This window comes from Pituophis catenifer, unplaced genomic scaffold (assembly GCF_029215685.1).
Source record: "Pituophis catenifer annectens isolate HBS135680 unplaced genomic scaffold, rPitCat1.0.hap2 SCAF_1, whole genome shotgun sequence".
Classification (NCBI taxonomy): Eukaryota; Metazoa; Chordata; class Lepidosauria; order Squamata; family Colubridae; genus Pituophis; species Pituophis catenifer.
In genome coordinates, this window is record NW_027256881.1 from 144,652,823 (window position 1) to 144,724,911 (window position 72,089).

Here is a 72,089-nt window from a genome sequence, read left to right on the forward strand (position 1 = left end):
TTTACTACTGGTTCTAGCGAACCGCCCCGAACCGGTAGCATTTCACACCTGCATTCCAAGTTTCAACATTCCCAGCATATACAAAAGCTTTCATGATTTTATGAAGATTTTTGATGCATCTTGACTGAGTGCCAGGTTCATTATATGTGTAATGAACCTGACATATTTATCCCTTCCCTCTCTTACTTCTGATGGTAATTGGAATTAAAGTGTGTAGATTTCATAAATAAATGGCAAATGTGGATTTATTTTTTAAGGTAAGTTGCTGCAGTTATATATATCCACAATAACTATACTGCATGAAGTGCAATAAATATTGGATGAAATTATAAAAGAAATTACAGATTGTAAATAATTATTTTCGAACAATGTATATAAAGATGGTTTTTTAAAAATTTCACGTAGGAAAAAGAATGGATTTATTTACTGCAATTTAGTTAATTATGATTTTTTTTAAAAAAAACTTCCAAGTCTATTTTTCAACATTTGAGGCACTGCTCTAATTCCAATATTAAAAAAAGATAAATATAAATTCTTATTAGAATGTTTAGGGAACTGCCATGCCTAACAGTACTCTACTTTTATTGCCTTCTGAAGCTTAAGAAACATTTGCCTTTTTATAGAACTTGAGATTCAGCATCATTAAGAGGAAACAAAATACATAGAACAGCTTTCCATACGCTGCTTGATCCAATATTATAAAATGCACATGATATGAACAAGCCTGAAGGTTTCTCTTTTACTTTGCCTTCTTTAAGATGAAGCAGTAAAACAGACTCCAAAAAATGAAAATATAGCATACCCTAAAAAGTATGCTTACTTCTCCTCCATGCCCTGCCCTGAAGTACAACCAGCCTGGTCATTCATTTCAACAATCTTATGAGAATATGGTTTTTCTGATATTACTTCAGGGCTGTCAAACTCAATTTCGTTGAGGGCTGCATCAGGGTTGTGTTTGACCTTGGGGTGGCAGGTTGGTGGTGGCCAGGGTGGGCGTGGCCAACTCGACATCACTCGTGTGGGGGGTGCCTGTGGCGGCCCAAGTGCTTTGCCAATGAAAATGGAGCTTGGCCCTCCTAAACTACGTTTTCACTAGCAGAGGGTTGCAGGAGGCCATCACAGCTGAAAATGGAGCTCGGCTGGCAGAAGCACCACAGGCCGGTCCTTCGCTGTTTCCACAACATCCCCATGGGCCAGATCTAAGCACCCCACAGGCCGGATCCCCTGTATTACTTGACCCCCCCCCTGTATTACTTGATCTAAACATAGCAGCATTTGGTAGTGAAATGCAAGCATTGCTCTGTTTTTTGATTCACATATTATAATTAGCCCATATCCTAATCCAGGAGCCACCGGGATCAAATGAAGGTACATTCCTCCATTCAGATGAGAACATGCACCACAGTGCATCCCAAATACACTTCTCTAGATGCTCCAGAAACAGAACCTTAAGCCTCTCTTAGTCCCATCCTTGAACCCTGCTGCTCAGTATCATATTTTATATCCTTTAAATATATTGGTCTTCATCCTGATTGTTGGTGAGTAGTGACCATTTGTCTGCTCCATCTTCCAAGTCTCCTGATTCTATGTCTGAAGTCAGGGAACAAAGAGATACTTGACTGATATTGTCCCAGGTGGCTAATTTGTGAGGTTTCTGTCTTCGATCATCCATCCCAATATGGACACTAATTTGAGAAGGAGTCAGCGGCTTCATACAGCCTTGGGCCTCAGCTTCATATTTTTCCAGGACTGTTTTCTTGTAACTATGGAAATAGAACAAATAAAAAACAAATATATATCCAATAGAAGCACAGAGTTGAATATGACATCTGTCTAGCAAATATTAGTACAGGGAGTCCTTGACTTACAATAGTTCATTTCGTGACCGTGCAAAGTTACAATGGCACTGAAAAAAGTAACTTATGACTGTTTCCCACACTCAACGACTGTTGCAGCATCCCCATGATCACATGATCAAAATTTAGATGCTTGGCAACTGGTTCATGTTTATGACCGTTGCTGTGTCCCAAGGTCATGTGATCACCTTTTGTGACTTTCTGACCAGCAAGGTCAATGGGGAAGCCAGATTCACTTAACAACCGGGTTACTAACTTAACAACTGCAGTGATTCACTCAATAACTGTGGCAAGATAGGTTGTAAAATGGGCCAAAACTCACCTAATAAAGATCTCACTTAACATAAATTTTGGGGTCAATTGTAGTTGTATGTCAAGGACTTCCTGTAATCTGTGAATCATGAATCTATTAAGAAATGGGAGTGTTGAATTGAAGAAAATATAAGGACCAAGTTTGTCTAGCCAGAAGAGCTCTTGATGTGTTAATTAATCCATGTCTTGATTTTGGATTGCTGACCACTTAATTTGTGAAAAACATGAAGTAAAGTGGATGCAGTAGCCGCCATCTGCATTATCACCAATATCATCCTATTTTGTACCAACATGTCAAGTGGAAAAATTAGTTCTCAACTTATAACCAGTCGTTTAATGAGCATTTGGAATTAAGATGGCCTTGGAAGGGTGAGTTACGGTTCACAAAGCACTTCTTTATCATAAAATGTTGCCCCCACCCCCACCCCATGATCACATAAGCACATTTCAGGCACTTGGCAACTGGTTCAAATTTAAAACTGATTGCAATCATATCCCGCAATCGTGTGTGACCGCAAGGTTTTTTTATCAGTTTCTGGGATTTTTTGCTGGTTTGTGGCCAAAAGTGCCCATTCCAGAGAATAATAATAATAATAATAATAATAATAATAATAATAATAATAATAATAATAATAATAATAATAATAATAATTTTATTTCTATACCACAACACAACACACAACAACACATACACACCTGACATAACAATAGTTGAAAAGAAAAAAGTATGGTTCATTGACATTGCAATACCTGGTGATGCACGAATTGAAGATAAGCAGCAAGAAAAAATCACAAAGTACCGGGGCTTACAAATTGAAGTTGAGCGACTGTGGAAAAAGAAATCGTGTGTTGTCCCGATTGTAATTGGAGCCCTTGGAGCAATACCCAAAGGGCTACCCCGCTATTTAGAAATTCTAAATTTGCCAGACTTGAACATTTTGACTCTACAAAAAACCACCTTACTCGGAACAGCTTACATCCTCCGACGATACCTTAACAGTTCCTAGGTCCTTGGTTAGGACTCGAGCTGCTGAGCTATTAACTAGCCTCAAAGGCTGTGAATCTCACTAAAGATTAACCAATAAATAATAATAATAATTTTATTTCTATACCGCCCTTCTCCCGAAGGACTCAGGGCGGTGTACAGCCAATTTAAAAACACAAGACACAACAATGATTAAAAATTAAAATAATTAAATAGATTTGGCCGGTTTAAAACCCCAAAAATTTAAAATACCCCAATTTAAAATCATTATGTTGATAGCCCAGCCTGGCGGAACAACAGGGTCTTCAATGTACAACGAAACACCCGGAGGTCGGAGATCTTATGCATTTCCGGGGGCAGTTCATTCCACAGGGCTGGGGCTCCCACAGAGAAGGCCCTCCCCTGGGTGTCGCCAGCCGACATAATTTGGCCGATGGCACCCTGAGGAGACCCTCTCTGTGGGAGCGGACTGGCCGGTGGGAGGCTACCTGGGTCCTATGCCATGGAGCGCTTTAAAGGTGGTAACCAGCACCTTGAATCGCACCCGGAAGACCACTGGGAGCCAGTGCAGCTCGCGCAGGAGGGGTGTCACACGGGCACAACGAGTTGCGCCCATAACCACCCGTGCAGCTGCATTCTGGACCAGTTGGAGCCTCCGAGTGCTCTTCAAGGGGAGCCCCATGTAGAGAGCATTACAATAGTCCAGCCGGGAGGTGACAAGGGCATGAGTGACCGTGCGCAAGGCGTCCCAGTCCAGAAAGGGCTGCAACTGGCGGATCAGGCGAACCTGATAAAAGGCCCCCCTGGCCACGGCCGTCATATGCTCTTCTAAAGACAGCTGTGCATCCAGGAGGACACCCAGATTGTGAGCCCTCTCTGTGGGGGGCAAAGATTCACCCCCAATAGTCAGCGATGGCACCTGCTGACTATATCGGGACGCCGGCAGCCACAGCCACTCGGTCTTGGACGGGTTGAGTCTGAGCCTGTTCCTCCCCATCCAGACCCACACGGCCTCCAGGCAGCGAGACATCATATCAAGGGCATCATTGGGGTGGTCTGGGGTGGAGATGTACAGCTGAGTGTCGTCAGCGTACAGATGACACTTCACCCCAAAACCATGGATGATCTCACCCAGCGGCTTCACATAAATGTTGAACAGAAGGGGCGAGAGGACCGACCCTTGTGGCACTCCCCATGCGAGATGCCTCGAGGTCAACCTCTGCCCCCCTGCCAACACGAACTGCGAGCGGTCGGAGAGGAAGGAGAACCACCGCAGAACGGTGCCCCCTATTCCTAACCCTCTCAACCGCTGCAGCATGATACCATGGTCGATGGTATCAAAAGCCGCTGAGAGATCTAATAGGACTAGGACAGAGGAGCAACCCCTGTCCCGAGCCCTCCAGAGATCATCCACCAACGCGACCAATGCCGTTTCTGTGCTGTGCCCCCGCCTGAAGCCTGAATGAATTTAGACGTACGACTGCATGATTCACTTAACAACTGCATTAAAAAAAACAGTTGCAAAATGTAGTCTGGTCAAGTGGATTCCTCGACTTACGGCCAACATGACATGATCGAAATTCTGGCTCTGATTGTAGTTATAAGTTGAAAACTACCTGTAGTTGAAGGCATTTGCTCAGTATTTTGCTTCTTAGAACCAGACTAGCCACTACAGCTGTGGACCATGTTTAGAAGTTGTCAGTCCTCTTCAAGCAAACTTATTTAGAAAGTTCCAGCATGATGCTGGGCAGAGCTAGAAGAAAGGTATCAGCAGAGGTGGGTTTCAGCAGGTTCTGACCAGTTCTGGAGAACCAGTAGCGGAAATTTTGAGTAGTTCAGAGAACCGGTAAATACCACTTCTGACTGGCCCTGCCCTCATTTATTCTCTGCCTCCCAAGTTCCAGCTGATCAGGAGGAAATGGGGATTTTGCAGTAACCTTCCCCTGGAGTGGGTTGGGAATGGAGATTTTACAGTATCCTTCCCCTGCCATGCCCACCAAGCCATGCCCACCAAGCCATGCCATGGCCACCAAGCCACATCCACAGAACCCGCCACTGGATATCACCCGCCTTGTTTACTACCAATAGCCTAGATTTAAAGTTTTAGGAAAAGGATACTACCATTCTATATGGTGACTCTAGGCAGAGCATATTAATTTGGGACTGGGAGATGACCTACCATTTTAGCTGCAGGGAAGAGAGCAATACTGATACCGAAGATGCAGCCATTGCAGCTGACCCCATCCATGGCTGTAGCACAAGTCCTAAAGGCATAAATACTCCTGACACAAAAAAATAGGTAAGGTTTAGAATATTGGCTAAATACATGTAGCCCTCGACTTACAACGGTTCATTTAATGACTGTTCAAAGTTTCAACGGCATTGAAAAAAGTGACTTATGACCGTTTTTCACACTTACAACCTTTGCAGCATCCCCATGGTCATGTGATCAAAATTCAGATGCTTGGCAACTGGTTCATACTTATGACTGTTGCACCGTCCCAAGGTCATGTGATCACCTTTGGTGACTTTCTGATAAGCAAAATCAATGAGGAAGCCAGATTAACTTAACAACCCTGTTACCAACTTATCCACTGCAGTGATTCACGTAACAACCGTGGCAAGGAAGGTCATAAAATGGGGCAAAATTCATTTCAAAAATGTCTCACTTAACAACAGAAATATTGGGCTCAATTGTGGATATAAGTCGAGGACTACCTTGTAAAGTTATATGCAAGCAACTCTTAAGAATGCAGAATTTAGTCTTAAATCATTTTCTTATCACCTGCCTGCTCAAAGCTGAGGAGTTTACTACAACACCAAATTACTTTTGGTATATGTGTATTTCTTCTCCCACAAGTTTATTGTTTGCTTTCTATTTTTCATGCTCAGAATAACATCAGTTCAGTACAACTGGAGCTCACAACTGGCATTCCATTAGTAGAAGGACTTCACATCAGCCAATTTGTTGTCTTCCTGAGGCATTGGACTTCCACTTCCACAAAGTCCTAGTCATCATCATCAAACAGGATCAGCAAAAGCTATGTAAATTAGAATATTTTTGACATTAAAATCCAACTGCTTAGGCAGCACCACAGTGAGGCTGCTGAAGGGTATATTATTAATTACTGGTAAGCCAAAAGCTTTTTCACCACAGTGCATTTTCCTTTTTAAGCACTCAGCAAAATCAAAAGTCTCTTGTGACGCAGGTTTCCCTCACTTACATTTTTCTGTCTCCTTCCTCTGCTTTCAAATAATTGATTATAGACATAACGTTACAAGGCAGCTCTTAAAAGAACAGGAAAAACAATCCCATTGTGAAATTTTCCACCTTCCACCAACCCATTGAGAATCATAGTATGAATAATTTACCTGCTGCTATAGGTATGCCAATGAGATTGTATATTAAAGCCAGGATTAGGTTTACTCGGATTCTCTTCATTGTCTTCCTGGATAGATGGATACTTGTAACTACATCGAGCAAATTACTCTGTACCAAAAAAAAAAAGGGGGGGGGTTGTTCTAACGTCTCAAAAAGTCCTAAGAATCTCCCCCCCATCATCACTTTACATTTTGAAAGCTCACATGAATCAGCACAACATCTGCTGCTTCAATGGCGACATCTGTGCCCGTCCCAATGGCAATGCCAACATCAGCCTGGGCCAGCGCTGGTGAGTCATTGACCCCATCTCCAACCATGGCAACTTTTCTTCCAGAGGTTTGGAGCTCCTGGACTTTGGCTACTTTGTGAGATGGAAGAACCTCAGCAAATACTTTTCTGATCCCAACCTAGATACAGAAATACACATAGGTTGTTTGAATCTATGTACTTTTATAAAATAGAGAATCTCTTGGAAGAAAAATACATTAAAACAGGTCTAGTGCTCTTCTAAACCATCTAGTCTGGCATCTGTTTTCAAAAATAGAGAAATGTGAAGGCAAGAATTGACATTCAGCAGTGTACCATCCCTAAACCCACTGCTGGCATAAAGTCAATATGACTACTTCCAAATATTCAACCTCTTTTTCAGAAATAGGAAAGACGTTAATATTAGTTTCTCAAAGACTTTGGGTGGATGAGGAAAGGCAGAAATAAAGCACTAGAAAAGATACAGATCTGTAAGAGGCAATTTTTACACTTTGCTATAAAAATATTCTCACATGCACAGAAAGTTCCATAAAGAACCATTCACATCTTAAAACGAAGAGGCTAAGGACAATTCAGTATTAAGATTTAGATACTGTACAGTACTGGATTGTTGTGTTCTTTTTAGAAATCTGGTAACTTTAGGTATGAAGAAAATGCCCCATCCCAGAGCTGCCATTTACACAAAGAGTTTATACTTAGCTTCTAGGCTTCTCTGTCTGGTTGCTTGGAAAATTACTGATAGAACCTTTTATTTGAACTTGGAATTCTCAATCTGGGCCCTCACAAATTTTTTGAATTAGAATCCTGATAAACTTACCATTGCGGTGCTATCTAGAAGTGATGGGAAGCAAACTCTAAAACCTCTTGAGAATACCAGGTTGCATGTCCTTAGCTTAGATTGATAGGCTAGAATAAGGATTGTTGGATTTAAATCATGAAGTAACAAACCTTAAAGAGTCAGTTTCTACCATGTCTCACGGAACCTTTTGGCAAAAGATTGGGAGGGAACATGTCATGTTATATTCCTGACTTATCTTGAGGAACAGTAGGATAAAGAATTATTGTGTATTTTTAATGATGGCATTGTATGCCCTCTCACTTTTATTCTAACTCAAGCCAGTATTACTTGTTTCTTTTCAATGAACCGTTCAGCCTGTTAAAATTGGTAGAATCCAATTTTGATGTCACACTCTATCAATTTTGTAGAATGTAATTCAGTTTTGTATGTTGTAAGAACCTCCAAGAAATATGAAAGGAATGGTTACCTTCCAATTCAGCACCCATTCAATGAGCCCAAGAAAGGTTAATAATTCTCTTGCATACCTTTTCGACAAGGAACCGTACCTGAGTTGCAATTGCTTTGGCTGTTTTCCTATTGTCTCCTGTAATCAGCACCACATCCACTCCCATATTCTGCAATATGTGCATTGCTAAGGCTGCCTCTGGCTTGACTGTGTCTGCTATTGCCATCATGCCACAAAGTGCACCTACAAAAAACCCATATCTTTACTTACATTTATGAGATCTGTGTGCTATGGCTTCTCTGGGAAGCTATAAATAGTCCTTGACTTGAAATCACCATCGAGCCTGGAATTTTGGCTGTAAATTTTTATTATTATTAAGCAAGGTGCCCACATGATGGCCTTGCTCAACGACTGCAATCTAAGCTCTTCTTGTTGCAGTTGCTAAGTGACCACATAGGTCGTTAAGCAACTACACAGGGATATCTCAGGATGGAGAGGCCCGGGAAGGCCCAATATCCATTGGTATATGGGAACCTGCCGTGGCTGGGCAGTGTCAGCTGGCTAGGACCACCAGTGCAAGGACCCTCTCCTGCCCCACTACACCAGGGTCTACTTATGTTTCTGTTGCCATGCTCCATCCTGCAGATGGGCCCCATTCTCGCAATGGTTTGGAAGACTCCTGCAAATTGTGCAATTTGGAAAAGGGGCTTCTGAACCATCATGAGAACAATGTCAATTGTTAGCATTTTCTCCTTTGGAGAGGAAGATGCTAGCGAAGCTGGTATTCTGAAAGACTCCGAGCCTCAGACCTTCAGAACACTGAGGCTCAGAGTCTGTAGTGTTTTCTCCTCTGGAGAGGAGAAAGATGCTAATGAAAGAGGAGGATTCCGGAGGAGAAAACTCTAAAGGCTCTGAGAATCAATGTTTCCAGGTAGCTCTTTCATTCTGTGTGCAGAAGAAAACAATTTCTCTGGGCAGGACGAACAGAGCTTGGAAAGATCCAAGGGAAGGAGTCATCCAAAGCAGAGGTGGTATTCAGCAGGTTCTGACCAGTTCTGGAGAACCGGTAGTGGAAATTTTGAGTAGTTCGGAAAACCGGTAAATACAACTTCTGACTGGCCCCGCCCCCATCTATTCTCTGCTTCCCGAGACCCAGCTGATCGGGAAGAAATGGGGATTTTGCAGTAACCTTCCCCTGGAGTGGGGAGGGAATGGAGATTTTATAGTATCCTTCCCCTGGAGTGGGGTGGGAATGGAAATTTTACAGTATCCTTCCCCTGCCCCATCCACCAAGCCATGCCACACCCACCAAGCCATACCCACAGAACCGGTAGTAAAAAAAGTTTGAATCCCACCACTGATCCAAAGGTGTTTTTTTCCAAAAGGCAACTGGACTTATTTGTTGTTTTTTTCCTTTGAAAATGTTTCACTTCTCATCCAAGAAGCTTCTTCAGTTACAACTGAAGAAGCTTCTTGAATGACAAGCGAAACATTTTCAAAGGAAAAAACAACAACAAGCAAGTCCAGTTGCCTTTTTGAAAAAGCATCTTTGGGACAACCATGACCTGGAAGATTGAGAATCTCCATAGACAGGGAAGGAGTTCTGTTCTACACAGAGACTGAAAGAGCTGCCTGTCAAAGAAAGGCAGGTAGCTCTTTCACTGTTCCTTCCCTGGGTAGATTGAATGGGGCTTGCTTGGGTCTTTGGGATTCAAGCTTTTTTTAGCTGGCCCAGCATAGGTGTTTTTCCCATTCTGTGTGCAGAACGATTCCTCAGCCAGCCTCTTTGAGAGCAAAAAAACTGCCTGACCGATTGATTCGGTCCCATGCAGGGCAGAGTCCTTCTGTTACGCAGGTCTTTCACTCTTAAAGAGGCTGGCTGAAAAAGGTCTTCAGAACGGACCTTTTTCAATCATTCCCCAGGAACCAGCCAGGCAACAGCACCTTGTGACCTTCCTTTGCCAGCTTCCCCAGTTGACTTTCTGGGGAAGCTGGCATGGAAGATTCCACATGGCAATGATTGCGGGGTGCTTGACAATCCATCATATTGCGGGATGCTTGACAAACCATCATAAGTGTGAAGTGCATAGATTGCAGTCATGTGATCGCAGGGTGTTGCAATAGCCATAACTTTGAGCACAGGTCATAAGTCCCTTTGTTCAGCACTTTTGTAATTTCATATCATCACTGAACAAATGGTCATTTAGTGTGGACTGCCGGTATGCAGTACTCCATACTGTAACCTTCCCTATCCTAGTGTCCTCCGGAGGTGCTGGATTTTTATTTCCTGTAATTCTCCATCAGGCATAGCCAGTGGTGATGTTAGCAGAAGGAATTAGGAAAGCTAACATTCAATGTATCTGGAGGGCACTAGCACAAGGAAAGGGGTTAAAATACAATGGCTTCTTAATTTGAATTCAGAACTGAACAATATTTCAGTAGCATGGCTTTTCACATTTTTCAGAAGTCAAGACATATCATCCTCTAATCCAGATTGGTTAGCTTACCATTTATGGCCATCAGAATTGCTGTCTGTCCTTTCATTTCATGGTCTCTCATGGCCTCATGAATATCACTGGAGATATGTAAACCATTCCGTCTCATCCATTCCCGATTCCCAATCAACACTGAATACGTATGAGAGACTGCAGTATCTGTCAGATATAAAAATGCAGAATTGTGAGAATTTAAAGGAAGACTCTTATAAGTTACAGGGAACACTTTCTTAATAACTTATATTCCAACCTGTTTGCTTAATAGGTATCAATCTATATAACTTGATAAGTATGATAAAATATATCAATTTACATCTTGGTAAGCCAATTCAGAACATTCTTCAAAACTTTCAAGATGTTATGAGAAGTACAATGTTCTGGAATTAGATTTGTATAAGATCCCTTTACTGCTTGGCGATGATTAAAATTAGATAGGAAAGAGACCAGAAAGCAAATATCTTTTTAAAAGGTACTATGGGGAACTAGGAACGAAGAAAAACTGAATTCCAGAGGGAAGAAAGGACTTTTGACTGCAAGTCAAAAGGGAACTGTGCTGCAGAATGGAGTACATATAATCAGACAATTCAGGCCAGGCTAAGACAAACTTCTTTCACTTTGAACATTACAAGTACACTGGCATTAAGATAATCATTGTACAGTCCTGGGCATCTACCTTGCCTAACAAACAAATGGGCGATTTGATGGAGTTCTGCTTTCTTCAAACAAGACAGTTTGATATTTTTCTGTACTTGGGGCAAGAACATGAAATTGCAACCACTCTTCAGATTTGGTTGTATTGCCCAGGTCTCAATTTGCAGAAGTTGGAGATATTTCATTTAGGAATATTCATCCATTTATTTCTCCTTCTGTCTTATGGGTTGTTTAAATTACTCCAACCTTTTTGAAAAAGCTGTTTCCTATAGACCTTAGAAAGGTTTAGGATGAATACAATGAACACTAAGTTTTTTTTTAAAAAAAAACTTTTCTAAACACCATCTATTATCAATTACCGTATTTTTCGGAGTATAAGACGTACCTTTTTACCCCAAAAAGAGGGTGAAAATTTGGGTGCGTCTTATACTCCGAATGTAGCCCCGCCTAGCTTCTCAAACAGAGGTTTCAGAGGCTGAAAAAAGCATCAGAAACAAAGCTTCAGAAAAGAAGGCCCCAAACAGAGCTTCAGAAAAGAAGCCCCCGAACAGAGTTTCAGAGGCTTTTTTTCTGAAGCTCTGTTTCGGAGGCTTTCAGAGGCAGAAACAAAAGCAAAAAAAGCAAGGCACAGAGTTTACAACCAAGGAACCTGTTGCTAAAATTAACCTCTGGAAAGAGTAGATTGGGGGTATTCCAGGAGGCCAATCCAGCTTTTTTCTTATTTTCCTCCCCAAAAACTAAGGTGCGGCTTATACTCCGAAAAATACAGTAGGTGATTTACTAAATCTAAATTAGTGTTCCTTTTGGTCTTCTTTTTGCCAGTGGCCTGTTGCTTGCTAAATTTGAAGCTTCTAAACTAATCAGAACACTCTATTGTCCATGTTTTTTTTTAAAAAAAAATCCTTTGGAGGCTTTTATGAAGTCGTCTTCATTTTTTAAAAAAACCCTAAGAAATAATATCTAATTTTGACCTGTTTTCCCACCACTTCCATATTTCTCCTTACCAGAAAAGATGAAATCGGGAAGGAAAGATGGCACAATACCCTTTGACTGGTAGAGCATTTGAAAGGTTTTTTAACATCTTCAATGAGCTGGTTGGACCTACTGTAATTTAGGTAATTCCTTAAGCAAACCTCCTCCATTTATAAATAGCACCTTGCTTACCTCTTGCTTTGGGGAGTGGAGTCTGATCTTGAACAGCTTTATCAAAGCCATCAATATGAGCGCTGAGACTGGTCATATTCTGCTCAATCTCATCACCCAACAAGGTTTCAGTGCTGCTAACATTACAGCTTATTCCACATCCAGGAACTGTCTGAAAATCTTTACAGCATCCAAGGATCTCTGTGCCAAGTTCCTGCAAAATATGTATTTTAAACCTCACTTTGAAGCAGCAAAATGCTTCATTTTCATGCATAAATAGAAACACTTAAAACTATAAGCAGTTTTCAAAAGCTTTTCTGAAATGGTGATGATGTGAATGTATAAAGTGCCTCAAGTTAATTTGCTTCACACTGTCTTCTATATTAATGTAGGGTTGTGTAGACTGAATACTATGTTGATTTAATTTGTTTCATAGTGAAATTCCTCAAATTTAAACTTGAAAAACCGTGTACAAAATTAAATTCAAATTATGCATCTCACTATACTATCTCTATTTTAAATCAAATCAGTACTATCAACTGGCTTGGAGAAAATTTTACAATTCAAAATAAAGATTTTCTCACAGGTATTTTGAACTTGGCTTAAATATCATGAATTCCTTCAAAGCAAACTAGCCCTTCTCTTTTTTTAAAAAGAAAAGTAGCTATAGCTTTGGGGGATATTTGAGTTGCTTAGGTCTGTTTGACAGTACTAGGAAATTATGGCCCTTACGAGGTTACTGAATTGCACCCCTGGTAATCCAGCCAGAATAGCTAATAGCAAGGGATACTGGGAACTCTGGTTCTGTCTTTTTTAGAGAGCTTTCATCTCTTCATTTTAGATCAAGTTTGGCAGCTTTGTCCCTTCAAATACTGAAGCCCCTCTTGTTTCAGGCTACTATCTTGAGCCAACCAAACAGGAATTGGGTGGGAGTTCATATCCAAGGAGTTCCCCATGCAGCACATGTTCCTGGCTCCGCTCAGCTCAGGAGTGATGCTTAAGAACAAATCTGAAAAAGGTGGAGGCCACGATGATCTGGCAATAAGAAGGGAGTTTCCTCAAGAAGTGGTACTGACTGTGAAGAAACCGATCCTAGAGAAAAAACTGTCATTTTCCCAAAAGAGCTGGGGAGAACCATCTCATATCCTAACTCCCTGTTCTTTAAACTGAGAGGGTTCAATTTTCTGATATTATAACACTTAGCACTGTAGCACTTAGATTTATATACCACTTCACAGTGCTTTCCAGTCCTCTCTAAGCGGTTTACAGAGTCAACCTATTGCCCCAGTGGTGAAATGTAAAATTTGTTACTACTAGTTCTGTGGGTGTGGCTTGGTGGGAGGTAATGTGAGTGGGTGGGCGTGGCCAACATTTTTTTTTTAACTTTTAAAAGTATTTTTTCTACAACCTCTTCAGCCGAAGAGATTGTAGAAAAAATGCTTTTAAAAGTAAAAAAAAAAGCCTCTGATGATCGCGCGGCTCATCTGGGCATGGGGGTGGGCAAGGATTTTTGCTACTGGTTCTCCAAACTACCCGCCGCCATCGCTACCGGATCAGGCGATCCAGTCCGAACTGGGAGCATTTCACACCTGTATTGCCCCTAACAATCTGGGTCCTCATTTTACTAACCTTGGAAGGAAGGAAGGCTGAATCAACCTTGAGCCTGGTGAGATTTGATCTGCCAAACTGCTGGCAGCCAGTTATCAGCAGAAATAGCCTGCAGTACTGCACTCTAACCACTGCGCCACCGTGGCTCTTAATTTCACTATTAAGACCTCAGTGTGGTTTCTTTTGCCTCATTGAAGACACTTAAGGCTACTTAGGATGTTTTATATAAGATTTAACAATTAAACCATTTTAGAGCTTGTTCTATGCCAAGACAGAAATTTCTACCCAAAGCAGGACTGAACGTCAGCGAAAAGAACATACCTCTTTGCAATACTGAGTGACCGCCATTCCTAAAGGATGCTCACTGCTGGCTTCGGCAGTACCAACAAGAGCAAGGAACTTCTTCAGAGGCAGGGTAGCTTCTGTGTCTCCTAGCAAGAGAACGCGCATGACTCTGGGAACACCGTAAGTCAGGGTTCCGGTTTTATCAAACATCACTGTCTTCACCTGGAAGAAATCATACTGCTAATTTGAAGCATCCAGAGTATAGTTCCTTTGTAACAGAGAGGATAGGCTTGCTCATAGGATAGGGCATATTATAAGAAAAGTAGTCCGAGGCTTTGGCAGGATAGTGCCCTCTTTCTTTCTTGGGAAAGGTGCCTGTTTTTATGGATGGCAAACGTGCCATCTTAATTAATTATAATTAATCTAATTTTTTTGAAGCACACAAATTGACCTAGTTCCAAAATCTTAAATTACTGTCCCTCCTTCAATGCTGAGCAATTTATTAAGCAAATTCTCAATTTGTCATGTTTTGTTAGGTAAAGTCTCTTTCAAGTCAAACTTGACTCATGGACATATCCATGGGGTTTTCTTGGCCACATACAGGAACGGTTTGTCCCAACCTTCCTCGAAGAAGTATCCGACTTTGTTAGGGCCATTAGTAATATTATCTGACAGATCTGCTAATGTCTTAAATGCAAATCAATCTTTGCATTTAAGTCTGACAAAATTTCATGTTTTGGTCCTTGAGCGCTAAACCAAATGTCGAGGACAGGAACAGAATAAATATTTCTCTCACTGAAGACCAAAAATTGGAACTATTCCCTATGTAAGACTTGAATTCTGGACATTTCAATTAAGCTGCATATTAAGACAGCAAAATGAAACCATTTTAGTGACTAATCAGTAGGTATGCAAAGGAACACACAGTAAGCCTGCTTTCTGGTTTATTTTAAAAAAAAAGATAGTGGCACAAGTTATAATAAATTGCTTCCAGTTTAGGACTAATAGTCATAAATTAGCAATAATAATATTAACCTTGTGTGCCATTTCCAGGGGCTTCCCACCTTTGATTAGAATACCATTCTGAGCAGCAACTCCAGTGCCCACCATCACAGCAGTTGGAGTAGCCAGGCCCAAAGAACAAGGACATGCAATGCACAGCACTGTGATGGAAGTCTGAAAGGCAAACCGTAGGATAATTTCGGCTTTTGAGTTGTGTTTGCTGTGATGCTAGAAAGAAAGCAAGAAATATTTATTTGCAAGAGATATCTAGTTATTGGCGATCTTTATATTAGCATCATTACGCACAAATATGCTCTCACATATCTTTGTGCTGTATTTTTGGAGAGAAATCACTATGTGCGAAAATTTAGTCCCTCTACCAATTTAAATTGAAGCTGCTTTCAAAGAATTGTATATAAATTATACAATTATATTGTATACAATATACAATTATACAATATAAAGTATACAATTATATTGTATATAATTGTATATAAAAATATTCTGTCTATCAATTGTATTTAATTGCCTAGTTAGAATACATTTTCTTCTCCAGTAGTTAAATCTGATCATTTCCACTTTGCTCCAGTCTTTAATTATCCTATTTATCAGTTGTTCTCTTAAGCAGCATTTGGGGCATTTGAAGATTAAAAATATTAAAAACTTAAAACACTGTAAGATGACAAAGTTCCAAAGATTTCCTCATCCTGTTTAATGTCATGACTGCTGTTCTCGTTGGCAACCCAAATTAAACAAGGCTCTGTAAACTGTATAAAGTAACAGTAGAATAAAAACTTCAGCTTTTGCCCAAATGATATTTGTCTATTGATCAGATTAATTCACATAGTAATATTTGCTCGCTATATTAATGTAAGAGAAAAAGAACAAATGCATGTCTTGACACTGAGATGCTATGACAAATGGATAGAAGTAAAAAAAATGTTCAAGTGAATTGTTCTGCATTTCATTCTCAAATGAGATAGCTAAGATCTTGAGAAACCCATTTGTCTTTCTCCTCTTTTTGATTCCCAGAGACCTAAAGAAACTGTACTGGAAACCAGCATATAAAAATAGTCTTTTCAGATTTAATAGATAAATGTGACAGATGTCTGGATCCTGGATGTCATACTGAATCTAGAATCACTGAATTGGGCTTCCCGGAATCTTAAATGTACCGGTATATGTCAATGTTTACAAAAATATTTTAAATAATTGCAAAAAAAAAAAGAAAAAAGATACAGGTATCTACATATACACACACAAGTGTACAAATCTCTGAGTACTTCCTTGCTACCTAATTCTTCTTGGGTATTCTCAATTTATTTATATCTTTTATAGTCTCCTACCTGTAGGACGTCTCCCTGAAAAGTTATGAGTTGCTATTGTTCACTTGCAATTCTTATTAATGTATGTTGAACTCACTTTAAAAACTGTCTGGAATAGCAGGATATAAGTAATTACAATAATTAAATAAACAATACTCACAGTAAAATATTTCAGTACAACATCAAACTGTATAAATCCAATTACAATCCATGTTATCAGGGTTGCTGTTGAAATTATTATGATAAATGGAACAAAATAACCACTAAATCTGTCAGCTAGTTGCTGGATGGGTGCCTGCAAATCAGGAAGAAAAAAAAAGTCCTTATGAGTGCACAATATTAAAAAAAATACATACATAAACTTATCAAATTAAGTATTTTACAAATACATCTGATTGAGAGAAATACAGATTTCCCCCCATATTCTTCACTTCTGATTAAAATGCCATTAGTAAATTAATTTGTCTCTTGAAAGTATTATGAAATGCTTTTAGCTTGCTATTGAAACAAGAGGATTTACTTCTAATGAAGCATATTCAGGACTCTAAGAACAAAAGGAATCTATAGAAGGTGTTTCAACCAATAGTTCTGCGATGACAAGGTCCCTGGCCCAACAGCTGCAATTACACATGATCTTTCTGCAGCAATAGCAATAGCACTTAGACTTATATACTGCTTCAGTGCTTTACAGCTCCTCTAAGCGGTTTAGAGTCAGCATATTGCCCCCAATAATCTGGGTTCTCATTTTACCGACCTCGGAAGAATGGAAGGCTGACTCAATCTTGAGCCGGTCAGGATCGAACCGCTGAACTTCTGGCAACCAACAACCAGCAGAAATAACCTGCAGTACTGCATTCTAACCACTACACCACTACAGTTCATAAAAGTTTCCCAACTCTTGGCCCATGCTTTCCTTACTGGTTCCCTCATCCAAAAGGACCAATTAATCCATTGAATCAGATTGGAGAAAACCACGTAAGCAGCCATCTGATCTAATGCAATTGAACACAGCTAATTTAAGGATGTATTGTGAAACGGAGCACAGAAAATAAACCAAGTAGGCCAACTCAGTGGATTAGATTTAGAACTATCTTCCTGAATCAGGTGACCTCCAAAGGCTAGCCAAAGCTGGGATTCAGAAGACCTCAGATGGGGAAAGATGGGGAAAGACCTTTGAGAAATATTTTAGGAGAGTGGGTTTTAGTTTTATACACTACAGTTCTGGAGTATTTTCAGTCATTTGAACACCCAGGTGGACATATGAATCCCAATCAGGGGTGAAATGCTCCCAGTTCGGACCGGATCGCCCGATCCGGTAGTGATGGAGGCAGGTGGTTTGGAGAACTGGTAGCAAAAATCCCTGCCCGCCCCCCATACCCAGATGAGCCGCACAATCATCAGAGGCTTTTTCTTTTAATTTTGAAAAGCATTTTTTCTACAACCTCTTCGGCCGAAAAAATGCTTTTAAAAGTAAAAAAAAAAAAAGCCTCTGATGATCACGTGGCTCAGCTGGGATCGTCAAAGGGATCATCAGCTGACGATCCAAGCTGAGTTGCCTGATCGGCAGAGGCTTTTAAAAGAAAAAAAACCTCTGCCGATTAGGCAACTCAGCTGGGATCATCAGAGCCTTTTGAAAGCATTTTTTTACAACCTCTTTGCCGAAGAGGTTGTAGAAAAAATGGTTTTAAAAGAAAAAAAAATTGGCCACGCCCACCCAGTCACATTACCCCCCCACCAAGCCACGCCCACAGAACTGGTAGTAACAAATTTTAGATTTCACCACTGATCCCAATGCCCCCCACCTCCCAACACTGTTTGTTTTACCTTTGACATCTGAGCTTCCTCAACTAGTTTCACAATTTGTGCCAGGGTGGTATCAGAGCCAACATGAGTTGCATTTACAAGTACAGAGCCATGTGCATTGAGAGAACCCGCGATAACCACGCTGCCAGGTTTTTTAGTGACTGGCATGGCTTCTCCTATAAATATAATAAGTTAATCCACCAATATGTTTTAATAGCATTTCACATACATAGCGGCAGTTACCAAAAAAATAAATAAATAAAGGTGCATTAAGATATACCCTCAATTTTGAAGAAAGCCACACCTCAGTGCAAAGTAACAAGATCAAGGGGCTGATGAACTGCAACTGCTCTTTGGTGAAACCGAATCCTAGTCAGCCAACAATAACTCTTTGTTCTCTTTCTGTGCTATTTCCTTCCCCATGGCAACCTTGCATCTCATTCTCAAAACTTAAGTCACTCAAGCAGCAAAACCCTTTATTCAGAAACTGATTAGTTCTTGTTTTCTTTCCGAAACCATTTTATTGAAGTGTTTCTGCAATTTATTAGGAGAAAAAATTTGAATTCCAAGGAATGCCTTCAAATATACCTTGTACATAGAGTCAAGAATACTGGACCAAAAGGTATGGGAACAGAGCAGGAGAGGAGGGGGAAATGTTTGCTAATGGAGATCACTTTGTGATTTCATCCAATTATTAAGATCCAAAATAATCTATCTGGGGCTAAAGGGATCACCTTCCTTATTTTGGTTCTCTTCAGGCACCAAAACTACTGGGATTCCAAATAAGATTTGGGCCACCATATGTGGGCTGAGGCAACACAGATAGAAGTCCAGCTTGAGGTTCAGAGGTAAAACTGCCTTCAAATTGTGGTAAGTCCTTTAGCACATCCATATAGGTTTTTTTAGAACAGAGTAGAACAGAAGTAGTTCACCTTTTTGTCTTCTGAGACCTTTTTTTTTATTTCCGACTCTATCCTAAACCCTTCAATTTCCAACATGCTTCCCCCATTGTAGTACTAACTAAAGTGAACTTATCCAGTTTAGCCTTCTAATCAATCAATGTCAGCTAGATGTTACCGGTTTAGATGCTACCTAGCCCTGATATATTTCATCTCTCCCCACCCCCCGAGCTTCTTGCATAACAGCAACTCTTTGGAAAGGTAAATTATTTATTTTTTAAAAGTAAGGAATTACCTGTTATAAGAGACTCATCTGCCATAGAGCTACCTTCGATCACTTTTCCATCAACTGGAAATTTCCCACCAGGGACCACCTTTACAATATCTCCTCGCTGAACTAATTCTGCAGGAATTTGCTCTTCTCTGTAAGATAAAGCTCATGGTTAAAATTCAATGCAACTTCTTTTTTCCAGATCTTGTTTTTTTCAGACAAAAGAAATTATGCTATCTTAATAAAGTTAAATATACAAAGATAAATATAAAAAAGCCACATATGATACATAAGTTATTTTAATATTCTAAAACTATTTTTATGCATATGATTGCATATGCCAGAAGATTGTATTATTGAACTAAGGCCAAGGATATCAGCTTCATCTCTACTTTCTACTTCAGAAACTCACTGGGTGACTTTGGGCTAGTCACTCTTTCAGCCCAACCTACCTCATTGAGCTATTGGAGGAAACCTAGAGAAGAAATGCTATATATTCACTTGAGCTCTTGGAGGGAAGGTAGCTAATCTAATAAATCAATAGATTTCAATATTCTGTGAAATCTGAACTCTTTCTGTCCATGTACCGCATTTATTGTCCAAAGATATTTAATCTACATCTTACTCAAGTAATGTGCGGCATTGCAAAGCAGGTATTTACTTATCTCCGGTCAACTGACTTTTCAAGACAGAATAAAATTAAAAACAATCATTTATTTAAATTTTATTTATAATAACTACATCTACATTCCACTTCCATCAAAATTAACTCTCAGCAATGAGTTAGAAGAAAAATAAAAGAAAAAACAAGCATAACACCAGACATATACTTTTTAAAAATTCAGTCATATATATATCTACTTCAAAAATGTAAAGGGAAATTATTCAATTACTGAATTTAAATGTTTTCAGTCTGATATATACAATGCAGACTTTGTTAGATCTTTTGAGTGCTAAGATTAACATATTTATTATAATAAACATATTCCTTGTAATAACAGTTAAATAAAAACAAGATGGCCTTCTTGGAAAAAACAAAGAGTAAATAAAGAATGTACTTCACTTATTTTATATGTCCAGCTATACGAAGGCAGAACTATTCAGATTTACATGATAATGCTGAATGTTTGTAGGAAAGATATTAAATATGACCAATGAAAAAATCCTTCTAAGCATCTAAAATTTTCACATATCACATTATAAAATAAAAGTATTAATATTTGGCTCATTAAATAAGATTTTTTACCCCAAGTCAGATTCTGTTGCTTGTCAAAATCCAGTAATTGTTGTTTTCAGTTGCAGTGTTTTTCAAACTTGGCAGTTTTAAGATGTATAGACTTCAACTTTCAGAATTCTCCAGCCAGTATTCCCCAGTTCACACATGTTAAAGATGCCAGCTTTGAAAAAGACTGCCTTACTATACAAGCAGTTTTCGATTTATGACCATTCGTTCAGTGACCATTGAAAAATACTATGGCGCTGGACAAAGGGACATATGATCCTCTCCCAAAGTTCTAACTTTGGGGTGGGTAACAAATTATTGCAGCGCCCCCTAGCACACAAAAATTCAGACTCTTCACAGTGTGCCCATTAGTCCAGGAAGCCTCAGCTGGCTAGGACCACTGGCACGTAGAAACCCACTGTGAGCAAGAGGCCACTGCCAGCTAGGCCCACTGTCTCAGGAGTTTGGGGCTTCTCGCTACTCAACTGCACACTCTGCTTACCTTCCCTTTTTATATAGCTGCTGACCCTAACCCTAGCCCTAGCCCTTTCTGTATAGCTGAATGCAGGGTGTAGCTATTGTAGAAAGCTAGCAAAGGTTAAAAAGAGCCTCAGAAACGTCGCAAGACCAGCCCTCAGCCAGAACAAGCCTTCCAGCAGTGGTGGGAAGAATTGAAGGCCCACACACCAGTGGGTGCTTAATAACTGCAATAACTGACAACCCATATTGTGGGCTCAGTTGTGATAGTGACTTGAGGACTACCTGTTTCCATGCTAATTGTAGTGGTTAGGGAGAGAATCCAGGGGTGAAATCCAGGAGGTTCTGACAGATTCTGAAGAACCGGTAGCGGAAATTTTGAGTAGTTCGGAGAACCGGCAAATACCACCTCTGGCTGGCCCCAGAGTGGGGTGGGAATGGAGATTTTGCAATATCCTTCCCCCATGAGTCGGGTGGGAATAGAGATTTTGCAATATCCTTCCCCCAGGAGTGGGTTGGGAATGGATATTTTGCAGTATCCTTCCCCTGTCATGCCCACCAAACCACGCCCACTAAGCCACACCACTGAGAGAATCCCAAGGTGGAAAAAACTTGTTTTAGACTTGTTCTTGTTATTGGATGGTGAAGGGATCATTAATTTCAAAGGAGAGTTTTTCAGGAACAATTCCACTTAGCTATTTAACCTACATATAGCAGTTTCTAACAGATGGGTCAGAAGAACTATGTTTCATCCACTACAATGCATTTACAGCCATCCATAATGGCTTCCATAATACTTCCATAATACTTTTCAAAGTTACCAAAAGAACTGAAAATATTGCTGCATAAAAAAGCGAAACATTTGTACCAACAGCGTACCTGATTATGCAACTGTCAGGTCCAAGTGTCACTACAACAGCTTCTGTAGCTTGAAGAGAAATTAATTTAGCAAGCGCTTCTGATGTTTTACTCTGAAATAGAGGCAGATATATGTAGGTAGCCTTCACAATATACTTGTGCTGCTTCCAGTTTAATTTTACATGATGTATTCTAAATATTGATATACACTCCACTGTTATTAACACAAGAGCAGAGAGGAATGATAGCTATCCTAAAGAGGGGGCCTAGATCAGGGGTGGTATTTTCGCTACCGGTTCGCAAATGTGAGCGCACGTGCCACCTCTGCGCATGCACAGAGCCTTCCACACATGCGCAGAGCATCAGAAACGGGACGTGATGATGTCCTGGCGGGTGGGCAGAGCCTCCTGCAGCCACTGCTCCCGGTTTGCCCGAACCGGATAAAACCGCTGAATACCACCACTGGCCTAGATCTGTGATGGCGAACCTATAGCACACATGCCCGAACCGGCACGTGGAGCCATATCACCTGGCAAGTGCGGCATTGCCCGTTCCTCTTCCGAGGATGCGCGCACGATGATCAGCTGGCCTTCGTGAGTGGAGCAGTGCCGGAAACTGGAAGAGGAATGGGCCGTTTTCTGTGTGTGATCATGCGCGCTGGCCAGCTGAGCGTTGCATGCGCATGCATGCTAGAAATCTGGAAGACTAGTTGGCCGGCACGCATGAAAATCAACAAGAAGTTGATTTTCGGGTGCACACATGCGTTCTGGGCAGCTCCTCTTCAGGGGCGTGCCCTCGGTGCTGAAAAGGTTTGCCATCACTGGCCTAGATGCTAGAATTCCATTCCACTAGTTATGCACTGTGCGGAAGCATTGCCATTTTAGAGAATGCAAGCCAAAAGACCATTGTGTTTTGAAATAATCAAACAATCAGCATCTCTGGGAAACTCCTTTTTCTGGCAAATCTTTCACTGCTATTTCTTGACTAGATGCCTGATTCAGAATTTGATTTGTTTGCTCTTTTTTCCCCTTCTCTCATATGGTAACCGCCCATCTCTCTCACCCTTTATAACTACTGCTGCTTTTCTTCCATAGTATAATGGAGTACGTGAGAATTATTTATTTCTACGCAGTCCCAAAGGACATTAAATCACTTCACCAAGTTTACATTTTTGTATACAATCAAAATATGCCTTGGGAAAAAATTAAGAAAAGAGAACAATTGAATCTTTTCACCATACTATGCTAATGCACTCGATAAATACACTGAAACAACTATATATTTTTTTTACTACTATTCCAGAGATCTTCATATGGAATTCACATATTATATCATCTTATTCTTGCATCACAAGAAGTAGCTTGAACTGAAATGGTCCAGCCAGTCAAGATAATAAATGAACTTCATGGAACAGTGGAAGATTAAATCCAATTCAGTTGCTCAACATACTGACACAGATCAATACTACTCTGAGTAACTGAAAGATTAGGTGAACAAAATCTGATGCTCTGAATGCCACTTTCTTTTCAAAACTAAGATGCAGCAGGAGGCTACTAAGGCAAGGAAATTCTTGCTAGTGGAGGTTGCTGGTAGAAAGTTTGTCCTAGAGAAGCTCACTTGTCCTTTATATTAAATGATATAATTTGAATAAACTGCAAAGAGTGATCTATCCCAATGGTTCTCAGCCTGTGATCTGCGGATCACTGGGAGGCTGCGATGTCGTCACAGGGGGTCCGGGAAGGCTTGAAAAAATGTTATGATTTAAATCTTGAGTTACGTTTTAGGGGTCCATGGCCATAAAAGGTATTTAAAGAGGATTTGTGATAAAGAAAAGGTAGAGAACCACTGATCTATCCTGTTTATCTTTGTCAATTATACTGGCTTGCATATTTCCACCTCTGATTGCTTTTGCATAAATCTTCTGAATATTTTTGTTCTACTGTCATTTTAAAAATTGTACGCTAAGCTGAATATTTTAAGGACATGGTGCAAGTTTCTAAGAACCTGTATAAAATGATGGGCAGCCACGTTTGTTTGAGATTTATAGGGGAAGTTGCAGGGGATACGCTGATGGCAGAAATGGACGGGGTCCATTTTATTAATTTGTTTTATTCATTTATTTCATTTGTTGTAGTCAAAAGGCCAGCACTAACAAGATTACGTTCAATCCTTAAAGAATAAAATGAAAAGTATGGTAGAAATTAAAAGAATTAAAGTTAAGGCATTAAGTCATCACCCAGCCATATTCAACACTGAGCAGGCATTACTTTCAGAGATGGAAATTGTGGCATGTTTGCAACCTTGTATGTATATATATGTGTATGTGTATATGTATATGTATGTGTATATGTATATATATATATATATATATATATATATATATATATATATATATATATATATACTGCTCAAAAAAATAAAGGGAACACAAGCAGAAGACATCCGAGATCTGAATGAATGAAATAGCCTTATTAAATACTTTGTTCTTTACATACAGTTGTTTATACACTGCTCAAACAACTAAAGGGAACACAAAACTACTGTATGTAATGAACAAAGTATTTAATAAGGCTATTTTATTCATTCAGATCTCGGATGTCTTCTGCTTGTGTTCCCTTTATTTTTTTGAGCAGTGTATAAATATAAACATAAACAAACATAAACATAAACATAAACATAAACATAAACATAAACATAAACATAAACATAAACATAAACATAAACATAAACATAAACATAAATATATATACTTTGCTAAACATATAATTCCCTCAACACTGTCAAACTATTTACTACGTCTGCACTACTATTAATCTTCTCATCATTCCCACCACCCATTTCCTTCGACTTATGACTGTATGACTGTAACTTTGTTGCTTGTATCCTTACAATTTATATTGATAGTTTCTTGATTGCTTATCTGTACCCTATGACTATCATTAAGTGTTGTACGTTATGATTCTTGATGAACGTATCTTTTCTTTTATGTACACTGAGAGCATATGCACCAAAGACAAATTCCTTGTGTGTCCAATCACACTTGGCCAATAAAAAATTCTATATTCTATTCTGTATGGTATACAATACATTATCCACTAGCAAATATGTCTCATATCTAAAGATATATGAACATTGACAATGTGGTCATTTAGCAAGTCATCACATGATCAGACCTGATTTTACCACCATTTTTATCAATATTGTTAAGGAGATCACTGCTGTCATTAAGGAAATCATGTGGTTGCTAAGTAAATCTGGCCTTTAGCCCTCGAGAAATACCAACCTTTGCTATGTGTTCCAGCCATCTTCCGAGAGCTATGAATACAAACAGCATTGGTGGGGTGTCAAAAAATGTGATCGGACTCTGTTCAGCCTTTTCAGTAACTGCAACTATCAAAATGGTACATGAATATACATAAGCAGTTGATGTAGCTAATACTATCAGGACATCCATGTTGGCCATTTTATGCTTTAATGACTTGTAGGCTTGGACATAGAAGTTCCATCCACCCAGGAACTGGAAGGAAATAAGTGAGAAAGCGAGAGAGAGAGGAGCAATTAGCTTTCCATCATGTCCTGTTTATGTGTGTCAACAGAACTTTTTAAAGATGTATAGATAACTACATAAAGGGAGATATTAATAACAGAGTATTTAAAGAACCTCCATACCTGAACCAAAGTACAAAGTACAAAGAAGAGAAGGTTTAGAATAGACAGTCCAGGAATCAGGTTTTGCTCCAACACCATTGATCCATGATGTTCCTCAATGGGTAATAACATATAAACCATTAAGACCAAAACCGGAATACCAAACACCAGGCTGCATAAGAATGATTTCTTCCATCTGCAATGGCAGAGAATCCACACTGTTAGGAGGTGAAGCTTCCCTCACAACTTGATTGACAAAAGCAAATTATACCACGTTTACCTCCTACAGATCTCATTATCATCAGATTTGATACAAATTAGCCAGGGGTGGGTTCTAAATTTTTTTCCTACCGGTTCTGTGGGCGTGGCTTATTTTGTGGTTGTGGCTTGATGGTCATGTGACAATTATTTACGATTTAGCAGAGGTACTGGTCTACCAGGCTTTTAACTGCTTGCAGAGCTGTACCGATCTACCCATTTATTTTTTGCAGGCACTGGTCTACCCATTTATTTTTGCAGGCACTGATCTACTCATGTATTTTTGCAGGCACTGGTCTACTCATTTGTTTTCTTTTAACACTGATCAGCTGTAGGGCAGCCCTTTGAAGCCCCGTGGCAAGAGTTTAAACAGTTTTTTTTTCTCTAGCCATCAGCTGGGACTCAGGAGGCAGCAATAGATTGGGGGTGGGGCCAAATAAAAGGTAAGAATAATGCGGGGAGTGGGGGGGGCCAGGGGGTGGGGGGGGGCAGAACCGGTTCGGTGATGTCATATTGTCACCGCTACCGGCTCGGGACAACCGGGCCGAACCAGGAGGAACCCAGCACTGAAATCAGCCCTGAACATAGATTTGTGTGCTCCTATGTTTTATTGTGGCACCTACGTATGTGTGCAGAACTACAACATTTGGCTTGCAGCAATCTGGATGACCATTAGCAAAATGTCACCTGGGGTTTTTGCAACTCAGCTATGATAGCCCATACATGCAGAGAAGTATGAAACAAAGGAAATGAACAGAGCCTGGTGGCGCAGCAGACTAATAGCCTGTTATTAACATTCAGCTGCCTGCAATTACTGCAAGTTCGAATCTTGCCAGGCTCAAGGTTGACTCAGCCTTCCATCCTTTCTAAGGTAGGTAAATTGAGGACCCAGTTTGTGGGGGCAATAAGCTGACTTTGTATAAATATACGAAAGTATGAAGGCTATTGCTTAACGCATTGTAAGCCACCCTGAGTCTCCGGAGAAGGGCGGCATATAAATCAAATTTTTTAAAAAATGAAGACTCTAGTAAAAGGCATAGTGTGTAGTTGGCCAATCAGATCAGAAACAATTAGTTTAGAAGTTATTCATGAAAAATGAGAAATATGTCCCCATTTCTCCTCCCCACCTACAATTCCATCAGAGAGTTGGCAACAAAGAATTCCTCAATCTGTAACATTTCAAAGACTTCAGGGAGAAGAAAAGCTGTTTTTTCAATGTACGGATATCTAATTGGAGAGGAATATCCCTGGAACATTTGTTTATTAAATATTCTTTGGTTGGCAGATATACTCACTGTTGGATCTCCTGTTTATGATCCAAGTTATGATCTTTTGGATCTCTTTTAGCCAAAGATGCTTGGAAACCAATTCCCTTTATAACAAAAAGCAAAGAAATACCATTACAAAAACAAATACAAACCGTTATTAGATTATTATGTTATGCTAATAAACGGTACTTTATCAATTACCAGAGCTGATTTTGTAATGAGAGGTTTAAAAAAAAAGGTAAGCCTTAATAATAAAACTTTTATTTGCGGTCACAGACCAAAATACAAATATAATTACAAAAGAACATGGGGAAAGTAACATCATAAACAGTTGGCTACCAGAAGCCTTGGCTGAGAGGAATTACATCGTTCTCCTCTAATAGTTACAGCTCTTAAAAAAAAAATTTGAAACCTGAAAAGTAATGTGTGAGGAGCCATCCCCTAAACAATATAAGGTCAAATTACTAGCATTGGGTCCAGAGAGATCTGTTTCTAAAAGAGACAGTAATTTAGTCCTGCCTGCGTTATACATAGGGCAGTATAAAAGAACATGCTTCACCGTTTCAACCTCAGCTCTATCTACAGGGGCATAACCGCTCACTTATCGGGAGCCTCTTAAATCATCCGTCCAGCAATGCTGAGGGCAAGACATTGAAATGAGCAAGGGAGAAGACTCTTCTATACTTAGGGGTAAGCCTTAATGTTTACTCATGGTGAATACCACTCAATGTCCAAATATTACAGGTTTGCTGATTAGGAATTTGGAAACTGTAGCCCAATAAGGTAGTCCTCAATTTATGACCACAATTGAGCCCTGAATATAGGTCGTAAGTGAGTGCCCATGTGACTGCCTTGCTCAATTACCACAATCCTGCCTCTCCCTGTTGCAACATTAAATGACCATGCAGGTTGTTAAGCAGACAGAGTGAAAGAACCGCCTGTCGAAGGAGGGCAGACAGCTCCCCGCTCCATGTGTAGAAAGGAATTGCAGCACTGGGCTGGAGAAAAGAAGCTCAGATGACGAAGATCTGACCTTCCTTGCTCTACCAATGGACTTCCTCAGTCGATCTCTTTGAGAGTAAAAGACTGCCTGACGGACTAATTTTATCCCGCTCAGGGTGGAGTTTCTCCATTAGGCAGGAGAGGAACTGCAGTACTGGATTGGAGCTCAGATCACCAAGATTTGATCTTCTTTGCTCTAGCCCAGCACTGCAATTTGAGAGCACTTTTGCTCTCCATGAGGCTAGGTCAGGGGTGTCAAACTCAAGGTTGATCCATGGGCTGGATCTGTCCGACAGGGTACTTAAATCTGGCCCGCAGGGTGCCCTGGAAATAGTGAAGAACCAACCCGTGGTGCCTCTGCCAGTGAAAACGGAGCTTGGGGAAGCTGCCCTCCTGAGCTCCATTTTTCACTGGCAGAGCGCTCAGGCCTCCACAGGCACCCCCGACATGGGTGACGTTGAGTTGGCCACGCTCACCCTGGCCACACCCACTTGCCCCAAGGTCAAACACATGCAGCCCTCAATGAAAACGAGTTTGACACCCCTGGGCTAGGTGAAAAAGTCCATTTGTGAAGGAACTTTTTCACCCAGCCTCTCTGAGAGCAAAAATGCTGCTTGCCAAAGAAACTCCAGCCTACTCAGGCAAAATCAGCCCATCAGACAGCGTTTTTGTGCTCTCAAGGAGACCAGATGAAGGAGTCTTTCCAACGGTGATTATCTGGAAAAGCCAGAAGGGAAGATACCACATGGTGTTCACATGACTGTGGGGAGTCTGGCAACCTGCTGTAAGTGCAAGTGGGTGGCCAAATGTCCAGATCGCAATTGTGTGACTGTGGGGGCCCTGCAACAGCTGTAAGTGTAGGCTGCAGGTTGTAAAGTCCTTCATTCAGCGCCATCATAATATTGAACAGTTGCTAATGAGTGGTTCTTGGGTAATGACTATCTGTGTATCTGGTAGATGCTGGGTTAGGGAAGATTACCATACTGATTTGCAACTTTCTAAAAAATGCAAAACAGCAGAAAAGTTGCCAATGGTCTTCTGATATCAATCATTCATCTAGGCCAGGGGTGGGCAAATATGGCCCTTTTATGACTTGTGGACTTCAATTCCCAGAATTCCTGAGCCAGCCATGTTAGCTCAGAAATTCTGGGAATTGAAGTCCACAAATCATAAAAGGGCCATATTTTCCCACCTCTGATCTAAGCCATGGGTTGGGGAACAATGGCCCCTTTATGACTTGTGGACTTCAACTCTCAGAATTCCTGAACCAGCATGGCTGGCTCAGGAATTCTTGGAGTTGAAGTCCACAAATCATAAATGGGCCATCATTCCTCACCTCTGATTTAGGCAATCCAGTTGAGATTTACTACCTTTCCAGGCCTCTGGAGACCAGTCATAGCTCCTTAGGTGACGAGCATCTGTATATCTGGGAGATGCCAGATTAGCAAAAACTATCTTATTGATTTGCAATTTACTAAAAAGGGCAAAACAGCAGAAAAGTTGCCAGTGGTCTTCTAATATCAATCATTCATCTAGGCCAGGGGTGTCAAACTCAAGGCCCGGGGGCCAGTGCGGCCAGCGGGTGCTTAGATCTGGCCTGGGGGCTGCCCTGGAAACAGTGAAGGACTGGCCCACGGAGCCTCTGCCAGGGAAAATGGAGTTGGGGGGGGTGTCACATGCCGAGCTCCATTTTTGCTGGCAGAGGGTTGTAGGAGGAAATGGAGCTCGGGAGGCCATTTTCGCTGCCAGAGTGCTCAGGCCACCACAGGTGCCCCCAATACGAGTGACGTCGAGCTGCGCATGCCCACCCTGGCCCACCCATCCTGGCCCCCCGAGGTCAAACACAACCCTGATGCGGCCCTCAATGAAATCAAGTTTGATACCCCTGATCTACGCAATCCAGTTTTTTTTTCTTGTTTTTTTTAATTTGATTTATATGCCGCCCTTCTCCGGAGACTCAGGGCGGCTTACAATGCTTTAAGCAATAGCCTTCATTCTTTTGTATATTTTATACAAAGTCAGCTTATTGCCCCCACAAACTGGGTCCTTATTTCACCTACCTTAGAAAGGATGGAAGGCTGAGTCAACCTTGAACCTTGGAGAGATTCGAACCAGCAGAAATTGCAGGCAGCTGTGTTAATAACAGGGTGCACTAAACCCCTGTACTATCAAGGCTCTGAGTTGAGTTGAGATTTATCACCTCGTCCCAGGCCTGGGAACTGCGTAGCTATTGCAGCAGTCTCCTCTGAACATTCCAGAAGCGTGGACTTCAACTTCCTGAATTCTCGTTATAGAAATGGCTAGTTTATATTATTATGGAAAAGTAAAAAGTTGAGTTTCGATGTTAATGCTTTATTCTACTGCAACAGAGGGAGTCAGAAGTCAACGGTTTTTTTTCTTTTCTCCCCCCACCCTCACTTTTCTTTCCCCTTCTTCTCCTCACTGTTATTTTCCTATTTGCTTTTGTATTTTATTCTATAAGCTAATAAAATGTTTAAAGACGGCAACTTCCAGAATTTTCAACAATGGCTATACTGGATTGCGTACTCTGAGCATAAAAATTTGGAGTGTGCCTGAACTGGGGAAGATTAAACATAATGTTAATATTAATTAATTAATATTAATTAATTACCATCATGGCTCTTAGAAATGTTTGCTTTAATAGCTTACCTGAACAATTTTTATAATCTCTCGGGGACCAATCACTTCTGGATCATAACGAACACGGGCTTTTGAAGTGGCTAGGACTACAGATGCATAGAGAATTCCATGGGTTTCAGTAAGCTTGGATTCAATGCTATGAACACATGAACTACAAGTCATCCCTAGGATCTAAGCAAAATTTCAGTTAGTTGTCGGCACAAGAATTTGCTTTGGGCTGTTAGATCAACCATTGCTCCATTGTATTTATATTGCCCATGTTTTTAAAAAATACACTAAGTTTCATCAGTATGGTACTTTACACAACCTCCTGAAGTTCCAAATCAAAAGGGCATCTATAGAAGACAGAAAATGAAAGGGAAATACAGCCAATGAGAATCCCAAGGATAAACCAGCTTTCCCTAATCTAGCGTTATATGCTAAATCTCATCACATGCTAGCTGGGAGATGGGCTGGCAATATATTGGGGATTCTCAACTGTATATATTTGCCTTTCATAAGCAACTTTGCAACAATTCTTACATTGCAAAGTAAGTACATTGGTCAATCATTTTTCCTGGGAACATCTCAGATGCTCACATTTGTCAGAAGTAGCTGGAATAAATGTAGAATTGTATGTATGTATACAAATCTATCCAATTGGCATTATGTTTTAGAACTTTAGATTCAAACAAAATTAAAAGTACAAACACTGTTATACCATGGGTGTATAACAGTGGTGAAATGTAAAATTTGTTACTACCTTCTGTGGGCGTGGCCTGGTGGGGGGGTAATGTGACTGGGTGAGCGTGGCTAACTTTTTTTTTTAACTTTTAAAAGCATTTTCTACAACCTCTTTGGCCGAAATTGTAAAAAAAATGCTTTTAAAAGCCTCTGACGATCAGGCTAGTCAGCTGGGCTCGTCAGAGGCTTTTAAAGGCATTTTTTTTCTACAACCTCTTCGGCTGAAGAGGTAGAAAAAATGCTTTTAAAAGCCTCTGACGAGCCCAGCTGAGCCGCGCGATCATCAGAGGCTTTTTTTTTTTACTTTTAAAAGCATTTTTTCGGCCGAAGAGATTGTAGAAAAAATGCTTTTAAAAGTTAAAAAAAACAGCCTCTGATGATAGGGAGGCTCAGCTGGGCATGGATGGGGGCGCGGGGATATCTGCTACTGGTTCTCCGAACCACCACCCGCCATCGCTACTGGATCGGGCGATCCGGTCCGAACCGGGAGCATTTCACCCCTGGTGTATAAAAATATGACTTTAATTGCAATGTTAATTGCATTTAAAATTTGCTGCTGGAATCTAAAATTCAGTGTTTCAAAAATCATATGCATGAACCTAAAAGAAGGACAATCTATTCCTTGTTTAATATTCATATCTGTATTTTTCTGTTTGGGATCAATATGAAGCTTCTAAGACTTTGTGTCATGATGCTCACCTTAAGATCTATGGTCCCGTCTGTGTCAGTATAATCTTGTAAAACTGAAGCTTCAAAACCCAATTTCTCAATCAGCTGGATTATTTCAAGAGGTTGAATTTTATCTGGCTTATATATTACCTCCACTTTCCCTGCCATCAAGGCAACAAGCACAGAGACTATTCCTGTAAATACAAAGCTGCATCAGACAAATAAATTCTTTCCCATGTCATACCCAACAGCTTAAACACAGTGGTAGCACTCAGTCCAGCCTTAAAGTGTAATCTTTATTACCTGATCCAGTTACCATTTTAGGTAGCCTGATGAGAAAGTAGATCTTTCTCAAATCTATTGTATTCCCTTCTAAGCAGATATATTTACAAGGCATGTCTAACACCAAATCAAAGTTGTATTCATGTCATTGTTAAGTACTTAACACTTGAGGTTAGGTTCATTCCAATAGAGTTATTCACATAACAATAAGATGCTAAGGTCGCCCCTATAGTTATTTAGCAAGCTAAATAATCAGCAATGGGTGAAAGCCACTGTTTCAAAGGAGAACCCAAATAACATAAAGAAAAATGTGCCATACTATTTTACCATTTTCTTTTTGTAAATTCTTCTCGATGCTTGAAACACACGATGCACAAGTCATGCCTGTTACAAGCAGGAAACATTTTTTAGTGTCTCTTTTGCTGGACAATTCTGGAAAATTAGTGCACAACTTCTTTTTTGGCAAAAATACATCTTCAGATGACAATTCTGGGACTTTGTTTTTGAAGGTAACAGAGGTCATCTCACTCAGCTCTATACCTCCGTCAGTAGGTTTTCCAATTACTGTATCTAAAATAAGATCAATATTGCATGAATACGTGGAGCAGAAGAAACATTAGTTAATCATTATCCCAAAAGTATTTTAGTTTGCTTTTGGAAGCATTGCCTTCCTTCCTAGCAGTACTATATTTCTGAAGTTAAGTGAAAAATTTTAAACAAATATGTATTGGAATGCCAATCCCAGATGGATTTTAATTTTCAAAACATGAACAATATGGAAACACATCTGAGAGATTTGAACTATTTAAAGCATGGACTGGCATTCTTTTTGTGCTGAAGACCACATTCTGTCAATGATAATTGATTGGGGGCTTTTAGGACAGAGCAAGCCAGCTGAGGAGAAGAACATCCATTGTCTCTGACACCCTCCTTTTTCCTTTTCTTGAAAGCTTCTTCCTTCCTTTTCCAAAACATAAGATTCTTAAAAGACCTGTGATCTCTGGCAAAACAAATTGTGAAATGCTTATGCCAGTCAGACCTACTTAATATTTTGATGGAAGACTACCTGAGAATATTAGGATTGTAGGGTAAACTAGAAAATTGTTCTTAAAAAGATAATGGCTAACCCATGCTAGGGAAAAGGAAAACTCAGGGTTAGAGTTAGAGTCCATGAAGTCACCAGGAGTAAAGTCTGATCTAATTTTTTTTCCCCCAAACATTTTGTTATGTTAAAAGACAACAAGTTACAATGATCTTATACTGCACTTGATGGATATTCCATCAGCAGCCCAGAATATTATTATTCTGAAATAACTCTATTGAGTTTATGGATATGTCAAAGGAAGTCTGTGCTGGACATAGTTTTTGGCTTCCTACACAGGACATAGCTTTCTACGAAGTCTGATGGGCTTAAAAACAGTAAGCATAAAAATTAGCTTCTAACTATGTCTGAAGGAACTGAGAATTAGTTTCTATTTATTTACAATTTATCCAAGCATCCTTTTTTGACTTTCAAGTACAGATCTAACCCTGCAACTAAAAGAGAGACAAATTTAATGGATAGAACTCATGTGTTTCCATATTAATGGAAAGCTATAGCCACAGTTTCTAAATAAATATATGGAGTTCAAGACGCCTGGTATTTTAGTATTAAATACTTAGCCTCTAACCCTAGGCCGGGGCTTATAAATTTGTGTTCTGAATTTTAACCCAATCAGAAGCATGTTTGGGAATTTAAAATTCATCAGTTAGCACAAGAGTTTTCATACATCTTGATTCAATAGCAGAAAAAGCTGTATCATAAATACCTGTTAGGACAAAAGCATCAAATCCCATGTCTTCTACAGCAGCTCGTATCTCTTCAGAGTTGGTCGTAACAGAATTGTAAGACACAGCTGCAGTACCTTCAGTTAAAGATACAGAGATGTGCATTACCCCTTTCTTTTGGGATATGGAGCCTTCAATAGAATTTGCACAAGAATTGCAGGTCATTCCATCAATTCTAAGGAGAGCTGTACTGCATCCATTTGCCCCCCGTACTTGGGAAAGGTGACCGAAAGAAGGTACAGAAGAGGCAGCATTTGAGATCATTAGTCCATTTTGGCCTTCCTTTCCACAGGAAAAAACTAGATTAAAGCTACCAGGGGTAATGGCTTGGACGGCTTGCTGCAATGAAGGTGGAGTGATGAGCTTTTGGTTGAACCACACAGTAATCCTTTTTTCTTCCAGGGATACCTTAGTACCCTGTACTCCAGTCATCTCTGAAATCAAGCCTTCCATATTGTTGGCACAAGATCTGTCATGCATTCCTTCGATTTCTAGTACTGCTACGCATGTACTGGATCCAATGTTGTCCCTAGTATTTCCATCACCATTATGTTCACTGGACATTTTTACATTTATCTGCTGTAAGCGTTCAACATCAATGAAACCTAGTTCCAATGGGGCTTGTTTATGCTTTATGGTGCATTCATATCCCAGGCCGTCTATGCTATTCTTTAGTTCTTCGGGCTTAATAATAAAGGGATGGTAAACAACGATAGCTTCTTGGTTGTTGAGGGCCACTTTGATTTTCTTCACCCCATGTAATTTCCCAATATTTTCTTCAATAGTATGGGTACAAGACTGACAGGTCATGCCTTCTATTTTCACCTTAATAACAGCTTCACTGGACCATTGGCCTGAAGCCTGGGTTGCCTCTACAACATTGTTGTCAAATCCCAGTTTTTTAATTTCCTGGCAGATTTGCTGAGAGCTTATTTCCAGTCCCAAATATTTTACGGTTACTTGGCTTTGTTCAAGAGATCCCTTGACATTCACAATTCCTGATAACTTGGAAATGGTGTCCTCTATGGATTGGATGCATTCTTGGCATGTGATACCCGAAAGATCAATGGTAGTTGTGTTTATTTGAGAATGAAGACAAGGTGAATTATCCGAATCTTCCTCAAAGCTGAGGTTGGTAAAAGCAAGCTTCTGTTTCATTGCCAAGGCTGATATGTGGCCAGGTGAAAGATGCTGAGGCACAGCCTGAAGTGAAAGAAAATTTAAACCAAACATTAATTCTGCTGTTTTAATATATGAGATGAGGTAATAACAGCCTTTTTCTGTAAGCTTGCTACATATTTGTTAGGAATACTATCTTTAGACATTTCTAAAGCAAACAGTTGTGAATGTGCTATGCGTAGTCTTTAAAAACAAAATATTTCTGTGCTCACAAAGAATTGTTTAATTGAGAGATCACGTATTTTCTTCCAAAAGTCAAGCAAGAGGAGTGTCCCTTAGCAAGAGCAGGGGACACTGAGATCAAAATACAATTTTCTGATTGTTTTATTTACACATGTCCCAATAATACTTGGGAGCGGGAGGAAGGACTTTTGGAACTAACTTTTAGCAGGCAGTAACAAGACTCTTCAATCTGGGTTTTGTAAATATATATATACACTATATTTAAATATAGCTGTGCTTAAAATTCATATTTATATGTTGAATGCATGTCTTTAGTGAAGTATTTCAGCGTTAAAGCTGCAGTCCAAACTTGATACCGGGTTCATGTCTTGCACTGAGCTACAGTTTTGTTTCTTACCTAAGCCTCACTTGCCTGGTTTACAAATTGTGCTAAAGCATAAACCATGATTAATAAAACATAAATTTACCAAACATGCTAAAATACACTCAACCCTTCAATGACCAGGACTGAACTCTTATAAAATCGGAGTGCCACATTAAATTAGACAGCCACCATAGTTCAAAGTATGCTCTATACTTCTAATCAGTGGTGAAATCTGAACCGGTGTGCTACTGGTTCGCTGGCTGTGCATGCGCGCTGCATGCGCGCATGCGCCGAGCATGCCAAATCTGCACAGCATGCATGTGCAGTGCACACCAAACATGCACTGCGTGCATGTGCGCATGCACACTACACGCCAAAAGGAGGCTTGGGAAGGTAAGTAAAACAGCGGGGGGGGGAATCAGCTGTGCCATGCTATTTAGCTTCACTAGAAAGCAGGATTTCCTGCTTTCTAGCAAAGCTAAACTGCGCAGCACTGCTGATTGTCAGAAATACCAGTTCAGAGGAACAGGTAGCTTTTTTAAACTACCAGTTCGACCGAACCGGTAGTTTTTATCACTACCAGTTCGCCCAAAACGGAATGACCCCTGCTCTAATCTAAACACAGTACAAAATCCTGAGCTTCTACTAGCTGAAAATCTTCAGTCTTCAGCACAGTTTCATTATATTAGGCTTACCCATATTTTCCTGTTTAGTGAGCCAACCATTTAAGGAGAAAACCCAAACTTAAGAATTAAAAAAAAAAAAAAAAGCCACATTAACCCAGAATACTATGAGTAAAATGGGGTGAAGTGGAGAGATCCAATAACTACGGACAGACCTCAACTTACAACAGTTCATTTAGTGACCATTTGAAGTTATAATGCCACAGAAAAAGTGACTTATGACTGTTTTTCACATTCTTACGACCACTGCAGTATCTCTATGATCACGTGAGCAAAATTCAGAAGCTTGGCAACTGACTCATATTTGTGAAAGTTGCAGTGTCCCAGGGCCATGCAATCACCTTTTGCAACCTTCTTACAAGCAAAGTCAACGGGAAAGTCAGATTCAGTTAACAACCATATTACTAATTTAACCACTGCAATGTTTCACTTAACAACTATGACAAGAAAGGACAAAACTCATTTAACAAATGCCTCACTTAGCAATGGTCATAAATGAAGGACTACTTGTATTCTGCCTTAGACCTCTTGAAATCCGTCACAACAAAAAAGTTTTCTAACAAGACCAACAAGCAAAACACCAATTTATTTTGTCAACTGACTTTTTTTTTATTATCAGGATGTTTCAAATTAGTTTGTTTAAAACAAGCGATAGGAAAGAACTAAACCTAAGCGTAAAGTGATAAAACTAGGTACAGTTGAGTATTGTGTATGATCCAAGGCTTTTAAGAAAACTCTAACATTAACCTACATATCTACACTGCTTACACTGCTTACACTGCTGCAGTTTATTGAACTGAGAATTATTGCTAGTTTCAATATCCAATAATGAGCTTATCTGTAATTACAGTTTGTCTTTCTTTCCAATCAATTACTATTATGAAAACCTTACATGCAGCCTAAGATTTGATACCCTGTAATAGCCAAACCACTGGCTGATGCAGTTGCGGAAATGTTTTCTCCGCCAATAAAAAAGGAAAGTTTTTTTTTTAATTCTGGAGAGAAAAACAGATGCTACTGGCACATATTATAATGTTACACAACCATAAGATTACAGAAACTGCAACTAAACTGAATGTTTCAAGAGAAGCCGCTGCATTCTCTCTGTATGAACACAGCTTACATTCATACCACAACTCGTAACTCCACCGAGTTACTCCATGAGGCTTCCCTCAAGGGCACAGACATTGTACTTCAGCCTGAATTTCCCACAAAAAAACCCACTCCAAACACACAGCTCAAACCACAGCATAGGTCCAGATAGGTTAATCTGAATGCCTCCAGCCCCTTGTACACTGACCTGTTTGTCACTGTTGTCCAGTGTTCCTGGAAAGTCCCTGGAGGAAGCGTTTTTCTCTTTTGGAAACGCATCATTACCGGTAGCTCTCACAAGAGCTCCTTGCCTGCAACATTCCTTATCTTGCAACATACACATATTTTTAGAAGACTGCCTTTTACTGAAATTAACCAGATTAATGTTTTTGTGGTTCAGAGTTGCCACTGAGGACTGGCTTGCTCTCAGAGACATTCTTCTTTTTTCCTTTGCTTTTCTACCTCCTCATGGTACTGACCGCCAAATGAAAAAGTGTTGGTTGCTTCATTTAGTATTGCAGAATTCCTCCTCCCCTGGCCTCCCTACTCTCTGGATGGTCAGATCACTGCATGAACCTTTAGCCTTCTCCCCTATCCATAGATTATGACTCCACTGCGCATGGTTACAAATAGGGTTTAATTTTTTCCCACCCATTGTCTGCCTCATACTCATTGAAAAATGGCATTTAATACGATTAATCTTTGTACACAGCTCTCCAGTGTCCTCAGCCAAGACTGCCTTTCACAAGCTTGTCAAATATGGCCTGGGTGAGGCAATCCCATGTATAATTAACTCTTCCAGCCAAACTTTCTTTCATCTTCAATCAAAAGCATGTTCAAAACACTGGGAACCCAGATTGAAAGAGATCAGTTTTTAAACATGAAAAGGGTACAATATTTATCAAAGTTTTGCTGTGCGACAGACAGAAAATGCGAGCTGTGTGATGAAAAATGATCATTCCTACTAACAAATGCAGGAGGAATGAAAATATCAAGCAAAGGTATTTTTTGAATTATATTTACCTAATAAAAAGGGTCTGAGTAAATTTTATCTAACTTTTCTTTGCTGCTGCAAGTTACTCCTATCTCACTGATATGACTTCTGAAGTCTGTGAGTCTCAGATCATGAATCGGTGGCAGTTTATTCTCCATATAAAATTCCTTTTCACCATTGTTTACTAAATGAAGCAAATCAAGTTTGTTATATTTCAAAATTCAACTGTTGTTTGCTTTCAGCAAATTCTTATGAATTTGCATATGCCAACTAAAACACTACTGCCAGGCATCAAGCTCCCTAAAATTTTACCAAAACAAGCTTCCTTTGTCCATGCCACAACTTCAGCGAGGTTTCATTATACTTTCTTGGGAGAGCCATGGGATAACTTTTCAGGAGATTCTTAACTATTTAAAGTATTGCTCCCAATTCTCCAATCAGTAAGCAGCTCCTTGGAACAGCTTTGATTTCTTTTGAAATAAAAGTACAGCAGGTTTATTGGCATGTTGCACTGTAATATTTGCAGTTATTTGCATATTCATAAAGTAAAGGTCAATGCAGGCACACAACGTAGAAGCAGGGAACCTGTGGACCTGCCAATGTCACTGCACTATATTTCCCAGCATGCTTCATCATTTGCCATACTGGTTGTGGATGCTGAACTCCTACTTCATTAAACATCAACAAACTCACCTCAAATGCTACATAACTCAATCCAAGTTTGTCAAATATCTCTATCCTCACCCCCAGCATACTTATCTAACAGTTTTGTGATAACATCCTTTCCTAGTCCCAAAGGTGCTTTTTCAAGAGGCAACTGAACTTTCTGGTTTTTCTTTGAAGATGTTTCGCTTCTCATCCAAGAAGCTTCTTCAGCCCATCCTTCCTAGTGTCCCTAACTCCCCAAACCCCCAAAACTTTAACCTTATACTGTCTACTGTTGACCTCACCCCATTCCTAAGAGTTCTGTAAGGGGCATATATAAGCGCAACAACGTACCTACCATCCCTGTCCTACTGTGTCCATTTATTCATATCCATTTCCTGTATTCATAATCATGTTTATTCTTATATCCGTTATCTTATACATGTTTGACAAATAAATAAATAAAAAAATAAAAAAATAAATCTTAGTTTCTTCTCAGAAAAGGATTTGCATTAGAGCATCCTCAGGTCGAATGAAGACCTTCCCCTGGTTTTGATGTCTCCCCTCTGATTCATATCTCAGTTTAAAGGAAGGGTTTTTCCACATAATCACAGAAAATGTCCTTACAAACTGTAGCATGAAAACAGGTAGCCTGATCTTGGAGGAGCAAATACGCCCCCTTTTCATAATCTTTTGAATCCTCTCACAACAAAAGCTTCTTAAAAGGCACTAAACAAAAGGAATGTAATTTGAACTTCAGTCTCTAAAATAAAACTGAAGAAAGGGAAACGATGTAGATCAGATGTGCTTATGCTTTAAAGCAGCTTATTCTCTAAAAACAGGATGCCTCTTCCCTACGAGTGAAATGGGTTAGGCTGAGAGAGAGTGATTGGCTCAAGTCAACCATGCCTAAGGAGGAGTAGAACTCATGCTCTCTTGATTTCTAGCCTAGTGCCTTAGACCAAACTGGCTGCTAATCTTATTTCAATAGGAGAAGGAATCATCTTATTTTAGATTAAAGTATTACTTATTTGTTGGTTTAGAGAAATGATGGTTCTTATTGCCTAAGCGGTGAGAAAATAATTTCAACAGATGCATCCCTTGGAGTTGTCCATTCTTCTGGAAAGAACCACAATGCTTGTTAGAACACAGTAACCTGTATGTCACTCTAAGCTAAGCTTCATACATTAATGCATAAACCATGGATTTCACTATCATTCTTTCAGTTTTAAGACAAGATTGTAAAATATGTAACCCTTCATATTTTGTGTCTTGTACTCATAACTCCCACCTGGTAAAAGCTTTGAGAATGAAGACTGTAATCCAAAACACTTAGAAGGTCTATTTTCTTACCACTGTTTGGATTTGATAATGTTGGATTACAACCTCTATCAGTCCCCATCACATGATCAAAAACCAAGAAAAAAATTACAGTTTAGCAACATATAGAGAACACATGTCTTTTGTATACTATTGTATTGTATTGTATATTGTATATATTGTAAACTGTATTTTTAGCCCAGATGCATATTCAAAAGTTTACTGTCTTATATTCTAACTTGTCCAGGAAAAGAACTAAAATATAACATAATTGTCTGGAGAATGAGGATACAAGGACAAAGCAATGGGCAATTAAAATCATATAAATCTAAGATTATGTCTAAAAATTTAGGACAATGCACATCAAAGAATGCTGAATCCAACAGGCCTACATAAAGGATTTATATACGCCTACGGAGGAATGAAACATTCTACAGTACATTCACATGAATCCAAATTGATACTTGGTAGCTATCACAAAATGTTGATGTGCCTGTGATTTTAAAACAGGGAGCCAATTAAGGATTGGCCAATACAACAGAATGAGTATAGTTCACAAAAGTCTAGCATCATTGAAGAGCAATATTAGATTCATATTTACCCTTGCCAGGTGTCCACTATTTGAGCGGACAATCCACTTTTTTCACATTATGTTCACTATTTTTTTTCACAAAATAGTGGACATTTTTTTTATTCAAAAGCTTTATGATGAAATGGTACGTAATCTAGCGCTGTACAGACTAAGAGAATAAGGATAGGAGAATCACATTTTGTCTTTTTTTTCATAAGTTAGAATGAGACAAAGATCGAATATCCATTGAACTCGATTCTCCGAAAAAATTAATGATGAGATTAAAATAAAAATATATTATAAAATTATGTACAGTTCACATTTTTAAAATGTATTGTAGCTTGTGTCGACTGACCTAAAATGGCGTCGAGTGATGAGAGTGACAGCGGCGAGATTTCGAATTCTTTAAAACGAAAGAGAGGAGTGTGCAAATACACCAAAGACTGGGAAGCTACTTTTGCATGGATTACCAACAACGAAACCAACAGAACAAATACGACGGCCTACTGTAAATTGTGTCAGAAATCATTCACAATTGAATATAATGGTATAAAAGCTGTCACACAGCATGCAAGCACAAAAAAATCATTTAAATAAGGAGAAAATAGCTTCCAGCAACAAGCGAATCAATTCATTTTTCATTGTTAAAGACTCCTCTTTCAGTGAGAAAGTGACTGTAGCTGAAATGGCTGAAACTTACCATGGGATCAAACACCATATTTCTTTCCTGGCTCAAGATTGCGGTATTAAGTTAATGAAGCAAATTTTTGATGATTCAGAAATTGTAAAAAAGTTGTCTTGTGGAAGAACCAAATCATCAGCTATTGTCAATGAGGTTTTGTATCCTTTTTCTATTGAGTTGGTTCTCAATGATCTTAAAACTGGAATTCCATTTTCTCTCTCCACTGACGCATCAAACAAAGGAAATCGCAAAATGTATCCCGTTGTTGCACAATATTTTACTTGTGAAGAAGGACTGTGTGTGAAAATTTTAGACTTTTATGAGGATTCTTTTGAAGATTCTACATCAATAAAAAATCAGCTGTGTCGAGTTCTTAGTGATAACGAATTGGAAATAAATAATGTTTCAGCTTACTCAGCAGATAATGCATTGGTCAATTATGGAGTGAACAAATCTGTTTACCAAAAATTATTGCTGGAAAATGACAATATTGTAGCTGCTCATTGCAATAATCACATTTTACACAACAGTGCAAAAAATGCATTAAAGCAGTTATCTTTTGTTATCGAAAATGTAGTGCTGAAGGTTTTTGCCGAATTTTCGAATTCTGCGAAGAAACGAGAAGAGTTGAAATCATTTTTTGAGTTTTGCGAGTCAGAATTCCATGAAGTTTTGCGCCATGTTCCAACACGTTGGTTAAGTTTGTTTAAAGCGGTCGAAAGACTTCTTTTAAACTGGATACCTCTAAAATCGTATTCTATTTCTCTTGGATCTGATGAGTGCCATAAGGTTATCTGGAACCTTATTTCGGATCAGGAAAATGAACTCGCAAAGGACGATGAACCAACAATTTCAAAATTGTATTTATATTTCACACACTTCTTCATGTCAATAATGCAAGACACCCTACGGAAGCTGGAAAGCAAGAAAATTCTTGCATGTGATCTTCACATTATCATGTGTAAGCTGCGTGATTCTTTGCAAAAAAAATACGATGAGCAGTTTTTTGGAATGAAAGTTTTATTTGCCTTACGTAAAAAACATTTGCCTGAGAATGCCGTGCAAAAGTTCAAGAAAGAAGCCATCAACGTGTATCAAAGAGCCATTGCGTACCTAGAAAAGTAGTATAATTTGTTATACCACTAAGTTGTTTCAATCTAATTAATCGCAATAATCCTCCAACTTTAGAAGAAATGACGAACATCTGGTTATTATGACCATGGCGAGAAGAACTTCCACCCAACACTCTCTTCGATGAAATTTCTGCCTTAGAAGAAGTTTATGTTCATCTGCAGGGCGATTCATCCCTTGATAAGTGGACGTACTTTTTCAAGAAAGAGCCAGCTCCGAGTTTACTGAAACTGTTCTAGTATTGTGCATCAATTCCAGTATCAAATGTAAACGTTGAACGAATTTTCAGCATCATGGGAAATTTGTGGACTGACGAATGTAACCGACTGCTTGTACCATCAGTTCAAAGTGAACTTTGTATATTTTTTAATATTTCTCAACGTTGTACTGAAATTAAAGAATTATTCCTTAAACACAAAGAATTGATCAAAGCTGCACAGTCAAATTAAAAATACACACGACAGCAAGTAAAATGTAATTTAATATTTTACATATTATTATAATATATTTGATGTTTTGAATTTTAAGTAAAGTTTTGAAGTGATTATTTTAATACGTGTTAAAATGTTTGTAAGAAAATATATAATTTAATTGTAATTTTTTTTTATTTTTTTACTACTTAACCCCTCCCCCCCGCTTGTCCGCTATTTTTTGGAAGCAGACCTGGCAACCCTATTCATATTTTATATTAATTACCAATATAAATATTTCTGCCTTAGTAGCTTTTGACATATCTATTTTGATTGTAAACCATAGTACATAGATTAATGTGATATTTTATTAAGCAACAGTACTTTATTAATTAATCATTATTAAACCACTGTTAACTTACTCTCATATAATTATACTCTTTTATTCTAATCTTCTAGAGGAAAGGACAACTGTTCAAGAAACTTTTCTTCACTCCTATTTTTTTCTAGAATTACAAGAAACCATGGATATTAAAAAAAAGGTTTGTTTTTTTAAAGGAAATAGTGCAATGCACTTATAAAATATAAATGGAAATTACTAAAATTATAAAATATCAATTTCTGTGGCTTCATATTACTCTTCCTTTAGAAGTACAACAAGAATAGATTTAGTCTTCAAATGATTTTCTACTTTGCAACAATCCTGCAATGTCCCTATTTCTTTTAACCAAGTATTGCAATTCGATCCTGAACATGTTTATTCTGGCTAAACTCAATGATATGTATTGCCAAAAACCTATACAGAATTACATCATCAACCAATTGTAGATGACACAGCTTATTCAGTGAAACGCACACATTCAGTGTGTGGTACAAGAAATCTGTCTATCAATATTTCTACTTACTGTGTATGTCTCTAATTTAAAATGTCTTCTGTTCAAAATATTTGAATGCATTCTGGAAGCTAAGCATTCCACTGTTGTCAGTACTGCTACAATGCATACCATGAGAAAAGCAAAAGCAGTCAGGAATTAAAAGCCACATGCTGATCATATGAAGGGACTTGTGCTTTATTAATCTAATTTGGAATTTAACAAGTTTATTGCAGGAAATTGCCTGCATATGTTTTATCCAGTGACCATATAAATATTTAAATATTAGTGGTTGTATTTCTTCCATTCATGTCCAATTCATGAAGACTTCCTGGACATTTCACGGCAAGTTTTTTGGCAAGTTTTTTAAAGAAATGGTTTGCCCTTGCCTCCTTTTGAGGGCTGAGTGAATGACTGGCCCAAGGTCACCCAGCTGATTCTCTGACTAAGGTAAACTAGAAAACACCGTCTTCCAGTATCTAGTCTGATGATTTTTTTAAAAAAATTGATTTATATGCCGCCCTTCTCCGGAGACTCAGGGCGGCTTACAATGCGTTAAGCAATAGCCTTCATACTTTTGTATATTTATACGAAGTCAGCTTATTGCCCCCACAATCTGGGTCCTCATTTTACCTACCTTAGAAAGGATGGAAGGCTGAGTCAACCTTGAGCCTGATGAGATTTGAACTTGCAGTAATTCAGGCAGCAGGTGTTAATAACAGTGCTTTAGTCTGCTGCGCCACCAGGGCTCTTGTGTTTGACCTCAGGGCGCCTGGGTGGGGGTGGCGCCTGGGTGGGCGTGACCAGCTTGATGTCACTTGTGTCAGAGGCACCTGTTGTGGCCAAACACTCTGCCAGTGAAAACAGGCTCCTGAGCTCTGTTTTCAGCTGCAATGGCCTCCTGGAACCCTCTGCCAGAAAAAAAAAGAGCTCTGAAGCTTCATTTTCGCTGGCAGAGGCACAGCAGGCTGGTCTTTTGCTGTTTGCAGGGCTGCCCCACAGGCCAGATCTAAGCACCCCATGGGCCGAATCTGGCCTGCGGGCCTTGAGTTTTAAACCCCTGCACTATACCATACTGGTTCTCTAAATCTTAATACAATTATTAATGATTTAATACTAATATTAAATAAAGTAATTGTTTTGAAATATCTGAAAGATTGGAAAAGGGATTTTTAATTAGTTTTTGCAGATTTCCCTTTTCCTGAAAACTTAAATAAACCTTATTTATTTTTCACACTTAACTGTCCATATCCCTCAAATGATAATTATTTCTTTTTAAATTATAACATAAAATAATTTAGCTAAAAGATAAACTACACAATGTTACATAAAATGCTAAATCAAGATATAAACTAATGGATGAAAGGATAGAGAAACTTATCACAAATACAAACGACCCTTCAGTTTTCAGAAGTCCAGGAAAATAAACTGAAACTGAGTGTGATCCTATTCAGATTCAGAAAATAAAAAAGTAAACATTACAGGTGTCAAAACATGAATTCTGAGCCTCAGTCTATGACAGCTTTGTTAAGTCTGTGATGGCTAAAATTAGGAGATTAGTAGCATCTTTTCCGAGTATCAAAAGGGAAGGCAGGTTGGTTACACGGATGCAGACTACAGGTAGTCCTTGACTTAAAACAGTTCGTTTAGTGACTGTTCAAGGTTACAACAGCACTGAAAGAAGTGACACTTATGACTGCTGTGGCATCCCCATGGTCACATGATCAAAATTCAGATGCTTGGCAACTAGCTCATATTTATGATTGTTGCAGTGTCCCGGGGTCATGCGATCACCTTGTGTGAACTACTAACAAGTCAATGGGGAAGCCAGATTCATTTAACAACCGTGTTACTAATTTAACTGCAGTGATTCATTTAACAACTGGCAAGAAAAGTCATAAAATGGGACAACATTCACTTAACTGTCTTGCTTAGCAACAGAAATTTTGGGCTTAATTGTGGTTGTAAATCAAGGGCTACCTGTACTTGTAATTACAGGTTACAAGTAATTATTAATTACCAATTGCAATTCGTTAAAAACCCATTGTGTTTGATGAGGCTTTCTGGGATTTCCTCAAAATCTTTGATGTACAGGGTTTCTCACCCAACAGTGCTGTCGAACGCCCACTTTTCCAAAACTTTGATCTTGAGGTCTGTTATGGGGTGATCACAGAAACTGAAACACACTGATGTTACTTTGTCCTTGTTTTGTGTTTTGATGTGTCCATTAATTCTTTTGCACAAAGATTGACCCATTTGTTCGACGTAGAATCCAGAGGAGCAATGCTGGCTGATGATGGCGTATATCACCATAGAGAAATGGGGGGGGGGGAGAAACCTCTTTGAACTTTTACACCTGTTTGTGCCAGCTTTTGGTTTCATAAGTTGTCCTTTGTCTATGGCCCTTTCATTTTTTAAAATCAAAGGCTTCTTGGGCAGAGAGGCAGCCACATGTTGTACATTTAAAGCAACAGCATTTCCCGAATTTAAATGAAAGATCAATCATTTTCCTTGGGACTACAATTCATTCAAGGCAAAAATATCGTGAATTATGATTTGTTGAATTCTGGAATAATTACTACTGTTACTAAGAGCTCTGCAGTAGCCAAGAATCAGCACGAACATATACTGTATACTAATAAACAGGGAGGATTTTCATGTTAAAGTCCAGTTTTTATGCCTTCAGATGGAAATCAAAGAGATGACTGAAAGTGTAACAAATTATAATGAATTCACTTTATAGGAACTCACAATTGCAACTTTAAAAGCTTGTCTTTCTTATATCAAGAAGAGCACCATAAATAAATGGAATGATAAACGTGTTATAATTTTTTCTTTATTATGAACATCACTAGTCTATTCCCTAGTTGCTTAGTTGCTCCCAATTACCAAAACTGCCCAACAAAGCAAAAAATATTTGTTTAGTTAAGTCACTCAAATAAAAGGATGTTGACTTGTTCCTTCTCTTATCAGCCAAGTGATAAAACCAAAATTACTTCTTGGTAACAAGTTAGCTTGTAACAGAGGCAATAAACCAAAACTGCTTGTTTGGATTGATTTATACATCTATTCACTATATTACACTATAAAAATGCACTCCATATATATAGAGGAGAACATATTTGAGAGGAGGTGCAAATCTGAAGCAAACAGACTACAGTAGTTTATCCTTCTGTGCTTCACTCAGTAATGTCCTTTAATGCTTGGCAAATGAGAGAAACTAATCTTGACATGAGAGCTATTAAATAAAACCTCATTAAAAATTGATCCTAGCTTAGAATATATAAGATTGCAATTCGTCTGATGGCTATATGAAGGAAACTTTTAAGAAAGAGCACAAGTGACCTTCTCTTTGAAGTGTCCTCTTTAGCAACTTTTTCTCTTCAATTACATTGCAGCAACTGCTTTGTGAAGTTCTGCTCCATTACAATGTCACTAGCTGATGATTGGTGTGCCTGCAGCATTATAATTTATAACATGGTTTGTTCAGTTTTGTCTGAGTACTTTCTGTAGATTCAACTGTGGTTTATAAACCTCATCCATAGCTTAGCATCACTTATGAACCTAGCCACAGTGACCTTTTGAACACTACGAATAGAGCAAATCATGGATGTGTAAAGCTAGTCATTCAATCTCTCTATGAAATGTCAGGTGTCATTTCGCACAGCCTCTCAGAATTTTATGTTTGCCCTATTACCGTGAAGCTGAATATGGCAGAGTTTGACTATTACCTGTTAGTGCGGGTAAAATTTAGCAAGGCTGATAACATGTTTTTTAATTGATGTCTGTATATTTTTGTGTTTTTAATAGGCTGTACACCACCTTGAGTCCTTCAGGAGAAGGGCGGTATAGAAATAAAATTATTATTATTATTATTATTGTTGTTGTTGTTGTTGTTGTTATTATTATTATTATTATTATTATTATTATTATTATTATTATTATTATGTACAGTGAACATATGAGGCCTTTGTGCTCAATGACAGACTGTTTGCAAAAGTAAAGCGTTTAAGTGCATTAAAATCAACTTAAAAGATTGGAGAGAAGAAGCTGACATAGGAAAATATATACTAAAAAAAAAACACTGGTGACCTCTGTGAAAAATTAAACCATTGTTCTGTAAATAAGGATAGTTTTCTAGACCTCTGGATGGATACAATTTCTGTCCATATTATTTGCTCACACAGTGTTTGTTATAAGATTTAACTCTTTACAACAAACTAGTCCTTTGAGTAAATGAGATATATGTTTCTCCCTTCCTGGAGAAACACTAATAACTAAGAGAAATAACCTTCAGTATAAGAACTCTGTCTTGATTATTTTGAAGTAATGGCAACAACAGTTCACCCTCCATTTATTTACCCTCTCCTAATATTTTTTTAAAAAATGCCACTTTTGCCCAAATAATCTCATTTTTACCATAGCCTGTACTAAAGTCTGCAGTAATAACTTATACAGCCTGAATGACTTAGGGCCGTTTGATGGAAGGAACTGTATCTTCCTTTTATGAACATAGACAACTGATCCTAGATTTGCAGGTAAAAATGTTGCTCTCAAAAGCAAGCAAGGAAGGCCTTCTGCACTGCTGCCAAGCTATGGGGCACTGTCTCTCCAATTCTGCATTACTGCATTACTTTTTTGTTCAGTATCGAAACAATTATAAAAATGGGTCTCTTTTTCCAGGCCCTTAATTGTTGACTGGCTTTAATATTAGTTGTATTTAAACACCCAAATTATTTTCAATAATTCTGAATGCTCACTGAGCAGAAAGGTAAACATAAATTACTACATATCTTAAAGGAAAGAAATCTTTAACTTTGCTACAAGAATAATCTAACTGCTCTATCTGGAAAATCCATTCTGATTCTAGAAGAAATGAATTACAAATGCTGTCATCTTGATTGGCCATTTTGAAAATCTAGTATTACTTTGAAGCTAATCTGTAAGCATTTAGTTTAGACCTACCATTATAATATAGGAGGAAGAACAAATTGCAAAGAAATGCCTTATACTGTATTCTAAATCATTCAACAAACTGAAGCTAAGATCACTGTAGCTGGAAAAAAGTATCCTAATAAATGGAAGCATCTCTTTTTCATAACAATACAATTTTTAAAAATGTTCATGCATTGAAAAATAATTGGAAGTCCTTTGTTTTATATAAAATATAAAATGAAAGACAAGTAGACGTTAAAATTCTAGCCAAGAAAACGATTAAAATTAGGAGAGTCCAAAAGGAATTGTTGCACTCGGTTTTTCCTCTTAGGGAAAAAAAACCCCCTATGTTTGCATGACTATAGATTCCCAGAAAGTCTTTGTCTTTGTTAAATCTTGCTGTCTACTTTGAGATTTCAAAGTGCTTGAAAGAGTTGTCTATGGAGATGCTCAGTCATCCAGGTCATGGCTATCTCAAAGGTGTGTGTGTGAGGTGGGGGTGTTTCCGAAAAGGCAACTAGACTATGTCTTTTCTTGAGGAAGAAATGTTTTTTTCCTTGAAGAAGACAACATTTTGCTTTTCATCCAAGAAGCCTCATCTGTTCTGGATGAGAAGTGAAACATCTTAAAAGAAAAAGATTCTTCCTTAAGAAAAAATATAGTCGTTACCTTTTGGAAAAAAACACTTCTGAGATGCTTGAAGCAGGCATTTCTCAAACCTGTTGAAAAAGCCATGCACTGGACAATCCTATAAATAAATAATTTTTGGTCTATTTTTAATTTATGTATTATTCTATAGGTAAACAAAATGGTGGAAGAAAATTCCTCTGATGGCAAAGCTATGACTGAAAATGAAAATTGGATAGGCAAAATCATATTCCGAAATTACTGAGTAGCATATCCTTTTTTTGCACACTAGGGTTACATATTAAATCAGCAAACAGCATCTTTGAATGTTGTGTTTCTTTCACCTGTGATTTTAAAAAACATTTTATCTTGACTTCCCTTTTTAACAGCAAAACCTAATATATTCCATAAGATGTGAATGTTTTTTCCCCCTCTTTGTCTGTCCTAGTCACCCAATTATCCGGCAAGCATATTTTCATACTTATTGATGTTCATAATCATTGGCACACCTGAAGAAGTGTTTTTGTAATAACCAGAGCATAAATTACAAATGGCATAAAATTTTAAAAATCAAAATTGCACATGGTGGAAATAATCATATTGAGAATTATGATACACTTTTCATATCAATTTTTCCATAATATGCCTGGATTTTGAAGAAACAGAAAACATAATTTCCTTTAAACAATGTTTTAAAAAATAATTATTTCAAAATCAGCCTGTGGAGACTTTAGACAAAATTAGTGTGATTCTTCTCTGCAATAATGAAATACTCTTTAGCAATGTTAATAGTACCACAAATTATATTTTCACCATATTCTCATCTAAAGTCACGTCAAGTTCCTTAGTGTGTGGGAAAAAAAATCAACTGAAATAATTACTAACTATATCATAACTACAAATAATTAATTAAAATAACATTACAGAAAACTCACCAATGCAAGTTTAATGCATTGCAAGTTTTAAGAGAGTATACTTTTAGAAAAGTATCAAAGAGCAACACCTTGTGGACTTCAATAGACATGAATTCATTTTGTAGCTCCTATAAGCCTATATAAAACCAGTGGGGTGTTTATAAAATAATACTCCAGTTTTAACTATAGTTTAGCTGCATGATTATAATCGATCAATAAACTATATTTCCTAATGACATTTTAAGAAAACTATCTCCAAGTGGAAATTTGAATTCATTCGTATTAAACAGATTTCATTTTTAAATGTTAGGGGTTTTTTTTCCCCCTCCAAGCGGCTGTAAGAATTTAAGATTGTTTTACAGATTAATATGATTTACCCAGCCATTAGCTGCTCTTTTTTCATGCCTCACTGAAAATTTCTTCACGAGCCGCTTCCCACCTCCAAATTTTAGGGCGGTTTATCTCTGGCTATTTTTTGGCTGCTTTTTCGGACTCCCATAGAGTATTTTGTTAGGAGGAGAAAGACGGGGCAGTTTACGGTAGTCAAAATTTAGGGATCTGGTAACAGCTTTTCTGACTAACACGTCTTGTTCAAAGACATAAGCTTCGTGGGCTGCAGTTCACTTTATCAGCTGCATTGAAGTGGGTGTTTTGACAACCTATGGCAACCTCCACCGACGGCAATCTTCCTTGTCATAGAAACGGCAAGAGACTTTTGGCTATTAGGAAAGGATCGTAGGTCTTTGAACAAAGAAGAGGCGGACGCTGTAAATCTGAAATCGTTATGGGAAACAGGTACGTCTACATGTTTTCGTCCCTCTGCATGAAACGCTATCAACGATCATTGACAGTCCAGGAGTAGGGAAACTGTGGCCCTTTTATGATTCGGGGACTTCAAGTCCCAGAATTCCTGAACCAGCATGGCCGGCTCAGGAATTCTGGGAGTTGAAGTCCACGAGTCATAAAGGGGCCATAGTTCCTCCGCCTCTGATTTGCAACCACGTCAACATCCACAATCCGTATATGGGAAGGGAGTAGTCGTTTCAGGGCTAGAGCGTCCGGGCGGACCAACGACTTCCGAGCCTGGAAGGGCACGATCCTTCCCAAAATGCCGGTTTTCAAGCAGCTTTTCAGGTGAGACCTTTAAAAGTGATATTGTGACATTTTAAAAAGAGAAACAGATGCATCACGGTATAACATTTCCTAGATTCCTTTCCTATCATCAAATGCAAGGCCTGGCAACCTGAAGCGGAATAGGTAGCATCTTCATCGTAAAGCGGAAACTGCAGGAAAATTTCTCACGGTTTACTTATTTTCTCAGCCGTAAATGTCTGTGTACAGTAACTGTTGTAGTTCGTTTTTCATTTTTCTTCTAAAAGCTAAAAATTAGAGTGAAAGAGACCTAAGCTAAAACGTGTATCTGCTGCTCAAAAAAAAAAGGAGGGCAAAATGGCATGCCAACACAGTCCTCAACTTACGACCACGAGCCCTAAATTTCTGTTGTTAACCGAGACATTTGTCAAGTGAGTTTTGTCCCATTTCACGACCTTTCTTGCCTCCGTTGTTAAGTGAAACACTGCAGTAACCTGGTTGTTAAGTGAATCTGACTTCCCCATTAACTTTGCTTGTCTAAATGTTGCAAAAGGGGATCACATGTAAATATGATGCCAAGCATCTGAATTTTGATCACATGATCATGGGGAATGCTGTAAAGGTCGTAAGTATGAAAAACAGTCGTAAGTCACTTTTTTCAGTGTTGTTGTAACTTCAAATGGTCACTAAATGAACTATTGTAAGTCGAGGACTACCTGTATGTTCCGTCCTCCTTTTTTATTCTTCAACTGTATGCGTTTGTCAGATCAGCCTTCTTGCCCCTTTTTCATTCAAATGCCTAGGATTTTACCGGGATGCTCCTACCATTGAGAACAGAATATCTTGATTCAAGAATCAGTAGCAGTCACGCTGAAAGAACTGCATTGTTAGTCTATCTGTCTTGAATAGGCCATTTATGATTGTAAGGGTTGCTGCAGCTCAGATACCCTTATTAGCAAATGCTTTGAAATTGAATCCTTTCCTATTGTTAACCCAAACGAGCAGATTGATTATTTATTTTGGTGTTGTGGTGAAAGTGCTGGGCCAGAAAACCAAGAGGCTGGGAGTTCTAGGCCAGCTGGGTGACCCTGGGTCAATCACTGTCTGGCAGCCCAACCCAGCCCACTTCAGAGAATATTGTGGGGAAAATAGGAACTGGGAGTATTAGGTATGTTCATTGCCTTGAGACAGGGATGAAATCCAGCAGGTTCTTGACAGGTCCTGGAGAACCGGTAGCGGAAATTTTGAGCAGTTCGGAGAACCAGTAGTGGAAATTTTGAGTAGTTCGGAGAACTGGCAAATACCACCTCTGGCTGGCCCCAGAGTGGGGTGGGAATGGAGATTTTGCAATATCCTTCCCCCAAGAATGGGGAGAGAATGGGGATTTTGCAGTATCCTTCCCCTGCCACGCCCACCAAGCCATGCCCACCAAGCCACACCCACAGAACCGGTAGTAAAAATATTTGGATTTCATCACTGCCTTAAGATAACAATCCATCTGGCTTGATGCTATTTAAATATACACAGACATGCAAAGCCCCTTCTCTGTCACAGAGCTACATTGCTGAGTACATATAAAAGCTGTACAGGAAGCCCTTACATAGATACCGTAATACAGTAGATGGTTTCTTGATAAAAATGTATTATTCAGTATGGCTGAACCTACAAGATCTGTGGATATGTACTGGTTTTGAAAGCTGGCTAAAGTAGATTTGCCTCTGATATTACTTCTCCCCACCTCTGCAGTAGAATACCCCTTTATGGTAACTGGTGAGATAACAAACACATTCCTTAATAGGGGATCAAAGAAATTGACTTTTTGTTTCTAGCTTATTTGTAAAATTTAAGTTCTGCTCTGTGGATGATGATCTTGCACTTTGGCCCTCATAGCTGATTTACGTAAACAGATGACAGCATTGATGTATGTTATTATTAAGAACACAAAGATTTCAAGCATTGTTTATCTTTTCTAAGTTTCTGAATAGTTTCCAGAGTTCAGTATGGTGTCTGGAGGCTATATTTCAACTTCCCATCTTCTTTTTTTTCCAGGTTGCTCTCTTCATTGATTATACCTGCCTTGGTATTAAGTGGAGGTTTATTTCTCTGTCTGTTGCTTCTACTCTGTGCTTTACGATTCTGGCTTCAACGACAGAGAGATTTGGAAATGCCTCCAGGAAATGATGGGAAAAAGCCACTTGTAGTTGCATTTTTCCATCCATATTGTAATGCTGGTGGTGGTGGAGAGAGAGTGCTATGGTGTGCTTTGAGAGCTTTACAGAAAAAGTAAGTAAACACATTTTTCATGCTTAAATATATGAATTACTGTATCTTCTGTATCTTGAGCCTATCTTCTGGAGTATTGGCTATTCCTGCCAGCTTGGTGCAATCTGCAAATTTGATGAGTTCCCCTTCTAGCCCCTCATCTAACTCATTGATGAAGATATTGAATAGTAGGTCAGTTTTGAGCCAAATGTATATAATTAACTAGACAACTCATACCCTTCCTGTTGGGTCATTGTTTGTGACTTCTGATTTCTCCATTGACTTTCTGGTGGAAATCTGGCAGAGAGCATTGGAAATCCTCTCCCCTCCAGGCAGCTAAGTGGCTGCTGGTGGGTGGGAGAGGGAGCGAGGGATTGTGAGCTGCTTGGGAAACTGTCACAGAACATTGAAAATGAAGATCATGTGACTGCAACAGCCATGAAGTAGCAGCACTTGAAGCAGCCCAAACTTCCACAAATTTCATTCCCTTGAGAGTCATAGATCCCAGATTTTGGACACAATCTGTAAGTTAGCCCATTTGAGGTACCTTGGTTCAAAAATGGTTGCCCTGTTGCTGTCCCAGGCCAACACTAGGTTCATCGCCTCATGTGCCGAGGCCCAAAACTGAATACACTGAGGTAGAGATTGAAAACAAAAGTTTATTTTTAGTGACAATGGGAAATCTCCCTCAAAGCTGTTGTACCCCATTGATGTCTCATGGTGGCTTTTATACAGTAATTTCCACTATTTCACCCAGTTAAAGGTCATGGCAATGAGTGTTTTAGTAGTATATGAATTCTCATGTGGGACCATTCTCAGATAACAGTGAATACATTTAAGGAAAAAACCCTCAGTACACCATGCTTAGGTTTACATTGTCCCAAACCTAATTTAGAATTGATTTAAATATCAATTTAAATATATGGAATATAATTTAGAACATACACAAACAAACATGTCTGTCTGTTTACCTACCTACATTTGTGAGATGGGCCTTGTAAAATCTTGTGTGATACCCTAAGTGGATTGGAGCTGATAATAGCATTTTTTTTAAAGAAACCAACTATAGAACTCTGCTATGAGCATAGTGTGACAGTATAATTAATCATCTTTCCTCATTTAAAAGATTTGTAAATAAAAAAGAATAACAATCTGCAAGGGGTTCTTGCAGATGGGAGCTACTTAGATTAACTACTCATAAATTCATTCATGTGGTCCCTTCATTTGTTAATATTTTTGAGGATTTTCTGCAAAGCCTGATAGTGAAAGATTTGGGAGTAATTTTTAAATATCCAGGTATTATATAGCATTAAGCCATGGATTTAAAATTGGCTGAAAAGAGAACAAAATGTTGTCTGTATCTGAAATATTTTAACAGGAAAAAAATTTATTTCCAGGTACAAGAATGCCTCCTACGTTGTCTACACAGGTGATACTGGTGCTACAGCTGAGAATATTCTCGATGGTGCATACAGGCGATTCAACATCAGACTGAAACACCCTGTGAAGTTTGTGTTCTTAAAAAGGCGCAACTTAGTAGAAGCTTCCCGGTATCCATATTTCACTCTGTTAGGTCAGAGCATAGGATCCGTGTTTCTTGGCTGGGAAGCTCTTAGAAAGTGTATCCCTGATATTTACATTGACTCCATGGGTTATGCATTCACACTTCCTCTCTTTAAATATCTGGGAGGTTGCCGAATAGGATGTTATGTTCACTATCCTACAATCAGTACTGATATGCTTTCTGTGGTCAGGAATCAGCATGCACGATTTAATAATGCAGCCATTATCACAAAAAATCCCCTCTTAAGTAAAATGAAACTTGTATATTATTACTTTTTTGCTTCCATATATGGGCTAGTTGGTTCTTGCAGTGACACTGTCATGGTTAATTCTACATGGACTCTCAATCACATCCTTTCCCTCTGGAGGTGTACAGACCGCACAAGCATTGTGTATCCACCTTGTGATGTACAGACTTTCCTGGATATTCCACTACAAGAAGAAAACAGGATTATACAACCAACAGTTGTTTCTATAAGCCAGTTCAGGCCGGAGAAGGACCACTCCCTGCAGATTAGAGCCTTTGCTAAATTGTTGGCAAAAACTAAAGGACAGCCACTATTGCCAAAGCTTATTTTGATTGGGGGCTGTCGTAACCTAGATGATGAACAGCGTGTAAGTGAACTTAAGAAGCTCTGTGAAGAGTTAGGCATTGAAGAACATGTGGAATTCAAAGTTAATATTCCATTCAAAGAACTAAAGAGGCATCTGGCTGATGCAACTATTGGACTTCACACCATGTGGAATGAACATTTTGGAATTGGTAGGTATTTTTGTGTATGTCTATAAACTGCGTCTTAGAAAATTTGGGTCCATAAAATAGATTGTATAACGAAGATTTAGTTTGCATTTTCAGATCAAAAAGTGACATTCTGTCAATACTACATCAAATTTGCATGGCAATTTACTATACTGGCCTGACCTAAAATGGTATATAAACTGCCACTAATACTTGCTATTAATAAGCAGTTATTTATTCTCATCAAGATTTTATGTGATTATCTCAGGTTTTCTCTGTTCATTCATAGTCCTAAAAAGTAACAGATGCTACTTGTTATGATTTGCATGTCATAAACATTATATATGATTAATTTTAATTTGTTTAATATTTTTGACATTCATGGCCAAATTGTCAACTGTTAAATACGGAAACTGAATACTTAGGAATTTTAAATAAAGTCATAAAGATCAACAAGCAAGAGGCAATCTCCCCAGAAACCCATACCAGTGAAACGTTTGATAGGAGAGATATACTAGTATGCTGCAACACATTAAACATTTCTCTGAAATTTATTTATTTCATAGTATCTATAGCCTGCCCCAATTGTGCAGACTGAGCAGTAACCAACATTAAATCAATATTAACACAAATTTCATATAAGAGTACATCCAGTACATTTGAACTCAGAAGCTTATTAGCAACCAATGATATGACCTCAAAATCAGTGTTACTCTGCTCTTATCAGACACTACATTCTGTATCTCCTGTTGCTTCTGTGTTGTCTTCAAAGGTAGCCCGGTATAGAGTGCAGGACTTAATGTTGCTAAGGTATTGTTCTTCAAATAGGGCTGAAAATATTGCACCAGCCAAAGCTGGTTAAAAGTCTCTCCTTACTGTTGAAGCAAGAGCTGCCAGTCAAGGAGACCATGTTTTTAAATTTCCTCTTAAATAATTTACTTGGATTTTGTGACTGCAGGATCAGGACTGGAATCTTAGGAGAAACACAGAAATGAACTCCGATGACTACTTTTTGGAGAGCATTCTTTATCTAGTTGTTTCAAATTTTCATTGGTGCACGTGCTACTTTAAAATCAGAAAAGATAAGAGTCTAAATTGTGCCTTTTCTTTTGTGTGCAAAGTTGCAATAGACAATGACATTCTTGGTGGAGAAAGAATGGAAGAACTACAGTATTAACAGCAATCTGTTCTATGTCTGTTATAGGAATTGTTGAATGTATGGCAGCTGGCACAATTATTCTGGCTCACAATTCTGGAGGCCCAAAATTAGATATTGTGGTACCCTATGAAAGGAATATTACTGGATATCTAGCAGAAGATGAAGATGGCTATGCAAACTCTATGGCTGATATCTTTTCATTGTCTCCTGCAAAAAGGTTGCAGATCAGACAAAGTGCTCGTGAATCTGTGAAGAGGTTTGCTGATGAAGAATTTGAAGAAACATTCCTATTATCTGTACAGCAGCTATTTAAATAAAATATTTTGCTGATAAATATATGACATTCTTGAGTTATTATGGCACTACAAATATTCTACATTTCTATTTATAGTGCAATAAAGATTTTACTTTTTAAATACTAAAGATACCCTGATAGAGCACGTTTGACAGATTTTTTATTTTATAATGTCAGTATTTAAGGTCCCACTTCCAAAAATTATCACAAAATATCCAGCATTCAATAGTGATTATCTAATTCTTGTCATAATAGCATTGAGCAAATATTTTAATGATTTAATTGTATTAGGGCTTAAATCTATTTCATCATTTTAATTCTTTCCATAATCTGTTCTTTAGTTAACTAAAATCTATATAATTCAGGGGTATCAAACAGGTGAGATGTCGTCACGTGACATATTGCGACTTTTTTCCCCTTCACTAAAATGGAGGTAGGCGTAGCCAGCCCGTGCCGCATCTGGCCTGTGTGTCGCAGGTTTGACACCCCTGATATAATTAATCCAAGATTGAATGCCTAAAACCTTCTATTACCAAGTCAAAATAATGTTTATTGAAAAATGTCTGTCATCTGAAACATTCAAATTATACATTATCTAAAGTTGTCAGATAGTATATATAATGAACATGATTTCAGAAAAATCAATTTTATATATATGTGTGTGTGTGTGTGTGTTTTCTGAGGTTTTCGCGGGTGTTTGTATGTAGGTCTTTGGTTATTCAGGTTTTCTCCCGCGTAAAATTGGAAGTGTCTTGGCGAAGTTTCAACGAAGTCTCATTCGTCATCTTCAGGCTGGTGTTTTCGGCTTCGTGCTCACGAAGCCGAAAACACCAGCCTGAAGATGACGAATGAGACGATGTTTTAGTCCAGTCCAGATCCAGGTTTACCATTTCATTGAGGATTAGATCTAGATTAAGATCTGTCTTCATCCAAAAAATGAAACATGGTGATGAGTAGTGAAGCTCTATATTTATTGGTGTTATAAATTTGGTTTTTGAGGTACATCCTTGAAAGTATCTCTACGTTGACTGTTTATTAATGGCAAAGAGGTATACGCAACCCAAGACAGAAGAATTCCAGCTCTACAGATTTTTACTTTGGTATATTAGGCAACTGTGTAAAATTTACAACGAAAAGATAAAGCACCCACTTTCTAAACTCAGGTCTTAACATACATACATTTGGTTATTATTAATTCTTAAGTATTTATTATCCAAGAATGTGTTAACTGATTGCACTTTGTTTTTCTCCAGTCAAGTAATTATTATCTTCCAAGCTGTCATTAGATTTGCTAAGTTTGCTATTGGCTATAGATTGTTTTTGTTGTTCTGTGTTTGCTGATTCAATTGGACTTTTTGAAATCTCCTCCTCTAGAGATGTAACCACATTTTCCAAAGATTCAACTAGCTCATCTCTCAGTTCATCTTCAGATTCTTCAAAGTTTCTGTACAAGAACAAACAATAGAGTTATGTTTTTACTAAATTACCAAAATGCTATGTTTACAAATAGGGTAACACTTCTGAGCATCAGAAGTAGCAGTGGTGATATGTACATAACACCTATATAACAGGCTTTGTTGAATGCAGAATCTGAATCAGGATTATGATTTGGGCAGAACTGTCAAAATGATATTTATAGAAAGACATGTTTTTATAGTTCCATTAAATAAACAGTATCACATCTCTATAGCAATCTCCATATTATTGGTATAGTATATATTTGAATTCATTGTAAATAGAAAACTAGAGTGATACAGTGTCATCATCAGGGCCTTTGGTTACACAAATTCACAGCTCCACACAATTCCAGTCAGCTAATAAACTCAACATGGGGCATGCAAGCTCCTTGTTATCTCAGTAGAATTTATTACATACATGAATTATCTATGTGCAGTGTAATATTTTATAAGCCCGTTCATACAATTAACTTTGAATGCTACAATTGGGAATTGATCAGATAAGTGCAAAATTTAACTCATCACAACAATTTTGCTCATCTTATAATGACTCATATTGATTCAATCAATTTATATGTTATCAGTTAAACTTATGTTAAAACATGAGTTCAGTTGTGTGTGGGCTGATGAATTTCTTCCATTACTTTTTAGAATATGCAGAGCAAACTTGTTTCTGATTGGCAGAATTTTAATTTATTGTTTTATTTCAATGCATGTATTTGATGTGGTTGTCATTCTCAGCTTTGTATACTTGTACATATATTAAAATATAGACTATTATTAATTTAAAAAGAGTGCTGAAGAAAAATTTGTATGAACCAGCTTTTCAAAAGGCCAAGTTACACATCCAGCAGTTGTAATGACTTACGTATCATCATCATCAGATCTTGGATCATGTTTATTTTCATCTGGGTTAGCAGCCACATTAATTTCTGGAGCATCTTTAATAGATTCTGGAATCTGGTGATTTATTGTTTCTTCTGAAAGAATAGTATTTTCATTTCATGGTGATTTAATGTACAAAGTTTCATATACCGTTTCATGAAATGTACCAAGATAGCTTGAAGTAATACCAAAATATATTGTATTAAAAATAAAAGTTCTATAGATGGAGGATGAAGGACTGCTTTCATATTCATAAGTCTATACTAATTTTACATAAATGTATTTCTTACTTGATCTGATTCTTGCATTGCACTAAAGTATTATGTGCTTAAATCTGATTTGTTGAATATCCCACAACCGACTAAACAATAAATCATGGCTTACATGATTTACAAGCTACAGTGGCAAGGCTCACACAATAGACTTAAGTCAAAGCCAAACATTAAGGCTTAAATTGACAAGTGAATCCAATTTATGTGTAAGTTGGCAGTTTTATCTTTAATGTTGAATGTAATATTTCCATTGCTGACCTGTCAGGACTGACTGTGCTCAGTCTTAATTAAAACTTGTTTTTTCTAAGCAAAAGGTCTTGTTTTTAACTCTTGGGAAAATATTTGATATATGGACTCAAAATATTCATATTTGAGTTAATGTTTCAACATCTCTCCAAGCTGTATTTAGTAAGCTATTAGAATTGTTTGTCAACATAATATACACATTAGCTTCTGTTTTCTGTCATCTCCAAAAATTTGTGAAAGTGATTGTGTTGTTCATTGGTTACATAAGAATCTAAAGTTCCTAACCAGTTTTAATGATTCATCCATTTATTCTTAATATGACTATCTATTTACTAGCATCAATAGCTTCCATGGAACTTAATTCCCAGAAATAATGAGATGAAAAATTAAAAGGATGTTATCAATAAAATATATTTTCTCTAAAAAGGGAATGTTTTAAGTAATTTGATTATATGGCCTAATGGTTGGAGGATCACTCTCTTGCATATATAAAAAAAATCCCATTACGAAGAATTGATCATGTTAATAGAACTGCAAAAATATATTTTAAAAAATCAGGCTGCCTCATGTAAAAATCCAAGTAAATATTGCTGGTTTAAGGTTACATCATCTTTGTAATTAATATAATTGTGTGTACATATATGTATGAAGTGTGGGGGGTATATTACTGTGAAACTTTGCAACATTATCATTTATTGCTTACAAGCAGGCAAATTATTTTGATTTCATTTTTCTTAAGGTGACTTTTATATTCTTTGCATGCACATGACATTTAGAAATTACTTTTACAATATTTAGATACATTTGTGTCATATTTTTAATTAATTTAATTCTTCAGGTTTATTCCTCTTATCCTGGTAGAATAACCTCTCTTAGGATGAGGGTTGAGTACACTGACTTCCCTGTGCACAATTCTCCCCTTTCCTTCTTGGAACATTCCAAATATATTCTACACCAGGGGTGTCAAACACAAGGCCCGCGGGCCAGATCCGGCTCGTGATGTCAGGTCAGGCCTACAGGGGCTGTCCTGGAAAATGTAAGGGGCCATCCTGCATCATGTTGGCCCGGTCTACCCAAAGCGAAGAGGAAACATTGGGCCAGCATGGCTTCAGCTTGGTCTACCCAATGCAAAAAGGAAACATGCCAGCAGTTTGGGGAGTGGTGTCAAGCTGGCCGCGCCCACTCAGTTGGTCACACCCAACCAGTCAGCCACGCCCGCCTGACCCCCCGAAGTCAATCACAGCCCTGATGTGGTCCTCAGTGAAATTGAGTTTGACACCCCTGTTCTACACAATCCCCTAGCCGAGGACACTGCAGCAGAAATTGGGGGAGTGAGGAAATGATGGAAGAAGTATCTATTCCACTCTTCCACCTGTACATGGATATCAGCAGATACAAATCTTAGATGCTATTCTAGTTCTACTCAAGTTTCAACCTTTTATGCAGATATATCCTTAACTTTAAATAATAAAAGATGCAAAAAAATAACTTACTAGGTTCTTCAGCTTGGCATAAGGTGTCACTGGTGCATTCTGCTTCTGCTAACATATTCATTAGAGTACTTGGTAATTTTGGGCTCCATTTTTTCCTGGGATCAGGGAACTCAGAATGTATTTCATTTACCTGGCCATCTGAGGAAAAAATGTTTCATTCCTTATAATGGTAATCCTTGACAGGTAAACCATTTGTTTAGTGACTGTTCAAAGTTACGATGCTGAAAAAATTACTTACGACTGTTTTCACACTTACAATCATTATAACATCTCTGTGGTCACATGATAAAAATTCGGACGCTTAGCAACTGGCATATATTTATGATGGTTGCAGTGTTCCGGTGTCACGTGAGCACAAGCAAAGTCAAAGGGGTAACCAGATTCACTTTACAACCATATTACTAACTTAACAATTGCAGCGATTTATTTAGCAACTGTGAGAAGTAGGGTCGTAACATGGGGCAGAATTCACTTAACAACTGTCTTGCTTAGCAATGGAAATTTTGGGCTCAGTTGTGGTCATAAGTCAAGGACTACCTGTATGTTGAACAAAAAAATTAATATAGATTTGATCAGGGGTGGTATTCACTTACTTTCGCTACTGGTTCGCAAATGTGAGCGCACACTTGTTTTGCTTATGCACGCCACTTCCGCACATGTGCAGGATGTTCTGCACATGTGCAGAGCATCAAAAATGGGATGTGATTACATCCGGGCAGGTGGGCAGAGCCTCCCGCCGCTGCTGCTACCGGTTCGCCCAAACCAGGTGAATACCACCACTGGATTTGATCCTCTTTGTGATACATTTCCATTTTTCTTCATCCCTCCTTTTTTTCACTCCTAGAAATTACTGAATTATCCTCCAACCAAGATTATATGTCCTAGATTTAACGATTGATCACCTAGTTTTGTTATGACAGATTCAAAATTACATATGATACATCCTTGAACTTATAACTGTCGCAATCCCCCCTTATGGTCACATGATCGCATTTTGGATGCTTGGTGACCAGCATGTATGACCAGAATGAATACTTTATAGCAAAAGCACTTAAGACCTCACAGTGCTTTACTCTCTGAGCAGTTTACAGAGTCAGCCTATTGCCCCCAACAATCTGGGTCCTCATTTTACCAACCTCGGAAGGATGGAAGGCCAAGTCAACCTTGAGCTGGTGAGACTCAAACTGCTGGCAGTTGGCAGAATTAGTCTGCAATGTGCATTCTAACCACTGCGCCGCCACGGCTCTTATATCTTGAAAACTACTGAAATAATAGTTTAGATCAGAACGGAAAGCTATGGTCTATCACACTGCATTTCTGAAGATACAATGAACAAATTTTATTTAAAACAAAGTAAAATATTTCAGAAAGGTCACCTTCATCCATAGTATTCCATACAGATGTGATGTCTCCATTTTCTAAGAGATTCAGTAGTGTCTGTGGAGTTGAGATTTGCCAATGTTTTCTGTCATTTATCACATCTTCATTGTCAACTTCTAAGGAGAAAAATCTTCATTATTTTTTCTGAAAGGATAAAATAATGATGCTAACTATAGCTTATTCCAGTGGTGAAATCCAAAGTTTTTTAGAACCGGTTCTGTGGGCATGGCTTGGTAGGCGTGGTGTGGCTTGGTGGGCATGGCTTGGTGAGTGTGGCAGTGGAAAGATACTACAAAATCCCCAGTCCCACCCCACTCCAGGGGAAGGATGCTGCAAAATCCCCATTCCCTCACCTCTCCTGGGGGAAGGATATTGCAAAATCTCCATTCCCACCCCACTCTGGGGCCAGCCAGAGGTGGTATTTGTCGGTTCTCTGAAGTGCTCATAATTTCCGCTACCGGTTCTCCAGAACCTGTCAGAACCTGCTCGATTTCACTCCTGGTTTATTCATGCCATTATCTACAGATAATCCTTGATTTATAACAGTTCATTTTTTATTTTATTTATTTATTTATTAGATTTCTATACCGCCCTACTCCCGAAGGACTCAGTGATCAATCAAAGTTACAATGGCACTAAGTGACTGAAGACTGGTTTTCACATTTATGACCGTTGCAGCATCCCCATGGTCACGTGATCAAAATTCAGACTGTTAGCAACTGACTCATATTTTATAACGGCTGCAGTATCCCGGGGTCATGTGATCACCTTTTGTGACTTTCTGACAAGCAAAGTCCATGGCGAAGTCAGATTTATTTAAGAATTGTATTGCTAACTTAACAACTGCAGTGATTCACAACCACTGTGGCAAGAAAGGTCATAAAATGGAGCAAAACTCACTTAATAAATGCCTCACCTAGCAACATAAATTTTGCACTCAGTTGTGGTCATAAGTCAAGGACTAGCTGTATTTCATCTAGGAGATTTTTTTTTTTAAAAAAAAGAAGTCTTATGATAAAATTTTGTTTAAAAGCCATTATTATTATGGACTAAATAATCAGTATTAAATTGTCCTGGGACTAACAAACACTTTTCTCAAAACATTATCAAGATGATCAAATGCAGATTGCAGTTCCTGTATAACCAATATAGATGTAGACATTCTACAATAGGAAAGTGAATCAGTTCTCAAAAATGTATATTTATTAAGAAACAGAGATTTGATATGGAGAAATGCAACTATTTATAATAAGAACATGATTATTGATTGATAGATTAATCAACTTTCTATGTCTGTCCATCTGTCCAAAAAAAAAAAAAAAAACCAGCAAAAAACTGACTAGCAAGCCTAACAGAAATTACTATTAAAAACACAAACAAAATCTAAATTGCAACCCCTATAAAAATAGCCTACATACACCAAAGCATCAATAAATTATCATCTGAGCTCTAGTGCCTGAGGAAAGTGCCAGGTCTTCATAGCCTTCAAAAAGCCAAGTAAGGTTAGGGTTGTCCATAGCTCTGTGGGGGAGTTGCTCCAAAAGACAGGCATCATGACAGACAAAGCATATTTTCTAAGATCTGTTAGGTGACTTTTTTTTTCCACTAAGGGAACCCAGAACATGAGATTGGGGGCCGAAAGCATCAGGTATTGGCAATCCCACAATGCCCCTGGTCCCGTGGCATGCAGGGCTTTTAAGGTCACCACCAGGCCAATCACATTCCCAGCAACCTTCCCCCCAAAACTGTCCAATACAGCTGGGTCCAGCAATGGCTTTTTAAGGAACAAATAGACCACAGCCTCCTTCAAGGCCAGAGGAATCACATCCTCCTGCAAAGAGGTATTGGCCACTGCTTGAAACCAGCTACATATAACTTCTTGGGTAGCTACATATAATTTCAACGTAGCTAGGAACTACTAGGAGAGACACGATTCTAACATACAGATGGAAAGATGCAACACCCCAAGGATCCTGTCCTCTTCCTCAGGAAATAGAGTGGGGGGTTATTATTTTTTATCTTTTTAATTTTTTTTTCTATTTTCTATTTTTTACTGTTTGTAAGCCTCTTAGAGTTGCTATGAGCGAGTAGGAAGCGCTATAAATGTTCTAAAATAAATACAGGTACCTACCTACCTACCTACCTACCTACACACACACACACACACACACACACACACACACACACACACACACACACACACTAAGCCCAAATAATCAAACAAGACTAGGCCACAGTCATCTACTGAAAACCAACATTGCTGGAGTCTAACTGTGAGTAGATCCCAGTGATTTTATCTGACTGATAACAATGTTAATAATTTCAAGAAGCATACCCATCTTCCAATACCATAATTCCTCCTCCAGTTTTTTCTTAAGGTTTTCTCCATGTTTAAAAGTCAGTGTTTCATTAAGTTTATCATGCTGCTGAAATCAAACACACACAAAAATCTGTTTTGAAAAAATTAACTTACATTTTTTTGAAGCAGAAGCACTGAAATAACATCAGAACCAGACAAATCAAATTACTAAATATCATCTATTATATGCTTTTCAGTAAGACATTCACTGAAATAGCACATTCCGTATTTTTCGGAGTATAAGACACATCTTTTTACCCCCAAAAATAGGGTGAAAATCTGGGTGCATCTTATAGTCTGAATTTAGCCCTGCCCAGCCTCTGAAACCTAGGTTTCAGAGGCTGGAAAAAGCCTCTGAAGCCTCCTTTTGAGAGGCTGGAAAAAAGCCTCTGAAACAGAAGTTTCAGAGGCTGAAAAAAAAGCAAGGCACAGAGCTCGCAACCAATGAACCTGTTACTAAAGTTCACCTCTGAGAACAGTTGATTGGGGGTATTCCGGGGGGGGGGGCGATCCACCCCCAATCAGCTTTTTTCTTATTTTCCTCTCCAAAAATTAAGCTGTGTCTTATACTCTGATGCGTCTTATAGTCCAAAAAATACAGTAATCTCTCTTCAATTTTTTATGAGAAAAAATTTCACAGAGAGGATGACATATTTTCTGTCGATCATTTTGAGAATCTCTTTTAGATAGAAATCATAACCTGATTCAAAAGTTTATTATGTGACAATCTGCACATTTTCTGTGTGACAGATACTGTATTTATCCTAATTAACAGAAACATATGGTGTAACTAAAAAAGTCTATGTAGTAATACTTTATTTTATTGTATGTTTGTGGAGTTTTTTTAGATTCTGTGAGTGTCCTCCAGGAGGTTATAAAACAACTAATAGGGTTGTGCATCAATCTAGACTCCAAAAGGAAAAGATGGTTCATACTGAAAGATGACTAGATGGATATAGATGGACTAATAGATTCCACATAACAATCTGTGCATCTTGCTTCCTTCCCATCCCATCTTTTAATTATGATTTTGAATACTTTTAACTATAATTTTGTATTCTTATTGTTATGGTTTTATTGCTTTCAATGTGGTAAGATAGGCAGAGAGAGAGAGAGAGAGAGAGAGAGAGAGAGAGAGAGAGAGAGAGAGAAAGAGAGAGAGAGAGAGAGGAAGGAAAAAGAAAAAAGGAAAAAGGAAAAAGAAAGAAAGAAAGAAGAGAGAGACAGAGATGGAGACAGAGGGAGAAAGGAAGGAAGGAAGGAAGAGAGAAAGGGAAGGAAGGAAGGAAGGAAGGAAGGAAGGAAGGAAGAAAGAAAGAAAGAAAGAAAGAAAGAAAGAAAGAAAGAAAGAAAGAAAGAAAGAAGAATGGGAGGGAGGGAGGGAGGAAGGAAGGATGGATCACACACAATGTTTGCTCTAGTCAGGGCAGAGCCCTAATAACTACATAGTTATTTTTTTACATTTTGTATGGAAACATAAATCTGTTTTGCTTGCTTTGCCTAAAATTGCTATGGCAAAGATGTTTCAAATGAAAATTAAATACCAGGAGTTCAGTTGGTTACAAAAATCAGTGAAATAAATTTAAGGAAAGAACAAGCCTTTTAGTTAGAAAATCTTGCTAAGAAGATCTAAAGACAGATATTAGTGGCAGGCGATAAACAGAAAGCCATGTTGAAAGGTTATACAAAGCTATACATAAAGAGCAGAACCAGGAGTCAAGCAAAAGTCTGGCCAGAGGGAAATTTCAATAATTATCCCTTGAAACATGACTTTTCCTAAAAATCAGATGCAGCAATAAGAGATTTTGCAGAGGAATATTGATGGTAATATCTTCTCCTATTGGAATATAAAAATTGGTAGGAAGGTTGGAAGATCTGGACTGAGAGAAAAAAATACTGACAGCTGATATAGCTGAGATGATGTCATTATCAATAAGAAAAATGAATTTAAGCAATTCCATCTTTCAAGATAAAAAAACTCCCACTGTATTTATTTAAGTAAATTCACTCAATAAACAATGGGTGGCACAGTGCTTCAGGTTCAGAGGCAAAATGGTACTTCAGAATGTACCAACACTTAACCTAACACATGACTGTAGCTGCGTAAATTAATTCTTGGGATTGCATAGGGATTGCGTAGCTGTGGAAAAAGACAAGATCACTTTAAGAAATTGTAAACAGATACTACTTTTGCACCCTGAAGCACTTTCAAATCTGAAGTCCTGTATAACTCCAATTATCTTTATGCTTTTAATGTGCCAGCTTGTCTGTAGAAATGGTGTCAATTTCACACCTATACACAAGAACAAAGCAATTCAGCATAAAGATAATGGGAGCCTATTTTGATGGCAGCGCTTGTATTATTTTTCAGCTCAGGGTACATTCCATAGTTGTGATATCTAAAGACTTTTTCAAACAATGAGGTAGGAAGTTCCATACTATATAACCTCAATTTTTTAAAAAAGGGAACACTGTGGAACACTCACCTTGTTTTAACACATAATCTTTATATAGGCAGGGAATCTCCATACACAGATTGATGGTCATTAACAATTTTATCATTAATTGCAAATACAGGTAGGCCTTGACTTACAACAGTTCATTTAGTAACCATTCAAAGTTACAAAACTACTGAAAAATGACTGTTTTTCCCAGTTACAACCTTGGCAGCATCTCCATGATAATGGAGATCATGTGATCAAAATTTGATCATGTGATCAAAATTCAGATGCTTGACAACTGGTTCATATTTATGACCGTTGCTGTGTCCCAAGGTGATCACCTTTTGCGACCTTCTGACAAAGTCAATGGGAAATCCAGATTCACTTAACAACTGGTTTACAAACTTATCAACTGCAGTGATTTACTCAGCAACTGTGGCAAGAAAGCTCGTAAAATGAGGCAAAACTCAACTTAAATATCTCATTTACCAACAGAAATTTTGGACTCAATTGTGGTCGTAAGTCGAGGACTACCTGTGTAACTATGATCCAAAAAGATACCTCATTTTCTTCCTGGAAGTTTTCCTCATCTGCTGCATCATCTGTTAGATCAACCTGAAACTTTACACCTCCCTGAAAAATAAAATGCAAAGATATATAACTGCTGCCATAGAAAATTCATAGCTAAAATGTAAGTTAGTGCAGAGAGAGAGAGAGAAATGATCATTTTTCTTGTGCTATTGAACATAGCAACATAAAAAATGGACAATCATTTTTCTCCCTCTAGGAAGAGGGAAGAAGAAAATTAAGTAAAAAGGACAACGAACAAGGGATTTCTCTCCTTTACTTTGCTGAGATGTCCATTATAGCAAAATGAAAGAAAAAGATTCCTTGTTCTTCGCTCTTTTAAGTTTAGAGATACCGATACTAATATTCCAGTTGAGATGATATAATACAAAGGTTGTATTATTATTTTATATAGATAAGATATGTATAAATTGAACCTTTGCTTTCTGTTGTACTTCTGGGTTGTTCTCCTGCAATCTTTGCAGTCCAATTTGTTTCAAATTTTGTTCCATGTCCTGGGGAGAGAAGAGAAGACAAAAAGCGAACTGTACATCTATTTGTACTAAAAAGATATAGTATGCAAGTATTAATAGGCAACCAAATCCAATAACAAGACTCATGGCTGGGCAGAAGGGATCTTTTATGAATGCTAAACTGTTCTACAGAATCATTTAAAAATACTTTAGTAGAGGGTGACAGATAGTAGAGGGTGATATAAATCAGGATTTACTACTACAAGAATGGGCAGTGTGATAGATGTGATAACCTAATATTAAATGAATGGCACCAGAAGCGTCCCACCCTCAAGGGTTGATATTTTTGAAACTTGTTTCAGGTGATCAGATGTTTAAGGGATAAAACATGTGCCTTCAGCTTTGCAGTGGCTTAATCAACCACAACAACCCTAAAAACCTGAACTCTTCCCCCCAATATTTTGAAAGGTTTAAACAAGCAGCATGGATCTTACATTTCTACAAGAAATATGAGATTAATTTTACTTTTTAACCTCCAAACCCCGAAAGTAGGAAAAAAGAATCCAAGATTCAACATGCAATATTTTTATAATAGCTTGGATGGAGGGATGGATGGACGGATGGATGGACGGACAGAACATACATACAGACAGAAAAAGCTACAGTATAACTAAAAACTTAAATTTATACTTTTCTATTAAAAAACTTAAATATATACCTGGTGGAAATTACAATAAAATCATTTATTTGTACTTTTATTTTATTCAAACAAAAATAGCGTTCTTCCCATTAATGAAGACGCTGACTACAATAAATCAAAAGAAAAGGTTGTACCAAAACCAAAAGTGCTGATACCTGGACTGGTTCATTTCTTTCTTCATAATTAGTATCAGGAACAGACTGGTCCTCACTCTTCCCCTGCTTCACAATATAGGTTTTTTCCTTTAGGTTTTTATTTTCCTTTAAGATAACAGTCATAAACATAACATGTTTTAGGTTCAGCAGATGGATGTTAAGTATAATCATTAAAACTTTCTTCTACATGAAAATACTGCCAATGAAGTTTTACAGTGTCATAACAAAAGAAATAAATGATTGCAGAAAACAGCATTAGAATATGGATTTCCACCCAAATAATAATATCCAAATATTATTTCTAAACTTGTGGAGTATTTGCATTAAAGCAATCTACATTTAGGATTATGCACAGTAACTTTACTGTAACTCTGGAACTTCTAAGGAAGAAATGGTAAACAGAAGATGGTTCCGGTGAGGGCAGAGAGGACAACCACAGTGGATGAAGAACCAGTGAATGGACTGACTCTTCAACAATTTCTCTTTGGAGAAGGAGTGGACTTGGATCACCGATAAGTGCTCCAGACACTTGCTTCTCATGAGGAGACCACAAAACAGTGGTCTCCAATGGGTTTAAAGCTCTGGGAGATGAGGTAATATCATCATAGCTCAAGCCGTGGTTTGACACCTACAAAAGGACACAAGATTTGTATATTTCCTTTCTAATCACTTTTGGAAATTGGTTGTTTAACTATTAGGAACTTTTATAATGGCACGTTTTTACTACACTAGGAGAGTGTCTTAAAATCCTTTGAGAAATAACTTTTTAAAAAGGAGGTTTTGTGTAGGGGAGGTTATGAAAAAGAGAATTCTTAGAAGTTTACCCATACAACCCAGAAACAAAGCTTCCATTAATATGATACTGTAAAAAAGTTGAGATCCCTCCCTCCGTATGAATGTAAGATGAAAAATTATTTTGTGTTTCTTTCAAGAATCTCTCTGTCTTTTTCAACTTAAGATGACAAGTTTTAAATTTATTACGTTAGATTCTTATGATCATAGAAAAACATGTATAACAACCATATGCCAGTAGCAACTGTTACTAACCATAATGACACCTGAATCACATAAACACAATGATAAAGCATATAAATGCTATAATATCCAAATATCCTGGCACGAGTAATTAAGTTACAGCATTTATATGAATGACATCATATACATATTTTGTCATCTGATACCCCTGACCCTTCCTCAGCCATCCATCTGGTACCCATTAGCCCTGCATTTGAAAGAGGTGTTTCACATTATATGTTAGCCTGAATAAATCTTCTTTGGAGCTTTGAAACAGCCACATCTTTTGCAAGGCTTGAACAGTTGCTCCAAGAGCTGTTCCTGGCTGTCTCAACATCAGTGTGCATGCACAGCCACTTTTGCTTTGTGCAGTCTCATCAGAGGAGGTGTTGTCTATGCACGCACACGCATATTCAAAACAGCAGGAACAGCTTTTGAAGCATCTATGCTAGCCTTGCAACTTTTTTAATGCTTTGAAGGAAGATCTGCTCTTTGGGTTAATATGCTTTGTA

At 38.3% G+C, this 72,089-nt stretch overlaps 3 protein-coding genes across 3 annotated transcripts in view; 1 reads left to right on the forward strand and 2 right to left on the reverse strand.

Moving 5' to 3' along the window:
* Nucleotides 1-428: 428 nt before the first annotated feature.
* On the reverse strand, nucleotides 429-38,488 carry ATP7B (ATPase copper transporting beta). Its single transcript, XM_070933023.1, has 21 exons — nucleotides 38,133-38,488; nucleotides 34,405-35,626; nucleotides 32,924-33,166; nucleotides 32,345-32,508; nucleotides 30,932-31,093; nucleotides 27,287-27,363; nucleotides 25,755-25,929; nucleotides 25,369-25,602; nucleotides 22,107-22,198; nucleotides 19,553-19,680; nucleotides 18,380-18,534; nucleotides 16,716-16,850; nucleotides 15,264-15,458; nucleotides 14,265-14,450; nucleotides 12,357-12,549; nucleotides 10,554-10,700; nucleotides 8,147-8,289; nucleotides 6,739-6,942; nucleotides 6,526-6,643; nucleotides 5,333-5,435; nucleotides 429-1,763 (listed from the first exon to the last, which is right to left on the reverse strand). Exons 1-21 carry the CDS (start codon nucleotides 38,358-38,360, stop codon nucleotides 1,508-1,510), a joined length of 4,560 nt encoding a protein of 1,519 aa, XP_070789124.1. The 5' UTR covers nucleotides 38,361-38,488; the 3' UTR covers nucleotides 429-1,507.
* A 13,603-nt stretch (nucleotides 38,489-52,091) lies between these two features.
* On the forward strand, nucleotides 52,092-58,157 carry ALG11 (ALG11 alpha-1,2-mannosyltransferase). Its single transcript, XM_070955895.1, has 4 exons — nucleotides 52,092-52,159; nucleotides 54,167-54,400; nucleotides 55,777-56,705; nucleotides 57,886-58,157. Exons 1-4 carry the CDS (start codon nucleotides 52,134-52,136, stop codon nucleotides 58,155-58,157), a joined length of 1,461 nt encoding a protein of 486 aa, XP_070811996.1. The 5' UTR covers nucleotides 52,092-52,133.
* A 1,126-nt stretch (nucleotides 58,158-59,283) lies between these two features.
* Nucleotides 59,284-72,089, reverse strand: part of NEK5 (NIMA related kinase 5) — a 27,841-nt gene continuing 15,035 nt past the window's right edge. The window contains exons 15-22 of the mRNA XM_070955906.1: nucleotides 70,564-70,668; nucleotides 69,673-69,750; nucleotides 69,230-69,301; nucleotides 66,204-66,294; nucleotides 63,865-63,984; nucleotides 62,489-62,626; nucleotides 60,461-60,572; nucleotides 59,284-59,579 (exon numbers count right to left, since the gene is read on the reverse strand). Of these exons, the coding sequence (XP_070812007.1) occupies nucleotides 59,360-59,579; nucleotides 60,461-60,572; nucleotides 62,489-62,626; nucleotides 63,865-63,984; nucleotides 66,204-66,294; nucleotides 69,230-69,301; nucleotides 69,673-69,750; nucleotides 70,564-70,668 (936 nt within the window). The 3' untranslated portion in view covers nucleotides 59,284-59,359. The remainder of the gene's footprint in view (nucleotides 59,580-60,460; nucleotides 60,573-62,488; nucleotides 62,627-63,864; nucleotides 63,985-66,203; nucleotides 66,295-69,229; nucleotides 69,302-69,672; nucleotides 69,751-70,563; nucleotides 70,669-72,089) is intronic.

Excerpts from the sequence above, each read along its gene's own strand:
- ALG11 (XM_070955895.1), top strand. The coding sequence starts at position 52,134 with ATGCCGGTTTTCAAGCAGCTTTTCAG. Across the intron at positions 52,160-54,166 it reads GTTTTCAAGCAGCTTTTCAG|GTTGCTCTCTTCATTGATTA; the intron begins GTGAGACCTTTA and ends TTTTTTTTCCAG. Across the intron at positions 54,401-55,776 it reads TTGAGAGCTTTACAGAAAAA|GTACAAGAATGCCTCCTACG; the intron begins GTAAGTAAACAC and ends ATTTATTTCCAG.
- ATP7B (XM_070933023.1), bottom strand. The coding sequence starts at position 38,360 with ATGTCTCTGAGAGCAAGCCAGTCCTCAGTGGCAACTCTGAACCACAAA. Across the intron at positions 6,943-8,146 it reads CCAAAGCAATTGCAACTCAG|GTTGGGATCAGAAAAGTATT; the intron begins GTACGGTTCCTT and ends TTCTGTATCTAG. Across the intron at positions 6,644-6,738 it reads CAGATGTTGTGCTGATTCAT|AGTAATTTGCTCGATGTAGT; the intron begins GTGAGCTTTCAA and ends TTTTTGGTACAG.